At 37.9% G+C, this 72,089-nt stretch overlaps 2 protein-coding genes across 2 annotated transcripts in view; both read right to left on the bottom strand.

Moving 5' to 3' along the window:
• sema3e (sema domain, immunoglobulin domain (Ig), short basic domain, secreted, (semaphorin) 3E) overlaps positions 1-23,393 on the bottom strand; it is a 24,863-nt gene extending 1,470 nt beyond the window's left edge. The window contains exons 1-17 of the mRNA XM_008411252.2: positions 22,303-23,393; positions 12,473-12,633; positions 12,114-12,173; positions 11,387-11,506; positions 9,742-9,835; positions 9,426-9,542; positions 8,521-8,663; positions 8,323-8,437; positions 8,166-8,235; positions 7,950-8,094; positions 7,404-7,629; positions 7,184-7,275; positions 3,512-3,553; positions 3,096-3,262; positions 2,738-2,808; positions 2,362-2,495; positions 1-1,102 (exon numbers count right to left, since the gene is read on the bottom strand). The exon at positions 1-1,102 is cut by the window's left edge and continues 1,470 nt beyond it. Of these exons, the coding sequence (XP_008409474.1) occupies positions 608-1,102; positions 2,362-2,495; positions 2,738-2,808; positions 3,096-3,262; positions 3,512-3,553; positions 7,184-7,275; positions 7,404-7,629; positions 7,950-8,094; positions 8,166-8,235; positions 8,323-8,437; positions 8,521-8,663; positions 9,426-9,542; positions 9,742-9,835; positions 11,387-11,506; positions 12,114-12,173; positions 12,473-12,633; positions 22,303-22,435 (2,385 nt within the window). The 5' untranslated portion in view covers positions 22,436-23,393 and the 3' untranslated portion in view covers positions 1-607. The remainder of the gene's footprint in view (positions 1,103-2,361; positions 2,496-2,737; positions 2,809-3,095; positions 3,263-3,511; positions 3,554-7,183; positions 7,276-7,403; positions 7,630-7,949; positions 8,095-8,165; positions 8,236-8,322; positions 8,438-8,520; positions 8,664-9,425; positions 9,543-9,741; positions 9,836-11,386; positions 11,507-12,113; positions 12,174-12,472; positions 12,634-22,302) is intronic.
• A 13,889-nt stretch (positions 23,394-37,282) lies between these two features.
• sema3ab (sema domain, immunoglobulin domain (Ig), short basic domain, secreted, (semaphorin) 3Ab) lies at positions 37,283-63,512 on the bottom strand. The gene is made up of 17 exons (XM_008411254.2): positions 62,697-63,512; positions 53,115-53,275; positions 52,662-52,724; positions 50,524-50,643; positions 49,125-49,215; positions 48,283-48,402; positions 46,316-46,458; positions 44,658-44,772; positions 44,492-44,561; positions 44,224-44,368; positions 43,901-44,120; positions 43,717-43,808; positions 43,579-43,620; positions 42,788-42,945; positions 41,861-41,928; positions 40,896-41,041; positions 37,283-40,569 (listed from the first exon to the last, which is right to left on the bottom strand). Exons 1-17 carry the CDS (start codon positions 62,812-62,814, stop codon positions 40,042-40,044), a joined length of 2,400 nt encoding a protein of 799 aa, XP_008409476.1. The 5' UTR covers positions 62,815-63,512; the 3' UTR covers positions 37,283-40,041.
• Positions 63,513-72,089: the final 8,577 nt, after the last annotated feature.

The following is a 72,089-nucleotide window of genomic DNA, read 5'->3' as shown; positions in this document are numbered from 1 at the left end:
TACTGCTTACGGTCTCACCCTATCAACTCATAGYGTTATGACCATACAAGCAGAACAACAATCTGTCTTCCAGTTTTTGACATTATTACATCAAAATAGCTCAGTGTAAAAATAAAGAAAATAATTTACCATGCAACTAAAAATTATGTCTGACATTATAATTTCTTTTCTCATATTTTACAGAAAATGTCATTACTGCCACTCAGTGAAGTGTTGAGAAAGGCTGAAGCAGTCTTGCAGGGTCCTGGTTGATCAGCCTACATGGCGTGTCTCACTGATCWGAGGAAACTTTTTACACAATTTTGTCCATCTTTTCCCATGAGAGTCTCTTTTCTGTGCTAATGGTGATGTCTGTGTGTGTTCCTCTGGGGTCTACAGTAAATAACAGGGTTACATCACAGAAAAAGACAAGATGTGACTTTTAAATGAAGCATAAAAGACCTCGGTGGTAAATGCAGCTACAATTGTAAGGCAATCTGCTACTCTATCTCTTGTAGCTCTTGTTGAACGTACAGCGTATACTTCTTAGATGGTGCAAACACAGAGTATGAACTTTACACAGTGTGCGTGTGTGTGTGTGTTTAAGTGTAGTGAGTCTTTGTTGTCCTCAGGTGTCAAAAGTGTGCCTGGGAGCTCTGTGGGAGTTCTCCTCTCCCCTTCCTTTTCCTTTCTTCTCACCACCTAAAGAAACATACTTCCTTTTGGTCTTTTTGCGTTTCTTATCAGAGCACCACACTCTCTCGCAGTATTCCTCCACTTTCTGAGCATCACCGTAACCAATTAGCTGGAGGAACTCCTTGTACCASAGCCTGGAGTTGGATGCTGGGAGTGAGGGTGGTTGCAGAGATCGAGGGTTGACGCTGGGGGCAGGTGCAGGGAGCAGGATAGAGTGGCATTGAGCTGAAGCTCCTTCTCCGTTGTTAGGCTTGTGCATYGCCGTCTGAAGAATCTCTTCTCGGAGCACATGCAGGTTGACCCGCAGTAATGTGTGGACGTATCCATGTTCCACAGTCTGACACACGTACATGCCAGCGTCAGAGCTCCTCACGTGTAAGAACAGAAGCCCGTGAGACGTCACGATGACTCGTTCATCACCTCGTACCTGTACAAAGAAAAAAAAAAAAAGTAATTATTCAGCTGAGGGGGATTCAGAAATACATGGCACTACTACTGGATTAGCTTTTCACCCAAGAAGAATTATAATTGAAAAATCTATTTTACATTTAGAGTCAAGGAAGGGTGGCACTTAATCAGCTCACTCAATACAATGACTCATGTTTTTTGTGAACTCTTTCTGTTGTCCTATAGAGTACACATCACAAAAAGTAGGATCTTTAATCTAATTGTATGGATATTTATGTCAATRATAATGTGTTGGAGTTGAGAAAAGTGGAGCAGAATAAAATTGTTTGTAGTGTTTAGCTTCTCATAAAAATATGTTCCATAATGAATAYATCTGTTTACTGATGCCTAAAGTCAATATCAACAACTACAAGTACGTCCAAAATGTCACCCTAAATTCAACTTATTAAAAAAAATTGGTTCAAAGAGAAACCTTTTTTTTTCTTTTTTTTTTTCTTCCATTTTTCTTTGTGGAAGGAACATGTTTGGAAGAACATTTTTGAATAAGCCACTGCATCCTTGAGACGACTGTAAAGTGAAGCCTTTAAATATGTTTCACGGAGATTCACAAAATGGATTATGGCAGAAGTCACTGCTTCTGCCACTGCCATTGCCTGCAGTGTGTGTTTAAGCGCAAACASACACTGCAKGCCATGCAGATATATCCAGGAAATAGGCTACAAATGTTCAATCCCTTGTGTTAAGCCACTCTGGAACCATAGACATCAGTATATGAAAATACTACCAATGCCTGGTTTGTTGACCATAGTGACCTTGTCCAGTAAACTTACTTGACCTCAAGTTCACAGATTTGATATATATTGCCAGGTTAATAATGAAAGACACCAGACACAAACTGAAGGCCACTATTAAAATAACCTGGGCTTTCTTAATAGCTAAGCAGAGTCTCTGGTTAATCGCCTCCATGCACTGCCGCACTAGTGCAGCAATTCCTGGAACCGCAACTAATAACTGAGTGTATGTATTGTTAGTACATTGTCATACTTTTAATTATGCTGATGTTACTTCATTAAAATTCTCTTTTAAAATATGATTTTTTATGTACAATTTAAATGTAAATTGTTTAAGTTTYAAATTGTAATTTATGAAAATGCACCAGTATGTATTACTTGAAATTCAGACACATAATACCACTGCACTGACAGAAAAACAAGTTGTACAAATGTTATCAAGCAGCTAAAATACCAAAATATTAGTGAAAAAAAAAACAATGGTTACCTCATGTTTTTCCCCTCCTTTCTCCAAGAACCAGATGACCTTAGCTTGAAGTGATCGAGGGACACATTCCAGTAAAGTGGTGTTGCTCTCAATGCTGTACATTAGCTTCTCCTCACCCCTCTGCCACTGTTCATCTACACTCACACACACACACACAGACACATATAATAAAAGACTGAGAGGTAGGACTGATGGCAATGGACTGCAACGAACTTTCATTATGTGGCTAATGTAAAGCTGATTGTTTTTTTTTCTGCCATGGTACAAGCACACTGACCTTACGGTAACCTCCAACTAAAATGGCACATGAAGACATTCCTTCTTGAGACCTCATACACACGTATAAACACATTTCACAGCAATTTTATACACTAACCATCAATTTGCAGTCCATTGCACAGCTGTACGGCGTTGCCATGGCGAACATCCTGTCGCCTGAATCGTCTGCTGCAAAAAGAAACCCAAAGATGGAATCATTTTTAACATGTGATGAAAGCGGGATAGATGAAAGAAACTGAAACACAGAAATTAAAAGCGAGAGARTGAAGGAGGGAAAGATKAAAGCAAGACATGGTGGATCAAGTGCATACTGATAGGCCTTACATAACACCTGACTGTCATGTCTGTGAGTGATAATGATTTGATAAACCAAGATCATAATCTTTTGTCTTTTAAGCAAGAAGATTTACTATGATATTTTATTTCATCTGCTGTGTTAGTGTGTGAACTGTTACCTCTTGGTGTAAACCCCAGCTGGGTAATATCTGGAGCAAGTGAGACCATCCCAGGCACAGTATGGGTCTCTAGCCAGACAGCAGTCAGCACATGCTGAACCGTAGAGGTCACACTGATGTAGTCTGACTTGTGCAACACCGACTTCTGACCCGACATACAGCTGTTGCTGTGGAACCAAAGATGTAGATCATCAGCTAATTAGTTGTTCTGGAATCAGATCTTTGCATTTTTATTTCGTCTTGTTTTCATTCAACTGAGTCACTTAACCAAAAATAGAGGTAGAGGCTAAAATAGGCTGGAGGTCATTTAAATAGTCTCGCTGCCGTCTTGTGCATATTGTTCCACTGTTGTCATCTTGTGGCAGAACTATGCAACTGCATATAGATGCACGCTAAATATTCATAGGATATCTTACCCTTTTAGGTGATATTATGATCTCTTTGATTGGAGCTGGGACCTGGAAAGAAAATGCATAATTTTGTATTTAAAAATGCAAYTGAATAGTATAATCATGGTATAATATAAATAATGTTTCTAGGTTCTAGGTTTCTAGGATTTCTTCCATAATTGTCACCCAGATTTATGAATCTTAAAACTAGCAGAAACTTCTAATTGTCAGCTAATATGTAGAATGTCATGCAAAATCAATAATATTCTGGGCTAACAATGCAGGGCCCTGAGTCTTCTAGGGCTCCAATTAATTATTTTGATTTTTTCCAATGAGCGCATGTTTTACAACCATTGAACTTTACATAAATTTCATAGGTCCATATCAAGTGAGGCATTTTCATATTGTTGAAATTTTTTCGAACTTAAGTATTTGAAAATTTTAAAGTCATTGTGTTTTTTCAGGAACAACATGAAGTGATTCTTGAGGTACTTTGCTATGCGGCAATGGTAGAGTGGAAGAAAAACAACACTGCATGGTTTTCTACATCCTTTACAAGTACACATCTAAAATGTGGGTATTCATTTTCATCTCTGGGTGAATATTTTATAGAGCTTTTACTGTAATGTCTCAATCAGCTTTATACATTTTGACTATTCTTCTGTGCAATGTGTCTTGCTCACACTAAAGTTTTAATCCAGGAACCATATTTTTTAAGTTTTGTCAGAGATTCTCAATAGGATAGATTTAAGCCATTCTAGCATGTGAGTGATTTGATCTAAATCAATCATATTATATCTCAGGCCATTTGTTTCGTCCTGCTTCAGGCATCCCATCCATGGGGATTGTGAGCATTTTAACACCCACACGTTTCCCCATGACTGGATTCGACACCCAGACATTTTTCTATCGTTTTAAACAAAAGCTTTCCTGCCGACGCTTTGTCTCTGCCCATGTCTCTGGATGTGCAGCGTCAGCAGCGAGAGCGCTTGCCTCCTCGCCTCCCCCTCCCACTCCTGTTCCTTGAAACTCAACACCAGCTTTGAGTTAGACAGATGTTATACTAAAAAGTGCACGCCTGTCAACATTTGCTCACGAGGAGGCGCACCATTCTGTGAACTGGTATTGTTTCCAGTTAGGTATCCTAACATAAAGTGTTTCCCCTGTCTTGGGCATGCAAACTCTGTGGAAAGAGTGGTACATATTAAACTGAAATGAATAATATGAAACCTATATGTGTCCTTGAGAAGTTCCAAGTGTATTGCAGACTTGGGATTGGAGGGGACAAGGTGCAGGTAGTTCTTTTTTGTGAATGAATAAGATGGAAGTATGGCTTTGTTTCAAATGTGCAGAAGAAGCCGGTGAGGTTGTGTGATCCAGTTGGGGGGAGGTCACCACAGTGTTGGGGGCTTGAATACTTAATGTTATTCAAGCTCCTCCAAACTACTGCTGGGTTATTAGCTGAGAAGCTGCTTTTTATCTTATCACTTTAGGTTCCCAGCTCTTAGCTGCCCTGATCTTCCTGGTCAGTTTATTTCTTGCCTGGTCCTCACTGCTGCAAGTCTTCATGTAAAAAAAAAATCCTTGGTCGAACACAGCTCTCTAAACGTCAGAGTAAAGCACGGTTTGTTGTTATATGTGCAAAAGAGTTTAGACTGCATCAACATGTCATCACAAAACTTATGTACGATGACAGTTTCAGCTAGCTTGTGCAGATAAGCTGTTGCAACTATAAAAGCCTACCAGGCTGTGCAGTCAAAGCAGGTCTGTGATATCAGTTTCATTCAGTTCAATCCACTTTCTAACAGTTCTAACCCCAGAATTAGAGGTTTTCACTTTGTGTCTATAAATTAGGATGAGATGAAGCAGAGAGAGACCAGGGGATCCTAAAACTACATGTGGGACCACATGGTTCTTTATGTGCTCTTTAGCAGTGGTCCAGTGTGTTTTCATCCTCTGTGGGACAATTGATATGCTGTCTGCATTTTGAAAGTTTATTAGTTTTGTGCTGTTAAAAAGCTACAAGGACAATGAAGCAGAGGATAGTAGATCCACAGAAGTCTGAAAAAGTGTGACTTGTTGGTTTTATTTGCCAGGAAGTAAACATTTTCCAGGTGTAGAGGCGGGAGTGGAGGACGGAGTCCCCAGTGACATAGTTTGTCAAGAGTGCAGTACAAATGCGGAAAACCACACAAAGTACAAGCAGGTATAGCACGAAGGAGACCACCCACGCTGCCATCTTGTCTTGTGTTGCCATTTTTATGTAATAACATAGAACAAAGATGCATCAAGAGTACCAGATATGTCTGATCTAACTGATAGTGAATAGCCAGCTGATTGCTCTTCTTCTGCTATCCCCTTTACAGAAGATGGATGAGACAATGCAAAAGCTTGAGATATTGTTTTAAAATCTAACTCTGCTTCAAATGTGGTGTGGCTGTGGTTCCAACTTCATCTCCTGATAAGCAAGACACTTAATTTTTAAGTGACCTACTTATCTACATGTACGGACAAGTGCTGTTGGTGGAATTTGTGTCTAATGTGGGTCCATAGCTCTTTAAGTGATCAGTAAGATTAGAATTGTAAATTGTTTAAACATCCCCACTTATCCTTAACTTGTCATGTGTTTTTTACTCTTCATGTGACCGATTGTTTACTAATGTTCTCTAACAAACCCTGGAGGTCATCACAGGACTGCTGTATTTATTGGAAAGGTTAGAAACCTGTCCGTACTTCATAATGACAGTTGAATGTGTCCTCTTACTGAAGGTGGTAAGAGCAACAACAAAGTTCTTTTTGGCCAGGAAATCTCAAACTTATCTCAAACTTAGAACTCCTGGTAAGTTTTCATTAGTCTCTTAGCATTTGTTAGTGTCCTATTTCCCATTTTTGACCAAAAAAGTGATAATATAATACAGAAAATCTGTGAAAAATATTGAGCTCCAATCAGAGATAAGAGGAAGATCTAAAGGCCTGTCAAACACACTCACACACAAACTCATACACACACACGCACACCCCACCCCCCTCCACCCCCCATACACACACCTCCTTGCTTTATGCTGCAATACAGCATGATTAACTAGAATAGTAATTGTCCTGAATTTAAATTTGACTTGTGAACTGTGTGAAGTGTGTGAAGTGTGTGCTGTGTGTTCGTTTACACACCACGCATTTATCTATTATGAGTTTTTTTTCCTCCATCATGCATGCAATAACATAATTCTTTTGTTTTTTTGTTGGTTTTTTTTTGCTAAGGGGAACTTTCCATGTAAAACATGCTTGTTAGAGAGGCCAATGATCAAACTACTGGGTTTCCTCTCAGTGTACAGCCTGTTCTATATTGCAGACTGCACATGCCTCAGGAGTTTATTTGATAGCAGAACTTGTCTAGAAATAGTAGCTAATTTGTACATACTTTTCATCACTGCATAGTTATATTCTAATTCTAATCATCTTGTGGCAAGCAAAATAGAAAAAGCTCTTTTTGCTTTTAAACACAAGCACCCAGTCACATCCTCATAAAAGAACAACTAAATATTTTCTTTTTAACCATTGTCCTRAATAATGATTCAGGTCAACGTGCCGCTGAAGTAAGACTTATACCTCCTATCTCAATAAGTCAGGCAAATGCCACAGCCACGTCAAGTTTATATGCATTTAGCTTGAAAAGGTTTTTTCATATGAAATATGAAGTACCTTGAAAATGTGCAGCTCCTCCAGCAGCACCTCCTCTACTGTGTMTGTGTCTTTGTTGTAGATGGTGATAACTTTCAAAACCACAGAGTCATCTAACAACAGAAAACAATTAATCTTAAATTGTATTCTTGCTTCTTCCCCTGCTTTATAGACAATGTAATGTAAATGCTGTAGTTACATTCTGGTGGTTTTTAAATGCATCTAATCCAGTGTGCTTTACCAGTGCCAATGTAGAGAACGTGGTAGTGTCCATCCTGTGCTTGGACTTTGTCGACTGCAATCTGGGTCAGCTTTCTTCTGCCTGGCTCTGACTGCAGGAGAATAGGTCTGTGGTGATGTGGAAGGACGGGGCRATACATCACAGGATGAGAGCGCACGAACCGCAAAACCTCATCGGGAAACTCCTTTGAGCTGGAGAAACCTCCACCATTCACTTTACTGGCACACTGTTGGTGAGATGGTTTGACAGAAATAAAGAGAGTAGGGGAGATTTAACAGCAGACAAAAGGAGACTAATTACTGCGTCAGCACTTGGCAGTGCATGAAGAAAAAAGAAATTCATTAGTCAGATTCAGACTATCCTAGTGTGAACCGCTGACGCAGCTACAACAGTTGGACATTTGGAAAAGCTGGGTAACATTCTTTCAACATTGTTCCCTTGACAAGACATTTATTGTGAACACAAACTGGGTGAAATGGAGAGCGTTGAGAGTGAATCTGGTAATTACATCCATTCAATGTCTAGTATAAAAGATTCAAGGCTCACAGATCCAGGTCGAGGGTACGGGACTCTGCCTTCATATGGTGTCCAGTGATGCTCAAGTTTCTCTCGGTAGGCAAATGGTCCGTTGAAGGCTGCTCTTATGTCTTCCATATGATACATACATACAGCATAGCCCTTAAACACAGCACTGTAGAAGAAGGTTTTATGAGTTATTTGATGGAGAATGTATGTTTAATTCTGAAGGCGTCCTCTACTCACCTTGTTGTGCTAAAGAGGCCAAATATTTCTGGGTTTTTTTCATCTTTCTTTGTGAGCACAAACACATCCTCTAAAAGAAAACAGACAAAAGCGAGTTTGATGTTTGGCCTTAACTTCCATTTCTGATGGAAGTTAAGGCATATTGCTGTATTCTTACCAAGATCGTCAAAGTGTGTATCAATGCCGTTTGGTCCAGGCACAGAACAGATGAGGCGAGTTTTCAGGAAAGAGCTCCATCTATTTACCAGCATTCGCTGTCCTCCTTGGTCATTCTGAAAGATTCACATTGTGATTTTACCTGTTATAGTTGACTGAATTATGCTCAAATACGTTTCTGTGGCGTAGGCATTCTCACCGCACACACACGCCCAATGCGGGTCAGGATTCCCCGGTTCACTCCTTCTCCATCAGTCTCCCGCTCAGTGAAGAAGAAGTAAACTTTATCATCATCTCTGTCATCGTTGTCAGGGATAACTGCTGACCCAACAAACTTGGGCTCTGGAGAAAGAATGTTTTATCGTTGAAAAAGCAGAATGAAAAAACGTTTTCAATGATGCAATGACTAGAGCAAATAGCCCTATGTTTTTTTTTGTTTGTTTTGTTTTTCTTTTACAAAATGTTGTACAAGTATAAATACCCACTGAACTTTTCCACGTTTTTGCTATGTCACAACCACAAATTTCAATGTATTTTGTTAGAAGTTTATGTGATAGACCAACACAAAGTAGAGTGAATGGAGAAAAGAGGAATAGTTTTCAAATTTATAATTCTGGTGTTTTCTTGTATTCATCCCATTTTACCTGGACGTCCAAAAATAAAATCTAGTTATATTATTATTATTTTTACCATACAGGCAAAATGTTGTGTGCAATTAAAGTAAATTTTCCACTGTCTGGACCATAAGACATGGCAATGGCAGCGTCATGCTGCGGGGATGCTTTTCTTCAACAGGCACAGTAGAACTTGTTGGAAGTAATTGCAATGTCAATTTTATAAATACTGTTCAGTTCTTGAAAAAAATTGTTAAAAACTGATAAAAACTTGAGACTGGCATAGTTCGACTTCCAAAGAACAACAATGTACGTGGGTGATGCAGGCAAGCTCCAGGTACTGTTGAAGCAAAATGTAATTTTCAATGTTCACTCTGGAAGGAGTGGAAACATACGAACACTACACTTTTAAGATTATTTTTTTTAAAAAAGAAGAAACTATGTGGTATTTTCCATCCACTTCATTGATACGAACTACTTTGAAACCAACCGTTGAGCTGCTGCCTGTCGTTTCTTTCGGTGCGTGTGTAGGTGTGGTTGTTAAGTCGACACAAAGCACCATCGTTCTCCCAGTAGTCGGTATACAGGCCGATATAGAGCTCTCCTCCTAATTAATGTTGAAAAAGAGAGAAAGAATGCAAACATTTTCTAAAAAGAGGAAATACTGATAAGATGTTGACCACAAGGTGGCAGTATTTACTGTTGAGAAGGCAAGTAGTTCTTTGCAGAAAGTGGACGGAAATTAAAAAGTTGCGCTTTTAGCTCAATTGATTTTGAAATTAGAAGTGGAATAATTAAATTCTTACTGCGAAGTGTTGACATGCAAGAACTGTTGGGGTCAAATGGACAGCGCCCCTTCCCACTTGTAACACTCTCCTCTTCAACAGCAAACATTGTTTCCTGGGGGCAAAACACAGAAAATATGAACTTAGTCATTTCCATAAAAATTTTCACAAACATAAACGTCACAGCTAAGCAGCAGCGCCTCCAGCATAAGTGAAACCAGTCCCTGAAGAGAATGTGGGGAATAAAAGAACGGGCAGAATAAAAGGAGGGATCATAAAGTGATGAATGGAGAAGGAGAAGAGGCAGATGAGGAATAAAGTGATGGATGACCGAATGGACGACTTTCACATAGAAGTGTGTATCCAGCTTCCCTCTGCCCTTTCATTGATGTGGAATCCACACTCATCTGCTCTGCAGGCAGCTGAAGTGCACACACACACACGCACAAAATGAGCTCCATGGAGAGCCACAACTCACACTGTGGGCCACCTCAAAAATCTTGACAGTTTCTGGCATGTCAGTGTTGTAATGCCACATTCTGTCTTGATTTATGAGTGGTCACAGAGCTCGACTGTGCTCTGCCTATATAGAGGCAACACAAGTTAGTTTCTGTCCTAAACTCATCCATCAAGGAGGGTGATCTCTTAAAAGTAAAGCTAAAATTGCCACGCAGATGCACCTCGGTGTTGTTTTGTGCTTAGATTGTTTTATATTAACATTTTTGTTTAATTGTAATGTCGGAGGCGTTAATGTACTACTAATCAGCCAGTGTCTGACCTGATCAATAGCAGTAGATCATGCTGTAATTTATGGCAACATAAATAGGATTCATCTCAGAGCTAATGCCTACTGTGACCTAAATGTAATATTGTATGCCACATTTAAGATTTGTGAAGAGAAGTCAAGTTGGGGGGTTTCCAATACGCCCATTAATCAGCCATATCGATGTAGTTATGCTGAGCAGTGAACATTCCTGAGCTGAATGATGGCTAAGTGTTGTTTAGTTGACCTATTGTACAAGTGTGAGTGTGCAGGGTGGAAAGCTTTTTTTCCCCCCCTCTCCTCTGCCTAAACACTGTAGACACAAACTTAATCTGTCTAGCTTTTTTACATGCGGGAAATATGTGTCATACTCTGTCCATACATGCTGGCGCTGATGCATGCACTCAGTTTTGGTTGCACATTACTTTCCATGAAAGACAAGCAAGTGCTATTCACATGCTGAAGTAAACATAAATGAATCTTTTCTTGTCTGAAATTTATTTTCTGCAGAAAGCAGCAGCACCTGGGCTGATCTTGTTTACTTGTACAGTTGGGTTGGCAGCCTTTAAAAATATGAACAAGGGGTCTGAGCCAAATACCTCTGAGCCAAATACCAATATATTTCTTCAAAAATATATTTCTTCTTTCCCTTACTCTGTGTCTTTTCCATCTCCACATCACGTCACATCCTTTGTGCAAAGTACATGGATACATGTACTAGTAAAGGAATACTTTATGTGCAGTGTTTAATAGCTCAGCAGTCCAAGGTGTGCTAAGTGTTTTAAAAGCTCTACACTGAAACAGAATCAGAACTTTCCAGCTAGGGTTCAAGCAATACAATTTATGACATATGACTATTTACAATAAAATAGTCAGCCTTTTTTTTTCCATTTCATCACTCACCTGCCCTTTGTGTCCCACTTTGACCAAGGCACAGATGGGATTAAAGGCTCCTGTTCCACAGACCAGCAAATGGGTCTGGTTGTATTTTTGCAGGACTTTAATGTAGTTTGCACATTCAGGCTGTTGAGATGGAGACATGAAACATATAGTAAACATTGTGCCGTGGGTGAGGTGTGGGTTGTGATAATGGGAACATCAAATGGGCAAAACATTTTGTAGTGCATAATCAGTGCCATAGTTTGAACAGAAAGGTCCTTCCAATAAATTAGAATATTACTGAAAAATCTATTTATGTCAAGAACGTTACCACTAAGTGAAACACATTATGCAGCCTAACTATACACAGGTCACACAGTTGATAAATACATGACATTTAAAATTAGAATATTACATCAGACCAATAAAAAACATATTGATACAGAAATGTAGCCTTAATGACAATTAGCTGCATAAAGGTTGTCATTTTTCAAAAGGTGCTTTTAATCTCACAAATGAGCATCATCGGAATGCATATTCTTCTTTTGGCTCTTGTGGCCTTTATTTGATGCTGAGTCAACGGGAAGGTGGATTGTGTGAGAGAGGGAAGGCATGCGGTAAAGGTCAACGGGCCGGGACTTGAACCTGTGACAGTCGTGTAGAAGACTGAGGCCTTGATGGTGAACCATCAAGAAACTGTTTTGCCAAGTAGACATTTAGCGCTGCAAAACTTTACCACGACATTCCTTACCTTTTCCCTTCCCTTCATCATACACTCCTCTATCTGAAATTCAGTACTCGCCCAGTTAATCTGAAAGAAAAGCACAGTGTCCACATATTTGCACATTTTTCCACTGGTTGTGTTGTGAGCAAAGTAGCATAGCAATATACTTACTTTGTATTAAAAAAACAGTAGATTTTTTTTCTGCATATTTGATAAGCTTAAAATATATCTATCTACTTTAATCCTTCAAAATGTAAAGTCATGCATAGTAATAACGTTAATTTTAAACACAAATCTGAGAATTCTTTCTCACATATATGTATGGCCAGTTTCGGTTTATCACCTAAACATTTTGAAACCCAGCACACAGAAGAAGCCTTGCCCACCTGTCTGTAGTGAGCATTCACTCTGTCCAAGTTGAGGGAGAACAAAGCATTCTTGGCACCAACATAAAGCCTTTGGTGGCTCTCGTCCAACAGCATGGTCTGGGGCTGAAGAGGCATTCCACGTCCCTGGAAGATCCAGGTCCTGTTCGTCTGCCAAAGCTCTGCGTGGACATTCATGCAAAGTAACTGTGTTACTTTATTAATTTCAYATGAGGGTAAATGTGCAGCATTCTGAGAAACAATCACAGATCAYTTTAATGCCAATAAATAACACTCAGTCCTTAGGGATTACAGATTTCTACAACAAGTTTATAGTTTTTACATCCAGTTGTGCATTTTATCTCAACATATAGCGCTGTTTAATTTTGTAATTTAATTTTGCTTATTTTGAAAGGTTACTTGTTGAAACTGTCGTCAAACATTCGCAGTATAATTAAGGAACACAGACTGAAGACCCAACAAATGAGACGCCATCTAGCATCACCAGTTTTAAATCAACATGGGACAGGCTCTGTCCAGAATATATGTSCCATTGAAAATGCAATAGAGTCTTAGACAGACATGGGAAGATGAAGGAACATTGTTTGTTGAAGTTTATGGTGCAAGTGGTCAGATACGATATTTAGGGTTTTGAGCTAATCAGAAATAGAAAACATTTGTTAAATTGAATAAACATCCTCCCACAGTTTAAAAACATGATTATTAGAGTAATTGGTCTCTCTAACTTTCCTTTGTGTGTGTGCGCGCGCGTGTGTATGCTCGCATGGATAGTTGTACTGTGTCCCTGAGTGTTCCATTGTGATGGACTGGCCCCCTGTCCAGGGTCTAAATGACCACTGTGAATAGACAGCAGCTCTCCGCCCTGTGACCTTGCAAGGATAAGTTGATAGAGGCAGTGAATGGATGRATTAATGAATTAATGAATGAATCTTTTAATAAATAACTAAGTAACACAGTTGAYATTGCAGTGCTCCCTTTTAAAAATATAAATTTRCATGAAAACTGACATTATGTATTTTAAATTAAGTTTTCTTTATTTTCCAATTTCATATATTATCAGTTTTAAGAAGAAGCTTAATCGAATTAGTATATGCCAAAAACTATTTTTAAGAGGAGTTTCTATTCATATTAATTCAGAACTTCAAATATTAAGGGATTCATAATACTTTCTTGGGAAAATGGTTTCAGCTATGCTAAACTATGCATTTTCAATGTGTCACTTGAAAATGCTTGTTAGCCCAATAAGAGCAACAATGAATGTCCTGGGTAAGTCAAAGTATAATCCATTTACAATTAAGGAATAAAACATTTTTATTTAAATCTGTTTGTATGATCACTGTATTTCAATGGATAGACAGACAGATGCTTGCACATTATCCCTAGTTTTCTTTTATTATTTCTAACCATGTGAGAGTGAGACTTTGACATCTTTATGTTTAAGTTTTATCKTTGAATGTTGCACAAATGTCTCCTATTTTTGAATTTAGCWATGTGTTCGCCATTATACGTTAAAGCATACTAAGTTCAAAGCCAACCTTAAAAGCCTCWTAGCATTTTTGAAGGTTTGATCACGACCCCATGTCTAGGACTCTGTCAGAAAAGACACTGTAACAGCAGGACATCATTCTGGGAAGATGTTGTATATTTGATTTACTCTGCTCTCGTCTTGTGGTCTTTTTAACTGTGAGAAAGCTCTTTTATCTGTCAGGAAACTGCACCAGTCTCTTTTTCAGTCATTAGTTTAAATCTACTGCCACTCCCACTTTGAAATGGAAGCAGTTGCACATTGGGGGTATGTCATTAAATAAACACACATGCACTCATCAAAACATATCAAGGAGACATTTTAATGCATTTTTGTCACAGCCGTACACCTACACCCCATTTTCTTTTCATGACTGTATTTGGCAGACGGGTCCTCCCTACTTTTTTTTTAAGCTCCTGAAAGGTCGTGGGTGATGGATATAAACTAAGCCTTAAACCACCAGAGGTGTGTCCTTCCTCTGGGTTGAATTGACCTAAAAGACTTTAATTTCCACATGATGGGGTTGGACTCAGTTCCCTCATAAAAGAAAAAAGGGGAATCTGGTGTGTGTTATAAGTTCCTGTGAGACCTCAGGCATATTAAAACACATTGGCCTTTGTGCTCAGGTTACCTGTAGTTGCTTCAGTTTGGCTTAGTTGGACAAACTTGGGGGATTCATGTAATGTCTTAAAAAATAATTTTGCAAAACACTGTCAGCTATGCATATGTATTTGCATGACAAAAGTAAGATTCAGCAACTTCCTAAAAAAAYGAGGTTGGCTTCCTGCAGGGCAGGTTTCAAAGGAGTAATTGCGTGATTTGTTTTTCTTGGATCTGTATATTTTCAGTGACACATGATCTGTGGTATAGATGGAAAGAATGTTTATTCTAATTCTGTAGATCATGCAAAGCAACCACACTTCAGTCAGTGCAGACGTTTATTTGTTTAGAATGGGATTAGGTGTCCAGAGAGGAGGAGGTGACTGTGTATATTTTGTTGCTAATAAAATGTCTAAGTTAGAGACTGYGACTGTTTGTTTGAGTTGCATTAGGTCTTGGGTGGTTAGGAGGTATAGACAGAAGGGATGTGGCAGTTGTGTTTTGCCAAGGCTCAGACATGCTTCCTGTAATTATCGAATCCACACACACACGCGCACACGCACAGAACAGCTCTCTGTTTCTCTCACACACAGATGTCTCTATTTTCTAGTTCCTCTTTGACTTGAGCTGAACTTGTATCAAGGACACCACTCGTAACTTTGCTCTCAAACAATCACCTCTTTGTTCTTGGAAGTTTTAATTTGCTTCCATCAATTCAAACGATTCACTCAGGTGGMTATTTAAATTAAGACAACAAGAGTCAAATATATATATWTTTTTTCCATCTGCATGTCTGTCACGAAAATRAGTGGCAGCAGATTGTATTTTGTTGCTCTAAGACAGTCAAAGAAAATGAAAAGTTCTGCCCTCTGTAAGAAAGTGAAACAGAACAKGTGCCTATTATAGTAATTATAGGTAATCAATGTTACTAAAATGCAACAGGTAGATCTCTTGATTACACAGTCGGACTCACAGATGACTCAGAGCAGTATTTTGAAAGTTTCTCCTCTGTCATTAAAACAGGCAGCCACTGATCATAGTGAATAAGAAAAAAAGGGTATTTCCAATTTCTCCCATTCCTCTTTGCCTATTTCCTGTCATTTGTACCATCTGCAGCCAGCGAAGGCTCCTGCGCCATGAGTTGAAAAGCCAAGAAGGGGAGGCTGGCATATTTTTTTTTTCCATCAACCACTGATCCATGGAGACACATGGCCTCACTCTTATCCCATTTCAAAAGGAAATCACAGAGAAAAGGGACTGCCTCAAGACAGGGATTTTCAGCAGCTGTCTGYAGAGCAATGACAGATGCTAGAGTAGATTTGCCTAAGTAAAATTAAAATAAACATTCTGATCTCTTCTTTACCCATGTTGCAAAACAGCACTTTGCAACAATTGGGGAGTATTAAATTTGAACGGGCATAGGCTCTCCAGCAGCATCCAAGTGTAGCCTAAAATACACAGCGGAGGTTGGGATTTATTAAACCTTAAAACCTCTTTTGAGTTTTTCAGAACTTCACCTTTGTGTTGTTAGCCTAAAAAGTGAGCCCAGGCAGATACAACAAGAATATACAAATTCCTTGCAAAAAAAGACATTAAGAATTGTCATTCAAACTGTAGAACTCATCATGGGASGGTTACAACCACCAAAACCACCGTACCGCCCTTCATGATTATCATTCCACAGATACCGTTAGAGCCCGTTAGATTTTCTATTTTAATTCCACCTTTAGGGAGTGGTTAGTACATAATTGATCCCAGAAATAAAACTTGGATTAAGTGCTCTSAGACTTTCAGCTAAATGTGCTTTCAAATATGGTTACCTATTGCGTGTGTTGACTCATGCGAGGCCACAAAGAGATTGAGTGGGGTGATGARGTGTTTGAAGGTGCAAACACGGACAAGCAGACCTTGCCTTGTGGCGCAGAGGTCTGATTGAAACCATGAAGCTCATGAGGTTGTTGCTGGGTGTTGTGACTAAATGTTATGCCCTTTATTTTTACATTTTCTTGTGTAAAAGGGAGATGATGTCACATTGGAAAATGAAAGCCACATGGAGGACGGGAGAAATGGTAAAGTTGTTTTTTTTCCTCTGAGTTGTTACAGTTGTTAGAAACCAAGACGTCACTTTTCAATTTTATGAAACATTGCAATTATCATACACATAGTGTGAGGAGTGTATTTTTTTAACATGCCTTCACGTGAGATACTGTCTCATATTTTACTTACTAAGAATAATTCCTCCACTTATTATAAAGTTTTAAGTCATCAGTTATACTAATACAGTCATTGCTTGTATTTAAGTTCCTAACCAAGTTCACCTCCTGGTCCATGGCTGTTTGTGTCCTGTGTGTGATTTYMTTTCAGCTGCAAGCAAAATAATTCACAACATTGGCATTTAAGTTGCACATATAAATCTTTGGGAGGACCTCATGATTAGGGTAATGGTGAGGAGGTGCTTCCAACGTTCCAACGCCAGAACTCTCCGAGTTTGTTGCCAAACATAATTTTTGCAAAATTTTGTAACTATCATATTACTGGGTCTAATTCTGCGTCAGGTGTGATTTTTTATTTTTTTTTCAGATGTTTTCCATTTTTCCTAAGCACCCTGTGATATAGGAGCCTATGATAGTGTGGGGTCCTGGTGGTGCTGCAACAAACCATTAATTTTCCACCTCTGTGCTTTGCAATTTGCGCAAGGTTATTTGCCAAACTTTCTGTTTATTTTGGTGTCCTAGCAATTCAGTTTAAGACTAATCTCTGCAAAGAATATTGTTCCAAAAAATTTGGATGCCTGCATTCTCTGTAAGTCAAACTWTTGCAGTCTGTTTCTGAATGTGCAATTTTGATCTTTCACATGAGTGTTAGCCAAGGTCTGCTGTAGGTAATGAAATGATATTCTAGGCATTTGGGTAACTTCTCCCACATTTTTATTACGTGGGTCTGATGTGATATGACTGCAGATGAGGTTTAGCTATTGTAATCAACAACAAATTTGACAATAATACTGACATTAGGCATAATGCCTGCCATTGATGTATCACTCCAACAATGAACGACTTCTATCTGATGGTCCTTTATCAGTTTTAATGCTTTTTCAAATGTAGATAATTCAACTTTCTCTTTGAAGACCTGAATATCCCCCCAATACTTTATTATGGGAAAATCTTGACTCCTTTTCCTCTTCCTGGCACAGAGAAAAGGTCAAAAAAGGTATTAGACATTCACAAGCTGCCTACCCCTCTGGACATCTCATTATCAAACAGTAGAGCAAAAACATAACACAGAGGGAGAAGGTGTAGCTGAGATATACACACATAAAATGAATAGGGCACAAAGCTGAGCTGGGAAGATAAAGGAGAAGGTAAAAAAATATTACTTTAGTTTTGTCTGGTTGGTATTTATCTGAACTTCAGCTTATCTTCCATTTTCCACATGCTTGGTATAAATGTCTGCGAAACACTTTGTTTTAGACATTATTCAAGGTGATGTGCCTTTAACGTAGGCCTCTTTTCATGAATGAAATAAAGTTAATTGGACTCCTCACCTGCCACATTAGAAGAAATGAGTAATAGAAATTCCCACCCTAATTTTGCTCCATGCATACTGGTTTCCCCCAAATTACCTACAGCCCCAAGGTCTGGGGGTTGTAAAAAATATATAGTGACAGCTTTCTGTTCTCAGGAGAGGGAGGTCTAAAATTACAGCTCAAAGAGAGGCTTCACACACCTGTAATTGCCACCCGAGTAATCCCTGTGTTTATGTACCTTGGAGTTTTTTTGTCTAACTCATAGTTTTATCAGAAATGCTGAGAACAAAAACCTCTCAACCACTGCTTTGGGAATCAGTGTTTCTACCAACGTGATCAGATAAATTGTTTRTATCGGCACCATTATTTGTTGATTTTAGAAAAAGTGTGTATCGGTTACACAMKCAAATGCATAACGTACACATGAGCTCTAGCCTCAAGCATTCTTAAAATTATTAGAAGTAAATGAAAGTCTAAATAGATACATGAACATATATATTACATACTGCTTATGTATTAGGCAGAGAGAGTATTTGTGAGATTATTATTTATTAAATGATGATGTTAGTTTAAAATGCAATCATTAAACAACTAGGTTTGGTGGAAGGTCCATATCTAAGCCAATGTTTTATAATTTCAAAAGCCTTTTTTTATCCGGGATATATTACTGAAAAGAATACTACATAAAAAACATAATCATCATGTATAGAGAAAATATTCTGAATATTCACAAAAACTACTTTACCAAAGAGGTAAATAAATACAATAAATTGATTAACAGAGTAAACAAATGGCTGTGGGTCAACTCACCCATTTGCCAATTCATACCCCTACTTTCATTGTCCCATGTAGCCATTTTATCTTTATCTACTTCATAGGTAAGCAAATCACGTCAACACTATGTATTTGATTTAATATTATTTTCTAGAAACGTTGTATTTCTCTGTATTTCCATCAGCCTTGTTTCTGATCTTGCTTTGGTCAAATCGACTGATGAAATGACTACATATGACCCATGACTATATGGGTCTGTAACGTTTTAAACCACCTGTGTAAAGTTACTGTATAAAAGTGTCACCACATCCTCTGAATAGGATATCAGAGAACATGTCAGAGTAATATGAGTTTTTTTTTATATTGTTTGAAGCACAGAGTAATGTAGCACTTACTTTGCCAAACCTGTTACTGTTGAAGACTGATGAGCTGTTTTAAAACTGCAGTTAGAAAATTTGGTGACATGTCTTGGTAGTAAAAGGATGCTATGTTTTTGTTTTCAATTTCATTGTTTAGAACATTGATGCTCTGTTAGTTATTATAATATAAGAATATAAGAATTTGTGCCAGTGAAACCTAGCTTGATCAAACTGAAATAACTCTAAGCAATCCCATGACTATGGTTGGGATAAAGGCAAATACTAAAACTCTTTGGGTGTGAATACATGTAAATTACATGTGCAAAATGACCAGTAAATAAACAAAACAAATGTGTCATGAAGATGTTCTCTACTAAGCACAAGGCACTTTTTAAGTCACTTACTCTCAATATTAAACTATAAAATGTTTTTCATTTAAGGTTTAGGCCTTTGTAACTATCAAAACCTCCGTCTCACTTTTAGTAGTTTTCGGTAACATTATAGCAAGGCTGTAGAGGCAGCACATTAAATCTGAGCCTGAGCACCACCCTGCAGCCTGCTGATACTCAGACACATGCTGAGTTGTGCCACAGCTTCATTATCAGCAAAATTGATGGCTGTTCTAAAACAAGATCTTATTTCACTCCTGTAGCCTGGTGATCTCAAATAAGCTGCCAAGAAACCTGAATGATGCAAATTCAAATCATATGGASCTCTGTTCAAAGGCATGAAAATAACACAAAGCAAACAGTGTCTCTTTATCTCTGCTGGACTGTGAACATATATCCCCGCAGGGGCATTGCAGAGTGTACTAACCCATTATTTAAGAAGTCTGATTGGCTAAATGTCCAAGCAGTTAAGCTGTATTAACATCTTTGGGCATGTGTTTAAAGTCTTTGGATGTTGGGCAGTCAAATCTTCAGGTCAGTTCTTTGTGAAGACATTGTGGTTTCAGAGTTTGTAACTCAATACTCTGTGTGATTAACATAACAGCCCTGAGTTACAAGGGAGTGTAAAAAAATAAAGTAGTGGCCAGGGCAGAAATTATTTTAAAGGCACACAAAATAATATTAACCAGTCCAGACATCTACACAAAACATGGTAAATAGATTTTTAAAAAAAAGGTAACAAAAATATGCATTGTTACTATTACATTATGTGCAAAGTGTCTTTCCCATCAAAAAACAGATAAATATTGCACAGTGCGGCCGTTTTAGGCACTGAAATGGCTGACGTCATATTTTATTGACCTTACTATTGATCCCGGTCTATAGCTGGCCCTCCTGATGAGAAGGTTAAAAAAATATATCAGCACTGACAAAATTAACAATGCTGTCATTCAAAGATGAGATTCACCCCCCCCCCCCCACCACCACCATTGCTTTTGGTACCAGATGTTATGGTAATAGTCTCACAAGCCTATAGGTGAATACTTAGATATTTCTCTTCATCTGTGCTGAACTGCATCCAAGTTCGCCTCGCGCAAAGAATTCTCACAATTTTGCTTTTGCCGGTGTGTTTAACTATGTCTGTATGCAAGAGTTTGTGTGAACCGACGGATGTGTGCAAATATAACTGGAGGAACCCATAAGGCTTGTATTAGGACTTTAGATGTTTATCATTCCATAATGATAGGATCCAAGTGCAGGTTTTGTTTTTTTCTCTTTTTTTTCTTGGTGTTCTGTGCTAGCCAGAACATGTCAGGGATGTCAATCATCATGGCAGCTCTGCCCTCAGGTAGGTAAAAAAAAAAAAAAAAAAAACGGATCATAGATGAAAGTTATAGCCACACCTGATATTTATGTGGCAATACTGACTAATCATGCAGGCAGTTGTGTGATTAATATTGTTAATGCACTAAATATAGAAGAATTTTTTATTTTTTTTTTATACATATACTTTAATTCCTTAGTTAATTTCATAATTGCACTGGTGATGTGAAAAAGAATTCTGCAATGCATTGTATTACATAGCCTACATAATTCCCTATTGATAGACAAGACTCGTCAACTCGCATTAAATTCTCCGAGTGCATATGTATGAGTTACAGACCGTCCAAATTCCACACCTATTTCCAACCATGACTAACAGGCTTATGTGGAATTATCGCCTCCTGTTGCTGTAGAGATCAAAGGAAACTTAGAAAAATACAGTGTTTACTCAAGAGTTTTTATCTGCAAAGATAAAAACCCTCATTATTGTTAAAGAGATACACAGCAATCAGTTCGCATACCAGTGCATGCACATCCAAATCACCCACTCCCATACACAAATAAACATCCACAAGCACATAGACACTTGTCTCTTAGTCACAGACACATTCCAATTTCAAAAGGAAAAAGAAATATATTCCGTCACTCTGCCAGTATGGCATGAGAGAAAGCCACATTGTGGATTGTCAGCCACCATAGCTGAGAGACCAAAACAAACTGCGAGGAGGCCACGGAAGCATCAGTTGTGTGTAAAAAAAAAAAAAAAGTAAAATGGTTGGTTATATATATCACATTTTAAATGAGAAATTGCAAAATAATAATAAGATATGAAAGAATCTTTTAGTTTTGCACATTAGAATCTAATCCAATACCAACTTTAAAGTCTTTCATCAGCAGCGATGTGCAGCACTACTTGAGGTGCAACTGAAAAATTTAATATTTTTTCCACCTTAAATTTCAATGCTACTCCTGTCTGAAGGACAACCTAGGTGGGAAACCACATTGTCCATACCAATAGTCTTATWGTAACTATTTCTAACCTAGAAAATATTATTTTTTAGTCATACATTTTTTTTATTAACCTTTGTTATTTAAAATGTGAATTCAGAATTAGTCAGTAACAGGGGTCTATTTAAAATAATGCTGTTACACCCACCCCACTCTCAGTTTGCAGTCTGAGGGAACTGCAATATAAATTCTAATCACTTTCACTTCAGACTCTGTTAATCTATGTTTTTTTTTTTAGCAGCACAGGTATTAAATTTAGACCACACGTATATGTGATGCTTAAGGTGAACATAAAACATAAACACACAGAGTATGTGCAKTTTTACCTTTGTGGGAGAGTCGTATCCTTGGGTATATACTGTGCTTAGTGTGAGCCATTCCCAGCAGAATAAGACACAGCAGCATCAGTGACAGATTTACAGACCTTATCCATCCTGCCATGATCTCTAAGATAAGCATTTTATAGGCATTAGGTTAAAAAGCTTTGTGTCCACTCAGCATGAGCAGCAAAGTCCAAAAAAATGTTGAAACTCCACAGGTATTTGTATATATATCCACTAAACACAGCAGATAGTCCTCAGTCTTCAAGAAGAGTGTAGTTGAAGGTAGCAGTGCATTTTCTCAGAATCACCACTCTGTCGATCAGCTATACAGGCAGCCTCTATGCAGTGACTGCTCTCCCCTATAGCAGCCTGCTGAAAGCTGCATCCACCCACTACCTTTGGTGGAAAGGATAGTGCTTTGGCTATTATCCTTGTTTGGTCTTAGCAACCAGAGAGAAGAGAAGTCCAGTTGCTACATTCACGCCGCAGTGCTCACTGCTCTCTGTCCATATGTCAGTCCGTCTGCTTTTTTTTTTTTTTTTTTTTTTTGCTTTTTTTAGCTGTCAAGCAAGTGCAGCGTTTGCTCCACTGTTTATGATCTGATGAAGAAAAAAAAAGCAAAAAGTGGAAAAATTACAAGCCAGTCTCTGAATCCCATATAGGTGTTTGAGCTGCTGATTTGTAAAATCCCAGTCTGCAGAGTAAAGAGCTGCTGTTCTGTGTCTTCAGCGTGTGATCCTCCTCTCAGGTCCGCTGGGGCCAGTCATTCTCTGGACAAGAGCCCAGTAAAAGACAGAGTGGTAGAGGGGAGGAGTAGGGAGCCTCGTGCCTGGCGTGCAGTCTCTCAGCAAAGTGAGGTTTCAGCTCTTAACTCTGTTGCCTGCTCAAGTAATCGGGGAGGATCCAAACCTCTGTCAGTCAGGTAAGATGGTTTCTACCACATCTGCTGATCTGAGGCCACCTGCCACTGTGTGGTGTGGGTGGGGAGAAAGCCTATGGGAGTAAAGTAGCTGACAATGTGGGTAGTTTATATCAGTCAGAAGGGGTAAAATGTTCCTTCGTCTTCCTCGAGACTGTCTTAAGATCTCTTTCTCCCTCCAGGGCAGCTGTGTGCTAAGAGCTCCTCTCCCATTCTGAGGGACTTTTCCCTCCTCTGTGAAATGCTGCCTCCCATTTCAGTCCACAGACCACCCCCTGCTTTTCCTCCACTGCTCTCCTCCGTCACTACCTTCTCTTTTCTTCAGCTCCTGCCACACCAACATGGACCTCAGCCAAAGCAAACTGGCACTTTGTTCACTTTCAATTATTCCCCTTTGTGCTTGTTTCCATGTGGATGATTACTACCACTGTTTCCACACATTTTTAAGCAGAAGGTTTCTTTGATTAAAGTTTTCATCTTCCTACTCATTTATTCTCTCCTCTCTGTTTATTTTCCTACACATCATTCACACTTGTCAGTCCTTTTAAACCTGATTATCGGTGTGTCCTTGTGTCCCATGTGCTCTGCTTTGATTCATCACACTGTTTTCCCTTTCAGATCTGCCTGCCACCACAATCTGTCTAATTTAGTTTTTTTTTTCTTTCTCCATTTTTAGTGAGTGTTTACAGGGTGCATGTGATGGTTTTAAACTTTGGTTTACAATTTCACACAAGGTACAACAAATTTACAAGGTCGTTCGTTTATTATTAAAAAAAAAAAAAGAGTTGAAGACGCAGCCTAAGTTTTAAATGTGGGTGATATTTGGCTGTCTTCTGGGACCAAAACAACGATTTTTGCTCCCAAACAACTATTRGTTTTGTGATGGTCATTTAGCGGAGATTAAAGAAAAATATGACCACACCATGTATTTTGACGACAAAATGTGTGCATTCAGATTCACAGAGAGCAACGTATCAATGTAATCAATGTATTTGGGAGAAAAATWATTTAAAAAATAATTAAAAACAACTTTTAGGTTTATTTTCTCGGTTATGTTTCCTAGTGATYATCTTAATTTTAAAATTATTTTTGTTTAAATATTAAGAGGAAATAAACAAGTCAAACAGCAATTAAAGCATGATCATCAATATAGAAGCCAGACAGCTAAAAGACAAACATTTATKAGCATAATGGGAACCAGTTCTTACAGGCAAACATAAATTAAGACACATGAGGTATATGGAATTGCAAGCGATTGTGTTGGGCTGTGGCAGCTGCACTCAACCACCCCGCACCCTCCACAAAGACCCTGAGATCTGATGACTGACTGCAACTCCCACACTGCACCTGTTCCCCCCAGAACAGAAGGACTTTTTGTGTACGAAGGTCTTGTAGCATACACGATATGTGTTATTCTATTGCCTCTTGTAATTATACACTCATCTGTCACCGCGGGTGAGACAACTGTTCGACGTCAGCTTCCTCCGAGCTGCTACAATCAGAGTGATTGTGACACCCAGATCATCATTCTTAACCAAGCCACTAATGCAGGGAGCATTTCAGTCTTGCATCATGACAAAAAGCTCTGCCGGCAGATTCTCATTTCCGAAGCTTATAAGCTCCAGCCCCAGATTAATAGCCGTTTAAAGCGGTTAATGCACATCGACCAGCGGGTTCAGCATTTCCTTTCTCTAATTTCTTCACTCCATTTTACTTRCAGTAATCAGTCAGAACAATGCCTCACATAATAAACAGTAGTTTATTACTGTTTATGCCCCCTGTTATTTCTTTCTTATCTATTCTCCTTACAGCTTGCACCAAGGACTCTGCTGTGGAGCACTTTCACTCGCATACAGACACACATGCACCTTTTTTTAATACAACTGTTAAAATTCTGTTCTTTTACGCATGTCCCTGCTAGCACCTTGAATTCATATTGTGGGTGCAATGCGCTGGAGATATACTGAATTCGAAATATCCTGTGCTCTCTGAGTACATAAAACTTCTCAGTCAAAACATTCATGGCCACATTTTAAAGCTCTTTCCTTTTAGTATTTTTTTTTTATCCCTTGGTTTGTGAATGCGAGTTTGATTGAGTGCTGGAGGCTAGCGTTTGTTTGAACAAGCCATGTCTAAAGGTCTAGCAGTCTGCTTTTAATGCTTGATGAACACAGAAAATATTTTTTTTCATGGTAGCGCTGTGTCAATATTCAGCCTGTTCAACAGAGGCCTTTCTCACCTCCTGTTTGACCCACAGAGGAAGAAACGCAAACTCTAAGCCGCCCCTCTCTCCCATTTGCCCCCCCCTCCCAAAATACGCTTTCATATTTAAACAAATACTGGTTTGCTAAATCCACTGAACTGCATTATGCATGGGAGAAACAAGGAAATATGAAAATTCAAAGCAGGATATTGCAAAATGACTGAGCATGCATGAATATATTTATGCTTAGGAGCAAGTGTTGGCGTATTTTATGTCTGTTGCTGACCACCTGCTGTGCTCTCCCCTGCTAAAGCGAGGTCACGTCTCAGGTCTCCCACGGCAACAAGAGCAGCACTATGAGGATCCAGTGTTTCAGGGCCATGATATACTCCAAGCGTTTACACAGGTGGCTGTCATATGGGCAGTTAGGACACATGAACTCATATACACGCTTCTCAGGCAACAGCCAGCATAAAAAAAATGCAGGTATAGCTGTTTCCTTGTGATCATAGACTGCATCAGAAGATGTAGATAAGAAAACCTTGAGGCGTATAAATGTTCCCTCTGTTTGCACAGACTGCAGCTTTGCAGTCAGAGCGCTGATGGAGCTCTGTGTGATACCACGCCGAGAGAGGGAGTAGCTGCTGATGAGCCACAGATGAGTGAGCAGAGAGAATGACATGCAGAGGGCAAGTTTGACTTGAAATCCAGGTGTGCTATGGTTGACTTTTGAATGTGCTGAATGTGAACTTTATGAAAAATAAAGTGCAGACAAGTTTAAAAACATAAGCAGATGCTACATGTCTCTAGGAAGGTAGGATATTGCAAAAAAAWTTGTTGCAATCCAGTATTTCCAGTAATCTCATCATGTGGCAGCAAACGTGTGTGTGTGTGCGTGTGCGTGTGCGTGCGTGTGTGTGTGTGTGTGCTTCTCAGTTGATTTTCTGCAGCAGTCTTCTAAATATATTCTCCTTTGCCACTGATAAACCCAGAAACCCCAGTGATACACAAGCTTAGTTTAATGCTATAAAAAGAAGTTACCAACCACTAATTTGGCTTTTCTTTTCTTCTAGTCATTGAACCTTCAGGTCATGGTGTTGTGGTTAGTAATGGGAAACCAAGCCCAGATCAATTCAGTGCTGTCACAGATGGTAAAGAGGAGGAATGAGTTACACCTCTGGAGTCAAACCATCTGGTCACATTCATCATCATGGCAACCATCAAATAACCTACAGGTAAGCGGATGAGTTTGTGTACTTGACTGTGCATGTGTATTGCACTTGCAGACATTTGTGTTTTAGATACTATTGCAGGCCCGTTAATGTACTCATTTATCTTACTTTACATTATCATCGCCCATCTATTGCACATCAACAGTACTGTTTAAGTTCAAAAGTTTAAGGTGGAAAAAAACAGGCCTGCTAATCGTTCTTTTTGCTCCACCGTCTTGTCTCTGCCTTTAACCATTTGTCTTGAGCGCACTGTGATTACTGCTGGCACAGAAAATAGACATAGATTCTACAATCATGGAAAAGAGGTATAAAGTAGACTAAACATCAGCCTCCATCTTGTACTTCACTGCAGTTTGTTTCCTAACAATTTATAATCCCACTGAAATGTGACATACACAAACATTGCCTTTAACAGCAAAAGTAAATCAGAGTGATGGAGATATAGGAAAGGAGAGGAGGAGGAATCCTTTTTGGGAGATGATTCAGACAAAATGTTGGGCTACCCAAAAAGAACACTTTAATAAAAGTTTTCCATTTTGTAAAACTGAGCATGTTATCATGTTGCAATTAAGCTAAAGCATGAAGGTATTCATTACCTCTCGGTGTGTGCATGCACGTGTGTGTGCGTGAATGTGTGTGTGAGAGAGAGAGAGTAAGAGGGAGAGAGAGCTAGCACGTGTATCATGYGTTAACACAAGGGGAAGGATTTGCAATTTGTTGACGGACTGCTACACAAATGACTAAATGTTGTGGAGGTCAAACTAACTATTTTGAGAATTGGAATTTGCTCAGAGAAATGCTTCAAGGCAATTTAGAAAGAAACTATATTAAGCTCCTACTAATGAATTTTCTTCAGGTAAACAGAAATTGTCATGAGCATATGGGTCTATTCCTCATTAAAGTCCTACCTATTTGTTGTTTAGGTGTGGTTGTCAAACAAGTTCAACTCACAAACACAAACAGTTTCTAAAATATTATTTTCACTTTACTTTCAGTGCAGAACCAAAAAAATAAATACATGAAAAAATGCTTTTTTTTTTAAAGATAAAAATATATTTAGTATTATTTTAGTCTGCTTTGACTTTGGGCCATGAAGGAGTAGAGGTTACCATTAGCTTTTGRTACCAACTAACCTGGATTTATACGTAATAAAAATACCACAACAATTATCTASCTCAGGTAAGATATCATTTGCTTGCAAACTATTAACACAACTTCACTGAAAAGAAAAAAAATCTCTTTTTAATCGGAAAACTGATATTGAGGTGTGACTTCCATCCTTAAAATCCTCTGGGATCAAGATCTATGAAAATATTCTTTGTGTTTGTCAAGCAAATAGTCACTATAAACAGAAAGCTAAATTGCCTGAAAAAAAATATTTAATTTGGTTTTAACTAAGCTAAATTAGTTTAGTTAAAACCAATTGCCTGAAAAAGTTTGTGKTTTTTAGGACAATGATTYACACCATGACTGTTGTTCCTGAGTTCATCCTTAAGCCTGCATGATTTTCWTGGCTGATGACATCTGAGTGKGTACCTGTCATTCTTCCCTCTGTACAAATATATGCACTCCTCAAAACCCCGTTGTTATCAAAGTAGCAGCAGCTTTGAGTTGACCCCTGAGTCGGGACACGTTTTGCTACTTTAGCCTAACTCGGTCTGACAGGTAGAATGTGCCTATCATTAACAAAATTCACAAGGAATGAGGGAGGGAAGTCAAGAATTTGTTGGCAGATATTGGCCTACTACTACTTATCCCAAAGCGGATCCTCCTGTTGGTGGAGCTCAAGCTAATCAGTTAACCTATGAACTTACACTATATCACTCTTACTGCTTTAACAGACATTATCAGTTGCTTGTGTCAGAGCCTCCTGTTCATCTATTTGTAGATGTCGCTAAGTTTACATTTCTCGCCAAGTCAGATTTACAACTTYTAGTGGTTATTTAGATAGGAATGAAACACTTCACAGATGCTTCTGAAAGACAAGAAAGCTCAGGCTGCATGTGTGAAAGCAGGACAACAACTTTGGAAAAACAAGASTAAGATTAACATATTTCCCCAGCTGAGATGATATTTCCAMTGAYGCCTGYAGCTGCAGGAGCTACAAAGTGTCACAAGRTTAAGTTTATTCAATGTTTCTCAAAAAGAAAGAAAACTCCTGTATAACAAATTCATGGAAATAACTTCATAGTACATAACATAGTCTTTAAAGTGAATTTTCTATGGATCTGTATGAATGTGGAACTTTGTATATATTTTAATTTGTGATAAATACATTGATGTATTGATATAAAAAAGAAAGTCCGGAGTGGTCTTCATCTATTTTTTTTTGTTGTTGTTTCTTTTAGATATTGGCTGTTTTTCATCTCAGTTGTACTCCGTTCATTTTCTGAAAAGTAGCTCAACTTTTTCAAGAGAATCTTCTTCTGTTTGGTAAACATTTAACTCTGACAAACGAATAATTCAGGCACCGACAGGCTCAGTGGATAAACCAGTGTTGTGTCTACAGATACAGGACACTTAAGGAAAACTCTTATGCTGRATTGGGTCTTTGACTTGGCAGCCTGTCACAAAGGTACAATAACACACTCCTTGAGAGACATAAAATAATATTTTAAACTAACTAGGTAATTTCCAAAGCAGTGTTTGCTTTAAACATGGCTCACAATGCCTTATAGAAGTACTTTTACCTCTGAAGCTATTCACGTTTTGTTACATTACAGCTACGTCATTGACTGCAGTGTTTTGACTTATTGATTGCTGTCTGGATGTGAGGAGAAATTTACTGAAAGCCCAGCTAAAATGGAACCTTAATCCCGAAAGAGGACGAGTGAAAATAGAACATCTGTTTTGTCCTGTTGCCACATTATCCAATTAGCGGTCAAGAGAATATAAAAATGTCCAGCTTACCACACACTATTTCGTTTTCTCTGTACAATCAGGTTTTGTGAGACTGTCCTGATGAGTGTTTACTTAGGAATGAAAGTATGTGTCTCGAAGCCACTATGTTTTGTTCCAGGAAAAGTGTTTGTCAGTTGACACCGAGTGTTGATTTTTATTGACAGTGAAAAAACCCCATTGTTTACCGTCTGTTCTCCTCACACAGTCAGAGCGGATCTCTGCTGGTTTCTGTGGAACTGTAAGGCTAGTAATTATGGAGGCTTGAATGACTAACTATAAAAGCTGCCAGCGGTTGCWGTCAGATGTATGAAACAGAAGGCAACAAAGACACGTGACCTTCCTGTCACACTAGTGTCAGTCTGACACTTGTTATTGAACACAGACAGCATTTTTTTTTCTTCTAAAACATAGTCATTTTGAATTTGCTTTAGATTGGCAACATGTTGTTCTGCACTGTGCAGAAGTTAGAAAGCATCCCAAATTTTCTTTATACAGTAAATGATCTTTTCAGATCATCTTTTAAAACGATCTTGATCATCCTCAGAGATGTATGATATTGGTCATTAGTTGTGTGATCATAGYTATGAATCTTTTCACAAGTCACAACTGAAAACTACAATATATTTTATTCTGATTTTGTGTGACAGAGCTTTTGTGCTCAGCTCCCTTTAATGTTAGTAAAGTCATTAGGAGTTCATCCTACCTGCTGTTTCCCAAAATGACATAACAACAACTGGATGTAGTAGAAGGTGCTCTGGTCAGATGAGACCAAAAGATAAGTTGCGTGCCTTCATGCAAAAACACTATGTGTGGGGGAAAAAGGTGCACGCCTCACCACCGTGAACAAGCAATCCCACTGTTACCTGCGGCATCATCATACTGTGGGGATGCTTTTCGTCAGCAGGGACTGGGGAAGCTATTCAAAATTGATGGGAAGATAGATGGAGCAAAATATAGAAAAATTGTAGGATAACACAGTGGTGGTATTTTATGTGTGCCAACTCAGAAAACTCTACACTGGAGCTTYTGACCATCTTCAACGCTGCCATTATTCAGACAGTCCTGTGTTTGTCCATCTCTGTGTGGCTGGAACCAAACAGTACAGAGTCCACCTGAAGCAAACAGTTACGTCTGCAGAGAGGATCATAAGAGCTGAGCTTCAGGGCTCTGAGGCAGCTGTCCAGGACGGCGTTAAAATGACAATATTGGCATGATTGGTAAGAAAATAGATTTAACCATGAAAAAAATGTGAAACGTTTTTACTGTTATTTTCTGGGGACTTGTGGTGTTTAGTTAAAAAAAAAAAAGAAAGGAAAAAAAAAGTTATTTTTGCAAATTGGTTGATGAACTGTAATTAATTCCTGGTTTTAGGCTAAAAGAGAGCTAAGCCTTCGACTGCATGACGACTTCCAGGGGTTGCAGCTAAACCTTGCTTTGGCAGATCTCAATCAGTTACAGATTAGAAGTGTGGAAGGGACCAGCCGGTCAGAAGTCAGGCGAATGTCAAGACACCCAAACATATTTCTCTTGATAAATTGACCTCTGCTCTTCGGTGCACCTCTGACCCATCTCTGGATCAGCAAAGGTCAAGCCAGAGGACTCATTCAGCTATTGTCTGATCCCTATCTCATCAGTTCCTTTCAGCAACTTTAGTGTCTGTGTTTTTATACTCTCTTTGCCTGCTTTTCACTCTGGTTTTTGCCAGAAGCACTTAATGTCGATGACTTTTCAGATAATCTATCACTGTTTTTTCCTCTGAACCTTTTTGTTGTTAGTCGACAAGCATATAGCTGCTTTAATAAAAGCTAAAAATTGTTTATGCATAGTGCCTCACCCCACATTTTCATAGCTTCAGTCAGTTTCACTGTCAGCAAAAGGGACTGTTCTGATAAAAGAACAATTAACTTTTTAATGAGGTTAAATAATACTGTCACTCAATTAATAATTTAGGAAGCAAATGTTTTTCTGTATTTTTGAGTAAAATATAGTTTTTAAAATGTTATTCTAGGGGCCTGGCAATCAAGTAATTAGTGTTCAAGATGAAAGTTTTTTTTATTATTCTGTAAACCATTTGGAGGGAAAGACAAATGCCAGATTAGCCTTTGTTTTATTTGGTTTTGATTGGTTTTTAACCAAAGTATTGTTGGTTATTTGTCTCCCAGAACGTTTTAATTTTTCTCTTTTTTAACAGAAGAGTTTTATTCAAACATGCTGGATTGGAGGTAAGGCTGAAATGCAAGGCTATCTTTACAAACACAGCATGTAAATAGATGTGCCCCTGGGGTGCAGTGAATGAAAGGCTTTAGAAAGTCAGGATAGGGAGGATAATGACAACATCACATGTCCTGAAGCTGCAGAATTTAGACTTCCATGAATCATAGCTGATGGTTTAACTCTTGAGAAATGAACATTTTAGTTGCAGTTTATTGCATTTTTGCAAAATGACTATATATATATRTTTTTTTTTTCATGACAATGTGAAAGACATTTCAGTCACAAAACGTCTTTATTGCGAAGCACAAGAAAGAAATCCTTGCAGCAAACTCCCTCCTTACACACGCACACACACACTTTCATTCTAAGGCTTTTGAGTGAATTGCTTCAACATTTCCTCTTCCAATTTACTTTTAAACACACGATCATTCAGCAGTGGCCAAAATTGAAACAAAGCCTTAATAAAAAATATATTAGTTTTAATGAGCAACTTTGTTCCAGGAAAATCTAAAATGAAAGTCTTAACCAGAGAATAATTTATTATACAATATATACAYTTAAGCAGTAGTGTGGCTTTATGGACAGTTGTTTAAGTGTCTGGTAGTCTTTTGCGCGTGTTTCTTTATTTTAACTTCAAATTTTCAGTGTCCAAACACCCTGAAAATTGTATTAAGAAGTTTGTTTTGGTGAACAACCCTCCCAAAAACKTWTATAAACCTTTACACCAWATGGTATAAATATTCGACTTACTGAATAAATCTGCTTTTCAAAATATACTAAATATTTTSAAGGAACCAAAGTGATGCAGAACAGCACAGCTGGACTGCACCTGTGATCCAGGCATGTTTGTAAGTGTTTTTTGGGGTCACAGAAACATCGACCTACTTGTGTATTGTCACTAAAGTAAAATAAATACGTCTCTGCCCTCTTTCCACAGCCCCCTGATGGGGGGAACACACACTTTTTTCCCACAGTTCCACTGAACAAAGATTTAGTAAAAGATTACTTTTAAAAAGACAATAGTGCCTGCCTGTGTATTAAGATGTGCTTTATGTACTTAGTCCAGCAACCTACCAGATGACTTCTCCACCTTTCTGTTATTCATTGTCTGGAATAACAGACAATGAACGATGCTTTGCTTTCTGTGTCTTTATTGTTTGAAATCCGTTATTTTTCCATTCTTAGTTCGTCTCTTAGTGATTGTTTTTAAATACATTAACATTCCCTGTCTTGACGCACTGTGAATAGGCTACCTAGTGGCTGCTTAGGAGGACCAAAAAGTCTGGCTTGTGAAAAATCATCATAATTAGTAATCATGATAACGACATAATAAAAGTAAAAGTATGCACAGTATATAATAGACTCAATACGAAAGTGCAATTTTTACTTGAGGAAAGATGAATCTCCTGGACAGCCCTGTATGCAGTCTCTCGTTTTTGCTCCCTTTTGTAGTGGTTTGTTCAATCATGTCTCCATCTCAAGTTTGACCATAACCCAGCTTCCCGCTCTGAGCGTTGTCTGAGAGAGCTCAGAATAGGAACGTTGTTTCTGCGCTCTCAAAATAGCGTAAAGAGCTGAGTATACTTAAAAAAAAACAACAACAAAAAAAAACGTTTCTAATATACAGTAAAATTCTAGCAACCACAGCTGCAGGTATTTTACTGTAAATTAAAGTTTTTTTGTTTTTTTTACATTGTTGGCATCTCAAGTTTGAAAGGTGACTGGTGGAGCAAGTGCTCTCAGAAATGACCATGTGTCAGAATCACATGCCACAAATTCATGCTCTTCCATCAGTCTCAGAGCATGCAGATTGGTCAGTGCGCATTCCAGTTGGTGGGAGAAATAACGCCACAGGCCCTGTGGCACAAGGCATAGATAAAAGCAGGAAGAAGCTTTGGAGTTATTTTAACGTTTGCAGTGAAGCATCATTTTACATAAAAATAAATAAATAAACAAATAAATAAATAAATAAATAAATAAATAAAGCAGAATGAATCTGCTTTGAACAAAAGAAAATAATGACAAATAATAAATGAAAATGCAACAAAGACACTTGAAGATTTCACACTCATCTCACTATGTCTGTTCTGCTTCAAAAGTATTTAATTTTGAGCAGTGTTAAAGTTATAAGACAGCAGATAATTGTATGGAAGCAGGTGCTAAATGATTTACAATTCATTAGAAGGAATGATGATGAGCAGAAATGACTAAATGTGGTGTTTTAAATGACAGGTATGACAATTGTTCTGACTGTATGTCTGAGTGTCTACGCCGCAGTCTWAACCCAAAGTTAGGGCCTGAAGGCAGTTTCYATTTTTTGTCATTATGTTAGAGCTCAGCCATCGTTGACAGATTCCTGCTCAACCACAGGAGGGCAGTGATGCTCTATGGTCAAACTATCCCTGATAGAACTATGTGGCTACTGACTTAAATTTACACATTTCTCTGTTAAAAAAAACCCATAACTTTACAAGAACATTCTAATAACAATGTCAGACTGTAGAAAGTTATTTCATAAAAACAGAATTATTTTGATTTCTGTTTAACTGGAGACCTGTTTCTCTTTTATTGAGCATTTTTCTGATTTAGTAATGCAACCAATTTCTACATTTTACTTCCATTCTATGGAAGTAAAATGTATAGAACTGGTTTGCCACTGTGCATTTATTTTCTTTACATTGAGAATAGACTTTCATTTTAAATTGTTCATGGTTTGTGGGCAGTTTTTTTTTTTTTTTTGGTGAAGAAGATGGTATATTATATGTGCAGCACCAGAACGTCTCTTTGAAAAGTAATTTGCATCTGCTTTGTGACCTGTGGGATCCTACAACAGCACACGGAAAGCCAAAAGAGGTCACGATCAAATCCCTCAGGACTCATTCACTGACTGAACTTTGACCTGAGCCCTGAGTTGCCGATCGGGGGTCCAGTGACCTAAAACTAAATCCAAGAGCTTTTGTAATTRTACAGGCGCATATATTCTGCGTGAAACGTGAATTAGAAATAGTTGGTGAATGGATAATTATTTGCACATTCGTAGAGCAATGTGTGATTTGCAATATAACCAACAGGGTGCAGTGTAGCACAGTATTTTAAAACACAGATTAGGTTCTGTCATTCTCAAATTTGTTCTGTTAAATCTTTTTTAAATTCTTGTCATTCTTGAAAGAGGAGAAAAGAAGGAAAAMGTTTTAATTCAACATCATTTTTCAATTTCAACTCCTGCAGTTTAAAAGCAAAACAGCTCTGCTTTCAGCTCAGGGACTGCAGAGATCTCATGTAATATTCACATCACATTACCCATGAAGGTTTTATTACCATCTCACAGTAATCCCCTTTCTGCTCGAGGTACACACAAAGAAAAACTGATTAATATTTGAGACGTATTTTAGTTTTTTTTTTTTTCTTGTTAATGCTTTTCAGAAATATTGCTACCTTACAAAGTTTTTCATACTTTATCATGTAGAAAGAAAGAAAAAAATCWGCTATTTTATTTAGAATTACATTTGACAGACCAACACAACATGATGAATTATTTAGAATAGTACAAACATTTCCAAATGATTTCTACTGTTTWATGCAGACAAGAATCTGGAAAGTGTGGCATGCATTTGCATTCAGTCAACGTTGCGTAGGACCAACTGTCACTGTAATTACAGCTGCAAGTCTGCGTGTATGTCTCTGTTGTCTTTGCACATATAAAGTGTGCATATATTTTTTTATATATTTCTCAACAAAATGGCTCCATCTCAGACTGAATGGAAAATATCTGAGCAGCAAAATCACATCTCACTCATTCTGAGTTGTACATATTGATGGACTTTGACTAGCAGATGAATATGCATTAATCTAAGCAATTGCACTGCACATCTTGTTGTGTATTTAGGGTTGTTGACCTGACAGATGGCGAACCTTCACCTAGACTCAAGTCTCTAACATAATTTATAGATGAATTGCTCCATCTCAAGGSTCTCTGAGCAACTTTCCTTTCCCTCCTAAAGAATACCTGCAGCATTATGCTGCCATGACCACATTAWACAATGTAGATGATGATCTATCCATCCATCCATTTTCTTCCGCTTATCCGGGGTYGGGTCGCGGGGGCAGCAGCTTCAGAAGGGAGGCCCAGACTTCCCTCTCCCCAGCCACTTCTTCCAGCTCCTCCGGGGGAATCCCAAGGCGTTCCCAGGCCAGCCGAGAGATGTAATCCCTCCAGCGTGTCCTGGGTCTTCCCCGAGGCCTCCTCCCGGTGGGACGTGCCCGGAACACCTCACCAGGGAGGCGTCCAGGAGGCATCCTTACCAGATGCCCGAGCCACCTCAACTGGCTCCTCTCGACGTGGAGGAGCAGCGGCTCTACTCTGAGTCCCTCCYGGATGACCGAGCTTCTCACCCTATCTCTAAGGGAGAGCCCAGCCACCCTGCGGAGGAAGCCCATTTCRGCCGCTTGTACCCGTAGATGTAGATGATGATTTAAAGATTATATAAAGTACAGGTTAATTTTCTACACGTTATTTTGCATGCAGCACCAGAAAGCTCTGTTTTGGTCTTCTATTTTAGTCCCAGATAACAAACTGCAAACAAGGAGGTCTTATGGCTTTCTCTCAACAATGACTTTCCTCTTGTCACTCTTCTGCAAAGGCTAGATTGTGCAATGCACAAATATGTGTTGGTCTGTCAACAAATTCACCTACTTGAGCTCTGAAGGTAAGGTAAGGTGAGGTGAGGTGAGGTAAGGTAATTTTATTTATATAGCACATTTTCAGCAACAAGGCAATTCAAAGTGCTGAAGCGACTATTGGTTGCTATTTTGATCAATGCTCTCTTTGTCTGACTTGTGGTCAGTTGAGACAGTTTTCACATTTTCAAAACACTGATAAAACCATGTTCTAATAGAAACTTAAACCATGGGGTGTCACTTTATAATCTAAATCTGCTTTAAAAATCTCCACACTGTAAACTCTGACCTGCTGGTGTGTTCATGAATCCTGTGATGCTGTGTCCAATGTTYTGTAGTAAACATTCATCCTTTACAGTAGAGACAGTTTCATCAATATAATGAACCCTATTTAACAAATCAAGTTTCTGAAATACAATATTTTGCACTAGTTTTTATTTGGGGGTATCAAGTTATAGAGGGCTAAACATGAACACCTATCAGCCTTTCARGATTTTCATTTTTATTAGCAACATTTTTGAAAACCGTGAGACCAAATTCATTTAACTTCCCAGGTTYMTGGTACTTCTTGGGCTATCACAGAAACTTGACATTTTTGTCCACCCATCCATCTATTGTCTTACACCCTTACCGCATTGGGGCCGTGAGGGGTGCTGGTGCCCATCTCTAGCTGTCAATGGGCGAGAGGCGCATTTTTGTTCACAACATTAAATATATAGAAAGAATTAAATGCATACTTTTGCAGGAATGAACTATTTCACTGGATGCAACATTTTCTGAGTTTGTTCACTTTGGTTTCATTGACACAGAAATGACAAGAACGGTATAAACGTCCTATAACTATCAAAACCAGATTTAATGAATGCAGCATTTCATGAAGAGACATTTATTACATCAGTAGAATACATCATGCCAAAAATCAGCAACAGCAGCACTTCATTTCYTCACTCCCACTGTTCATCCGACAGGCCAAATATATTTCCTCCTCATAACGATAATCTTATCACACGCGCATCCACCACTCTGCTGTTCAGCTTGTCTCATTCATTTCGAGACTGAAAAATCTCCCAAGGACACTTCCAGCTGCTGCTTCTCATCTTCCTTCCAAAAGTGGATGAAGCTTGCACACAGTTGCAGTCATCTGACAGGGCAATGTTTGTGCAAAGCGAAAATGATCATTGTCCATTGTTAGATAAGCTGGCATGTGGAGACTGGGATCCATGGGGAAATCTTGTTGAGTTCCTGTTTATMACATGTACACTGTTTGGAGTATTAACAGAAGCAGGAAGGCATTTTTTTTTTCAAATCGCTCCTATTGTGTACTACAGCATAAGCAAGAAACAGCTTAAAGGTGACAACATTAGACTAGTTCATCATCGCTATGGTAGAACAAGAACACTACACCAGTATTCACATGCACTACTACACAGTGGTATAGTTGATTAACATAGACCATAGTATTTTATTTTTCACAGTTACATTCAGGGTTTGTGTTTGTGCACTGTTCAGTGATGGTTTTAGTCAATTTTATTCTTATGCTACATGCAGTGAATTTACTGTGTTACACTGCAATGTCTGCATAAAATATGGATGTGTTAAAAGTACATTACTGTATACTGGCATATTGCCCAATGCATTTGATAYTTAATGCATGTGATAACTAATAAAATGCTTAAAATCTTCTACATGTGATAACATTTATTTTTATTTTTACCTAAGTGGTCGAGTAACAGAAACAAGTAAAAAAAAAAAAAAAAAAAGAACCTGCTTATAATATATCACAATGTACAGAAATGTTTAACAATAAATATGCACGGGTGTAGAAACAAAGTTGACTGACAGAATAATTAAATAAACATGGAAGAACTCTGCTCAGCATTTTGGAAAGTGAGACAATGCGGCTTTCAAAATGCTAAAWTTGGAACGATTCAGATGAAAAATAATAAAATCTCTTTGTCTAGGAAGCTTATCTAGGGCACGGACACACAAACACACATGCGAGTACAAAACCTTCCTGTTCACAAATGTTCTGCAAACTATTTTTTCATAAGTAGATTTCTACTTTGGGCAAGTAACACAAACTAGATAATTGAAATTCATTCCCTTTCTTGTGATAAGAGTATTATAGAATACAGTATTTACACATGCTGACAGGAATTGCATTGGAGAACCAATGATTACCAATGATTTTCAGTTGCAGTTCTCAGGCATTTAACACTGACTAATTCAAAACTAAGTGTTCATTGAATTTCTTGCTAAATCACCTTGGAAAAGTATTTATACTCACTGAATCTTTCCACATCGCTATGTGACGCTACAAGTGTCAACATTCATCACATTAGCACATTTTGTAAGTAGAGCAGAATGAAAAAGTAGAAGGAAGAAGATACATGATTTTAATTTTGTTTAATAATGTAAACCTAAAAAGGTTATCCTGCATTAAATTTGATAGTATGATTTTTTTCTCATGTGAATACAGTGGTTCTGTAAATACCTCAGAGGTTTACTCAGAGGTAGAGAACATTAGAGCACAGACATGGAGATCAAAAAATATACCAGACAAGTCAGGAATAAAGTTATGTAGATGATTAAGGCAAAGTTAGAGTATGCAACATTTTATACATCATCCAAAAAAATTTGAGATTATGGCACCAACTGCATAGCTAAAAAGACATGGTCGTTTGCGCAAATGAATAGGTCAGGGAAGAAGAGGGTGAATTAGTAAAGCAGCAAAGAGGCCAATGATATGTTTGAAGGACAACTGGACATTTTTAGGCACATGACACAAAATCTAGCATCAATAGGATTAATATGGAAAAAATGTTGTAAGAGACCTTCAACATTTCTTCCCTACACTGAAACATGGGAGCAAAATGCAGTAGAGATATCTTTCCTTGAACAAAACCTATTGGAACATGTATCTTTTGCCTTACACTTCAAATTATGCAGTACTATTTATTCATTAGAAAAATGCCTACTAAAATAAATTGATGTTTTGATTACGAAATGGCTAAATGTGAAAAACTTTAAGGAGTATAAATACTTTTGTAATGCACTTTAATTCTCATTGCATTTTTTGAACTGTGTAACTTGTTGATGTAATGAACTTGCAAGTTCACTTATTCTCATAAACAACTTCACCCGGTCTCATTGATGTATGAGGTAAAATACAGTATATACTTTTAGTTATTTTAGGCATTTTGCAAACTTAGAAACATCACCTAACTACATTATGATGACCATATCTCATTGCCAGCCACGTCTACAGGATGGGCAGGTTTGTCCATTGTTTTGTGCGGAGTGGCCCTACCGCTCTGCATCGTTCATGTCACAGAGGCCAGCAGAGATGATATGCTCCAATGGTCTTCGATGATACAACAGCATCCTTTGTTTTTTTTTTTTCCTGTGGGCTGTAAACAAAACTGCCCACGCTTAGATCACACTAGTTTGCAGATAACAGCAGCATTTATTTATTTATTTATTTTCTGTTCAGTGTGTGTAGGATATGTATGTTTCAAAAAACAAATAGTTTCAGGTATACAGAATGTGATCCGGGAGTGATCTGAAGCGTCGTGGTCAAAGTCAAACCGTACGGGTCAGACGCTGCGAGGGGCCCGCTCCAGTTCGTGGGTCCTGCGGTTGCGACCCTTCTGTCGTTCTTGAAGGTGCTTCCACTTGGATGCCAGGCCTTGAGCATGCATGCTGCTGTGAGGGCTCGGTGCAGCCTGCTGCTGCTGATGGTGTGTCTGCACTTTTTGGACATGGTGAGCTTTCTGTCGCTTGTGCTTTCTCTCTCTTTTCCAAACTTGATCGCAGAAGTCATCGACACTATTCAGAGTTGGGTGATTGACTAAAGACAGAAAGTCCCTGTACCAAAGCTTTTGACTGGGAGTTTCTCTGGACAAGGAAAAGTCCTGAGCTGGGACAGTGGTAGCTGTATCTTCATCACGATGCAAAAGATCCTCCAGCCGCTCTGCGTCAATCACTTCAAGGTGAACCTTTAAAACTATCTGCATGAAGCCATGTTCCACTGCCTGGCACAGATAGACGCCTGAATCCTTCTTGTCAAGAGTGCGGATCAGAAGACCTTGTTCTGTTCGAACGAAACGCTCCTCTGACTTGATCTGAGCAGTGAGAAAATTGGACGCGATAAGAGACAGAGCGAATGAGAAACTTCGGAACATTAGAATGAGCTATTAACATTTACCGTAGCACAAGAATCTAATCGGCCGTGCTGCTCATTGTTCTCTTTTAAATTTCATAAACGGGATTCTATTTGAGTCAGCAGTGGTATTAAGCAGTGATAAGATGTGTTTCCTAATAATTTATTCAAACGTCTTCATGTTATGGAGTTATTTATCACCATTCATCTGCTCTGCAAGCTAAGTGTCTCTGAGAAAATTAAAACAAGACAGAATGTTTAAGGATAAGATGAGCAAAGGATGCTTACTTCTTGTTTGCGGTCATCAGCGGAGCGCTGATACTGCCAGTATGTAGAGGCTCTCTGGGACTTGGGCACACATTCAAGGAAAGTGCTGCTATTTTCCACACCGTAGACGGTTCTATCGAGGATGGTTGCCTGTCCGCTGAGTTCATCTGGTTAAAAAAGAAAAAAAAAAAAGATTTTAACTAGTTTTACAAATTTAGTGATTGTTTTGGGGATTTTCCTGTAGGTATCTCTGAATATGTTAATTGGTAAAAGTGAGTCAACAACAAAAGCAACACACTTTGAGTTTTCTGACAAGAATATATAATTGCATGAATGCATGATGTACATCAGTACAAGGTATAAGATTGTGGAATAATCTGGAAAGTGATTATAAAAATGCTGGCTCGAAAGATATATTTAAGAGAATGATAAAAGTTAAGTTGTTGAAGACATATACAATTGTATAATGTGCAATCATAACAATTGTTGTACAAGAAGGAGTTGAAATATTTTCACGAGTTAATTTTGCAGTAATTTTATATTAAAAGATACATTTACAGTTGTTTTCTCTGCAATGTGTTTAGTTTTATATTTTGGCCAAAACGTGCAGTCAACAGTGTTGCACAAAACAGTTAATTGCTTGTGTACTGTTAGGATTTAATGATCTTCTTCCTAAGTAAGAGAAGAAAAAAAATATAATTGAGGCAATGATTATATTAAAGCAGAAAATGAATCTTGACTTTGAATCATGAAACATGTTGGCGTACTTTGAGACCTCGCTAACAGCATGGAGGCCTGAGGGAATCTTGACTATGCTAATTACTAGTCTCACATGAACCAGTGTTGATTTTCACACCACCAGAAAATGAGAAATACTGATAAAACACCAAACTCAGATTCCAGTTTTTATTCCGTCAAGGAATAAAATCTCTGCTCGTTAGAATTGCCAATGAATATCACAGTTAAATGTTTTCTTCTTAAAGGACCTTGTTGCTGCAGATCTGAGCACTGGGTGAGTGGGTCTCCGTTCCTGATATCTTGCCTTCTTGTTCTCCTGCAGAAACACAAGGATAAACAACTTCATGAGTCAGCAGAAACACCCACTTTGAAAGTGTGAGCACGCGCATGTGTGTGTGTGTGTGTGTGTGTTGGCATGCGTTTGAATGAGTTTTGGGTGTGTAGCGAAACTGCAGGGCAACATAAACAGAAAAAACAGCAGGCAACCCATGGCTTAGCTGAAATACTTTAATTACGGGGTGTGAATGATGGAATTTAACAAATCAATCACTCCAAGCTGTCATCTTTCTGGAGTACAGATGCTAAGGAAGATCTTGATTATTATCAGACAGCACCTCCAGGATATTTTCTGTACACAAATATTTGAAGCAGCTATGGAAACACGGGAAGCAAACTGGCGAGATCCGCCCATCTTCTTTATATTGTTCTAAACCTGGGATTGTGTGATGTTTGAGCTCCCATGTTGACCACAGTGCCATTACATTTCAAATGCTGGAGTCTAACTAACTGTGGGAAAATAAGAAAAGAAAACAAATCAAATAAAGGTTTACTTTCACTACGTTAACGTTTGTGCTGTTCTTGTTGATTTCACAATGACAGAACATAAAGGTCCACGATTTTCTTTGCCAAACATAACAAAGACACTCTTCCTGAGAAGCAATAGTTAAAGAAATAATTACATTTGCGTCAATGATAGCATTACATCAGAACTGTGCAAAATCCMATTAACTTATTCCTGGAGCTAGATCGACTAATAAGTACTATCAGCGTTTAAGTATCATATGGTCATATAAAATGTATCCTAATTGAACAACCATCTTTGAAAGTTTGACTGGCTTCACTGCAGAAGATGTTCATGAGATGCTAAGATATAAATAAAAGTTTGTTTGTGCTACCTCTTTGCCATTGGAAAGTATCTGGAGCATTCTGCGCCATCCCATGCACAGTAAGGGTCCCTCGCCAAGCAGCATTCAGCGCAGGCCTTTCCATAAACCTCACAACGGTGTAGAGGCATCTGAGACACACCGATGTCTGATCCAAGATAGAGTTGTTGCTATAAAGAGAAAGGAACCAGATGGTCAATCTTACGTTGCTCATGATTTGGTAAACAAAGTTCAGTGGGGGTATTTTTAGATCAGGGGGAATGTTGTAAGATTGTAAAATATTTCCTACCTATTGTAATTATATACATATATATATAATACTGTGCAAATAAAGCCAAGTTCATGTGAGCAGTATAGTTTTTCAAGTAACAAAATCCTTGACTCAGGTCTTAAAAATGTTGGTCGACTATTTAAGGAGAATTGTTCAGCCCCTCCTCCTACCTGTCAATTAGTTGGCTTGTTTTCATCTCACTGTCATTTCAGCTTACAAGCTAACTGTCACTGGAAAGCCAGCAATTTAGGTTTGTTTATGTAATGACATGGGAGCTTATCTCAAAGTCTTTAAATAGTGGAAACAAAGATCTCTTTGTTCCGTCTCTTTGCCCTGAAGGTCTATTACCTCTGAGAAAAAAACAAAACTTTTTTTTTTCCTCGGAGGTAAAAAAAAAAACCCCAAAACAACCGTCATGCATAAACAGTCGTCAAAGGCCATTATCACACACGCCGTTCACGTTATTCTTTGTGAAAACCAAACTGCCCATGCTTAGATCATATATATAAAGATGATGAATATAAATCTGTACCTGTTTCGTTGAAAGTTCCATGGCTGTAATTGCAACTGGTTCCTAAAAAATTAAAGAAAGGGGAAGCAATAATTATACAGAGTGTTGATTCTAATGTTTCCAAAGAAGTATTACCGGGTGACACGGAGAACAACTTACTCTGAATACAGTCATTTCTTCCAATAACACTTCTTCCAGGTCATGCCATGAATTTCTTGGGATGGCTACAACTTTCAGAACTGTTCCCATGTCTGAGAAGGTACAGAAAAAGCCCACATTTTTGTGACTGTGATTCATTTAGCTTTGCAGCGTTGTCTTAAATTTTTTTTTTTCTTTTTTTTACCTGTGCCAATGAACATAACATCATACAGGCCATCTTCAGCTTCCACCTTATCCACTACCATTTTAGTGAACTGGTAGTCTACATCTGTTTTGACTATTATTGGTTTATTATTAATTGGATAGACAGGATTAAACATGGCTGGGTGACTTCTGGCAAAAGTGACCACTTCGTCAGGAAGGTCCTTGGTTGTGTCAAACCCACCAAATGTTTTGCTAGGGCACTGCATTGAAGGAAAAAAAATAATAATATTAACTGTTAAAGAAAGACAAATCAAAGGGAGTCCTGTTGGGCTCTAAGCTCAGTAAACAGAGCTACGGACTGACCGTGCCGGGCCGGGGGTAGGGTACACGCCCCTGAAAGGGGACCCACTGATAGCTGGGTCCGTCCCTATGAGCATATGGACCCAAGAAAGCTCTTCTTATGTCTGCCATGCTGTACATACACACCGCTGAACCTTTAAAGACGTTGCTGTACAGAAAACAATAAATGAGAATAACAAATAAAACACGTGCTCATAAACCACACTAAATATATTTATATATACATTATATATAAAGCCTTTTATCTCCTGTAAAAGACTTTGTGATCTACCTGGAAGTTGTAAATACTCCATAGATTACTGGGCTCTTAGGGTCCTTAGTGCTTATGAGAAAGACGTCCTCTAAAACCAAAACAAAGGCGAAAACAGATTACAGATTTTCTGCACCAAAACAAATATTGATTAATCTTATTCATGCGATAAGAAGAAATCACTCACGTAGTTCATCAAAATGTGTGTCTATCCCATTACTGCCCGGCACAGAGCAAATCAGCCGAGCTTTCAAGAAAGTTGTCCACTTATTTACTAGGCTCCTGTGGCCCCCAAGGTCATTCTAAAAGACATATTACATGTTATATTTCAGATAAGTGGTTTACATTTAACATTCTTTTTAAAGAAGAAATGTTTTGAACAAACTAACTTTCTTGATCCGCATAAAACATTAAGTCTAAATGTGGCGGAGAAAAAGCAAAGCTCGTGTTATTTAAATTCTCCACAAAACACCAAGACAAGAACATAATGCAGCGTGTGTTACCTTCAGTTAAGCCGACTGACTGGCATGTAGAGTTGATATTATTATTCTGGTTTAGACATGCTCACTTTTGAAAGTAACTTCTATACAGACTCAGATGGAAAGAGTTGGAAAAAGTTAAGCATTACCAATGTAACTTTGATAAAAAAAAATAAAAAAAAATGTTTAGAAATGTACTTTTAATGCCTGGTATTGTAACCTTTGTCAAATTATAAAATATTATATTAATTGGTAACATAAGATGCAAGAGACTGTTTAAAAGCTTTGTTATTGTTTCAAAATAGGAAAACCCTGTCCTACAAGTTCTCTCGCAGAAAATTAGGACCACCCAAGGCAAGGGGGCTACTAAAAAATTGGAATGTTTTTTTTCCTTAAATACAAAATAATGAATTATAAATCCTGAAGAAAAATACAAATTAGTAAAAATGATTTTACAAAAAACTCGTTATCGTTAACTGTCCACAAAATTGTGATCTATGAATAATAATAAATCTCCAATAAAAATTAAACTTAGTGTCAAATTCTAGTAGAAGTAAAAATGATCCATGAAGTAGTAAATCTATCCATCTTGGAGGATTTGAAGCTTAATTCTTAAATTCTGTTTTAGTGACAAAAAGCTTTTTAGGTGTTTTAGAGTTAGAAGACTCGCAAACTCTCAAACTTCAGTGAGCGGTGTTCGTTTCCTTAAAGCAGCACGCAAACATAAATTCACGTTGTGCTCCTTCATACAAACACATTCCATGTAGGCTGATTTATAGCAGCAAATTAAAATCTGTGCAAATGTGCATGAGTTCAAATTATTACCACAACTCGCATAATGAAAGGATTGTCTTCTGCTGAGGACAGCAGATTCCGAACATTCTTGGTGATCAGGCTGTTATAAAGGAACGCTGATGTGCAATAAACAGGGGTTTAAGGCTGGACATCAGATCTGAAAGAAACTGATTTTGAAGGATGTGGACCTTGAAATCTGACACTTGAGCTCAGAGGTAGCAGAGTCAGAACTGGGGCGGCATTGCTGCCATCACAGCCTATCATGTTCCGGTGACATTTCGACTCTCTCTCGGGTTTCAGTTCCTCTCTTTAGAGGCGATTGCACAACATACAACACAACCTAAGCTTTTTATGCTGAAAATAATTACAGATCCTGAAAGTTACCAGTATGGAAAGCAACTCATTTAATAGTCAAGGGTTTTTTTTTTTTTGTTTAGTATTTTTTATTAGACCCAAAAGCTGTTTCTCAAACTGCTTGAGATTGTGTTTGTGTCTTTGTTGAAAGTGGTATTTTTGATTTACTTTTCCTGTTTGATTACCTGTATGTATACATACCTTTGTGCATACTTACTTTGCAGAGCTGTCCAATGCGAGCATATGTGGCTTTTCCAGCATGTTCTCCATCCATAGCATTTTCTCTGAAGAACAGGTAGATTTTGTCATCCTCTGGATTGTCATTTTCTGGGATCAGATGGACACCTACAAATCTAGGATCTAGAAAGGACAAGTTAGTGTCAAAGATTTATTCACTTAATATTTTATTTTAAAAAGTCCATACATAGGCCCCTGGATACAGGAGCTAAAGGAACAGACGTTTTGAAAGTGGGGATGCACACTTGTGTTTCTTTCTGCTCAGTCTAATCACTCTCTAAAATCTTATAAATGTATATAGTTGCTCTCAGTTCTCATTATATTTTTCAAATTAGCCAAAAATTGATATTTTAAATATGATTTATATTTATATATGATTTAGCCCCACCTTTCTTCACCTGAGAGTTCACTTCAGCTAACTCATTCAGATGAAGTCACTTCAACTGAACATGATCTCTGTGTAGGACAGATAATAGTCATGGACAGAAAAAGTTAAATAATTAGAGTATTAGTGATCTATTAAAATTTTCTAACATTGGTTTTGGGTTAGTCTTTTTCTCTAATCAAGCAAAGTAGAACCATTTTCGGCAGTGAAGGTTAGGTCTGGAGATGGCGCAAACCAGCGACAAATTGGCAAGAGCGCTGCCTACCAGTGACATGCTAATGTCATCACTTGTAAAAGCATAATCTCAGAGACAATTTTTGATCTAATTCCATCTGTAAAAATGTTTAAATAGTTTATTAATCACTTATTAAAAACTGCTTAGGCGGATGATAATGTGATGAAGTGTCGCTACTTGCATCCAGCTCACATTTGCCAGGACTGATGTTGTGTATTTTTCAAAACTTACTTCCTCATTTAACAACATAATCATGTACCCATGCACATACTTATGAAGTATCAGACAGGAAGGGTTGGAAAAGATGAAGCAGAAAACAAATATAAAAAGCCAGACGAAGAAAAAAAAAACTAGAGCATATATCCTCCACTGCTCAGACTAACCTAGGGACTTAAATTTATAATGACATCTACAGAACTCAGACATGTGCCTCTGGGCTGCATGGTGTCTGGAATAATAAAAAGAAATTGTATTAAAACTGAAACGTGGAGAGGCTGAAACAATACATATTATTCTTCATGCTTTGCGTATGAAAGGCAGTATTTTGAGTCACATGGAGACAGGCTGGTGCTCCTCAGCTAGAACGAATCAGGTAAGCTAATTTAATACTCACCGACTTTCAAAACTCTACGCTTGCCTGTTGAAATTCCAGGCTTTTGTGAAGTAAAAAATTACCATGATAAGTCCATTTAGAAAATTACTTTATATTCTTTCATATACCACGTTTAATTTAGCTGTAAAGCAACTCAATCTATAAGGTTAGGGAGCATCTTCCATAAACAGAATCTGCCAACAGGATATTGATTAGTTCTTTTGGTCTGTTCAGGAGTATGGCGGCACAGTATAGCTAACCAAAATATTGGATGTCATTTTAATTCAAAACTATTGTTAGGAATGTTGCAATTGTTAATTTATTTACAGTATCGTGAAGTAAAATTTGTCCACATCAAAAATAAATTGAGCCTGTTGGACTTGAGTCTCAGTCCATTAGATGCACACATTACAGTCCGAGATTCCCACTATTCCCAATAGTAATATAGAAATACAAATTAAAAACTTGAGTAGTTCTGTTTGCGGTTTATATTGCAACTATGCATTTCCATGAATTCAGACAAAAGTTCACCTTCAAAGAAAATTATACCAAAGGTTTAAAGACAAGGGCATGAAGCGGTTTCCTCATGGTTAACACAGATGATATGGCATGATATGGAAGTATGAATTGGTGAACAGACAAATTAAGCCTCAAAATGCTGCAGTTATTCTTCAAGGTAGCTTATTAGCACTGAAGCTAAGAGACAAATCAAGGCAGAGGGTCCTCCAAACCTACCATTTAGCCACCTGGAGTCGTGTTGCTCTGTTCTGATAGGATGATGTTTGCCAAGAGTGCGAAAGATGGCAAAGTCCCGCCCCATGAAGTCGGCTGATGTTCCAGCATACAGCTCCCCATCTGAGAGGGAGAGGATTGATTAGTGTTAACACAGTAACATGAGACGAGGCCGCCTGCTTTTCCCCGTGGGTTCTGTTCAGAAATCCGAGGAATTGAGCGGGGGCTTAGCAGCAAAGGTAGATTTCACGTTCACGGAGAACAAAGACATAACAAACACCGGGAGTGTGAAATCGACATTAAAACAGAAGGCAGGGCAGAGAAAGGAGGTGAGGACAGGATGAACGGATGGTGGGTCAGATGCTGGGGGAGAGAACAGAAGTGTGAGACAAGGGGAGTACATAATAATGCTGGTGAGAAAGGAGAGAAAAAAGGGAGAGGAGATAAGGGGTGATGGGCTGGAAAATAGCCATCTGCTTGGGTAAATGAGGTGGTATAACACAATATGATCACACATAATTGGGGGTAAAGAGAAATACCATGCTCATGCACCCCTGCTTTATTTGCCAGAAAATGGGAGGAGGGCGAATTAGAGCAAAAGAGACTCAGTACCATTGACCACACATGTGCACCATTTAAATGTTGTAGATTCAGACTGAAATAAAGTTTACAGTCCTGCCAATGAGAGGTTCTAAGTGTGTAAATACAAAGCAGCGAAGGATGTTCCTGTTCTGCTATTTACATTGACGTCACACGCCGTGTACCCACTGAAATGAAAGAGCAAGGCACAGGGCTTCACAGGGATTTATTGCACACATGCACTCCGTATCTTTCCATAAACTCACCAATTAGCATTGAAGCGGTGAGGAGCTTAGGGTCATAGGGACTCTTCCCTCTGCCATTTTCTACATGGGGCGCCAGTCTGAAAACACCATCCTGTATATACATAAAGACAGAAAATCAGTGAGGTATTATAGCATGCTATCAAACACAGACAGTGAACGTAGCTTCCTGTCCATGTAAATTCCACACACAAAACAAGAGCTCCAGAAGAAACAAGCTGTCAACACTTCATGATACAGAACTTTTTGTGAAATTTTTGTGGAGGGTTTTATCATCACTTTTTCTTTTATTTGCAGATTTGAGCTCAAATGTTGAGTTATATGATGTTTAACATTTGCTTTTGTCAAACATTTCGTTCACGCACTGAAGACATAGCTTTTGATGTCTATAGTGTGCCGTCTTCAAACCTTTTAAACTTGTTACAAACATGTTACAAACACAAGCTTCAATTAATGTAATTGGGAGTTTATGTGACAGACCAGCATAAAACAGCGCATAGCTATGAAAAAATAGAAAAACTGCAAAATCTAAAAAGAAAAAGAAAGAAAAAAACAGAATAGCATAACGTCCATTTGTATTCAGCTCCTTTAGTCAATATTTTGAAGAACCCACCTTTCATGCAATTACAGTAGCAATACCACTTTTGTACAACGTACCATATTTTCCGGACTATAGTGCACCATAAGCCGCAGCTACAAATTTTATGAAAAAAAAAAAAAGCACTTTCTTCTTTGATTTCCAATTTTGACTATCAATGATTCACTTCCTGCTAAAGAGCCCCCTGGTGGTTGAAGAAAATGAAGAAAAATCCACAGATAAAGCCGCATGGTTCAAAACGTGGGGAATAAGTAGCGGCTTCTATACTACGGTACCTACCAGCAGAATAATGCCATTGAATAGAACCGAAGACAACATTTCTAACCACTGTGACTCAGTGACCTCAGCACTAATGAATTGCATTTCTACTTTATGATCCACGCAGAGTTGATGGCGTTTCTCAGGGACATTTCCTTCCCCTAATGCTCTGTAAATAGCCGCCCAATTAGTGGGAAACTCACATTTATAGGTCTGGCATTTGGAGGAGAGGAGACTCATTCTCATTTCTCAAATTTAAATGAGCAGTATGTGCAGACTTTCATGTAAACATGTCTACCATCGCAGAGGTTCACCAGAGAAATGAACTGATATGTGGTGTTAATGTTCTTTTAAGCTTTTTTTCTTATTTTATTAAACCAAACCTGTTTCTATTTATTTGTTACCACATCTCCATGTACACATGACCAAAAAGAATCTGAAATACTGACAACTAGCTAAAACATAAAGCCTGTCTCGTCTTTTCCTGTGTGTATTTGTGTTGTGTGTGGCAGGAGATACGGACAAGAACAGAAATCTAAGCTGTACCTCTGGTTTCTTGCCCACCTCCAGGTAGGAGCATACAGGGTGGAAGGCTCCTGTCCCACAAACATAGAAGTGACTGTGGTTGAAAGGTTGCAGTACTTTGATGAAATGTGCACACTCTCTCTGATGAGGGAAAGACAGAGAGCAAACAAAATTGTTTCACAGCAATTATTGTGTTGCAGTTTCAGAACATTTTAATGTGTTGGGTTTCAAATTGAACATGAATTACAGCTAGTTTAAATTTATTCACACAAAAAGTCAATTTCTCTTAAGTGATTCAAGCAACAGGACATTTTGCACTTTTGTCTACTTTTCTCATAGTTTTTTTCTGTTTTGTCATCTGTTTGTTTTACAATAGCTTAGTCTTGCAGCTGTAAATATAAAGTGAATTACTGCTGGGATTTCAGAGGTTACCTCCTGAAATCTGAAGTTTTGTTATGTGTTGAACTTTATCTTCAAAATCAGCTGCTGCTGTTGTACATATATTTGCATGTTCATAACTTAATTGTGCATACAACAGTACTATGGTGTGTACCACCTTATATTCATTGGTATTTTTTTCATGAAATAATTTTAATATATCAGTTATGCTTGCATTTCAACTATGTTTCTGAATGTCAAACATCCATCAAATCCTCTTTTGTTCCTCACTACGTTGTAGAAAGGTTTGTTTTAGACTATGATGTGATATTTGTGGATAGCCTTTCGTTTTCTCTCCCCCTCACTCTCATCTAGCTCTATAAAAGATAACCATCCCTCAGGGTGCCTCCTTATACATTTCAAATCGTTTACAGAAAACACACAGAAGACTTCACTGCCCTTCTGCTCCGCAGCACAGGCAGGCGAACTGACCGCCAGAGGCACTTGCCCTATTCTAGTGAAAAATATCTAAACCACAAACAGCATCAATATGGTCTTACATCCAAGCCTTTTGCCCGAGGGCCTTTGAAAGATGAACAAAAAACATACTACTTGACAGAAAGCAGATTCAGTAAGTGTATTTACATTGGGTTTCTGAAAACTGAGACATTTTTACCAAGAGCCATGGGATTGTGATGTATTCTGTGATTTTTATCCAAATTGACTTTACATTTGTACATTTGTTCTAAACAAATAAAGTCCTGGTTTTTAAATTATCTTTGTATTTTTACTTAATCTGAAAATCACAACCTTATCGTGAGATTTGCAATGTGTTGACAGTTATTAACATTATAATTTAAATTGACAGAAATTCTAATAACAGAGAATAATCTACGGTGGCTCTTAAATGCAAACCACTTCAAATCTCTTAACACAACTATGAATTGAAAAACACAACAACATATTAAAAAAACACACCATTAACTAAGTATAATTTCAAATGAAGAAAACACAGTAACATTAATAAAACCTACGAGGTAGGGCTCAGTGGGAAACCTGAGACATTGATGATTGGATGATGGAATATTTTCTGATATTTGCTCTGTCTTTGTTTAGATAGACTCAAACTGTGACAAAGAATGATGCTGAGCTTCGTAATATGTCCTGACTCAAAATGTTCTTGGATAGCGGTAGCTACAGGTGTATCACCTGCAAAATTCATATTATCAACAAATGTGCTGAAGCCAGAGTAATTTCTGGTTCTAAAGCCAAATGTAGTGTTGTCCAATCAGCACTCTTAGGTTTCCTGCTGGTACCTACCTCTTCCTTTTTGTTGTGTTTTCTCAATTTGTAGTTGTACTTAGTTAATGTGTTTTCTTAATTTGTAGTTGTGTTTAGTTAATGCTGTTGTATATTTAAATATGTTGTGCTTTTTTGAATTTGTGGTTGCGTTTAGTGATTTGTTGATGTGGTTCAAGGCCGTCGTAATCTAGTAAAAACTACAAAAACAAACAATAAAAGGAAACCAAAGGAACAAAGAATTCTAAAGGTTTGACTTCCAGATTCTTATGGTTTAATTAAGGATCTCAGTGATGACTCTACATCTTAAGTAGGCTTATAGTAACTTAGCTGCGTGTAAGACATATTTTCAACAGACAAGGAGAAATGATCCAAAACAGAAAAACAATGAAAGTCTGGGTTTTGGTGAAAGTCGTAAACTAGATATTCGTAGGTTTCCATGAAAAGAATCCGCATGTTAGCTGGATGCCTTTAGCTCTTACCAGGAGATCTTTCCCTGCCCACTTGCATTCATCTCTTCTAGTGGGAGAAGCAGTCCAGGGGATCTGCAACACAAACATAGTTTCTGCTGAGGACAGAAAAGCATTTCCCTGCACTCGGAATCATTTTTTGTGTTAGTGATTTACAGCTTGTGTGCATGGAAGTGTCTTTATGAGAGTTGAAGGGGTCACAAAGCAGTCTGTTATCCACTTTGTTTCAATTTACGACATGATTCACCCAGGTGTGCAGAGTGCGGCTAACATGTGCCTGACTGCGTGAGACAGCCCTCATCTGAAATATACATGAAGCACTTTTTCTTTCGATTCGGAGATAGGAATCCTAGGATACCTGAAGCCAGCAGTCTGGTTTGAGACAAATGGTCTGGTCCGAAAYGGATTTAAAGTCAGAACTAAAATGAACTGGCAAGTACATGGGCTCCAAATCATATACTTTACCTGTGCTTTGTCTTTGCTTATGTTGAGGAGGTTAAAAGAAAAGATGTGGTCCTTGGCTCCCACCAGGAGCCTTCCTTTCTCCTCATCCAACAAGAGAGTGTGGTAACCCGAACTGTTAGCCAGGCCTTCAAATGTCACGAGATTATTGGTCTCCAACATCTCTGTGGAGAGAAAAATAAGATCAGTATGCTACAATGATAAAAAAATATATATATCACAATAAAATCAGGAAAGTCAAAACTCACTGAATTTAAAGGAATCCTAAGAGCATCTTAAATTTTGTTTACACATATACCAGATGCAGAAATGACACAATACATCTACACTAAACCTTCTGGGGTTTTTTGTTGTTGTTTATTTTGATAAAAATGATTTTTACAGGCATGCTGCTGCTCTTCTTATAGGTTTATTTTTAAAAAAAAATGCACGCACAAGTCAAGTTAAAAGATAGGGAGTGTCTGCCAAGTAAATGTGGATTCAACAGGTACAGCCAGGACTAGATGCCAAAAAACAGACTGTCTACATGGAGATGTAACTGGGAGCTGCCAGGCAGAAGAACACAGGGGGATATTGTGTAACTCTTCTAATCTTCAGATCAAATGGCAATATTTTCCTTAAGCACGTCAGTTGTTAGGACACTTTATAATACTCTTCAGATAGCTTTTTAAAACTTAATTGTATTCTTGCGTCTCCCCAAAAGACAGCAAGACTTGCCTAACATCTCTAATTCAATTACTGACCCATAAGTCACATCTGAGTCAGGGATTGCGATACTGTTTAATGTAACATCTAAAGGCACACAAAGATACACACAGCCTTTTTTTGTTTTCTCGTGACAATCCGTTCTTGCCAATAAAGTAATCCCAGACCAGAACTCCCCCCTTCAACTGGCCACCACCCCAAAACTGCAGAAAGTTCTGGAAGCACTGTAAAAAAAAAAATCCTTCCTCCACCATCTTCTACACTTATCTCTTTATTTCATAGTAAGAAAAGAAGGAACAAACAGAATCACTCATAAATGTTTTAGAAGAGAATGCCCTCTACTCTGAAGTATGTCAGAGCCCGAGAGACAGACAGACAAGATGAAGAAAAATTGACGTAAGAGATAAAAACCATCACAGAAGAGAGAGCGTCACACTGACTGCTTTACTTATTTAACAGCTTGTCTATTCTGATAAGCATTTTTCAGATACAAAGTCAGCAATGTCAGTTTATAGACTTGAAATAATAAAAAAAAATGTTTATTTATTTTTCCAATCTTGGGAAACTAAATAAAGGATAGAATAATATTGAGAATTTACAATAACAACATTAATACATTTTAAACTTATTTAAATATTTAAAATTTAGATTTTTACAGAAACTTTAACCCTTGTGTTTAGAAATGGGGTCCAACCGACCCCACACACGTAAAACTTGTATCATTTGCCACAGTCCTCTACTTTTGCCTCAATCCTCTCACGCACAAGGGTTAAGAATATTCAAAAATAACTACTTAGAAGAATAACCCTAATATTGTGTTTTTATTGCTTGTGATAGCAGCAGCCAGTTGCTTTTGTACCTGCTCTCCAGTGTGGCATTTTTCTGCATACCAGTGGGATGCCTTGCATGAACTGACTTCTTCAGTTTCCTACAAAAACATTTATGTTGGACAGAATTCAGGACTTCCTATTCCAACTAATAGGAATACAAAGATACACAAAGATTCCAACTAACTCTAACACTCACTGTTTGGATACTGTCAACTGAAAGATCTGCTTGTTATCTTTGAATGTCATTGTCTGTTTTATACAGACACAGACAGTTTTATAAGCACATCAGTTCAGTAAAGTAAAAAGGTACCACTCTGTCAGTTAAAAAAGGTTGCAATTGTGAAGAACCTAATACAAAAATGTATAATTTACAAAAAATAATTTCATTCCACTTTTATATTAAATAGAACAACCAACAGAATTATGAATGGACTATCCAGCAAATTAAACAACTAACTAACCAATAAAAAAAGTTTATTTAATGAATACACCAACAAACAGGCCAATGTCAAACAAAAATGAATTACTAAACCTAAAAATATACAACTAACCAAGAAAGTAAGAAAACATAAAAATGAAAATAACATCAAATATCAACCAACACCCTTGCCATTGCCTTCCTACGCAATTGATTCTCATCTACTTCAGTGTTCTGTCTTGGCTTTCTACAATTGAGAAAAATTTCTCTGGTTGAATTCGAAACAGGCCAATCGGTGAACAGAAAATTAAGATGCGAATGAGGACATTCTTTTAATAATTGTAATCTGCCATGGTCATAGTTTGGCAATGGCATCTGAGGAAATGGAAGTAGCCATTCTGTCCCCGTTGGCCACACTTCCACACACTGAACTAACATTAACAGCCCTCTTGTTTGTTTACACTGCAGGCATCTTCAGGTAAACGTTGTAGCATTACATACATCACAGCCAAATGTTAGTAATTAAGAGTCTTTGTCTCCAGCATGCAATCATCTCTCAATAGCTGAGGGGTTACACATATGTTCACCACATACAAAGCAAAGCATAAGGTCTGGTTTTTACCAGGTTAATCAACTACCTGTCCAAATTACTAACAATCAAAAGACACAGCAAACATAAAAAAAGTGGGAAAAAAATACAACCATATACATAAAAATAAGACAAATTATAAAACAGCAGGTAAATTATAATAGACTTACCAATTAAAAGTGACAAACAATAAAAAAAAATGGATGGGTATACAGTTAAATTATTAATCAACAATCAGACAAGCTAAAAAAACAGAAAAAAATCAACAGCAGGGCAACTGAGCAAAATGAAACAGAAGAAAACCTCAATATGTCACCATAAAAAATCCATACATCCATCTAATCATCTGTACCAACAGTGTAAAAATGGTTGATGGCAATATTACAGAATAATCATTGCAAAAGCTAATACTATATCTCATATTTAAAAATCTCATTTCAAAGCAGCAAATAGTGGGTAGAATTGGGTTTTAGATGGATAGTCCAAAAAATGTGGTGTGTCCTAATCACTATGTAGATTAACTTAGTTTTCAGTTCTTTTGTGACCAGCATACAGTTTGTTGTAGTCTAATTACTGACTTATTCAAGACATATTTCTTTTCTGTTTGCATGTAAATCCTTTGGAAATAGCTCTACGGGTGGGGAGGGAAACAGTTTCATTAGTTATTTTGGTTTACATAAACAAATCTCTGCTTTTTACATAACTGCTCCCATTTCACGGTACTCTCTCTGAAGGAGTCATGTTGTTTTTACAGTAGCCTTTCTGCAACTTTGACTAAGAAAATACAGAAAACATCTGAAAACACATATTCAAATTAAACAGCACAATGATTGATGTAAGGAAAAAAAATGTTCACACAATGGCTGCGCTTATCAAGGTCTTGTATGAAAGAGCAGAGGACCCACATCACCATTTCCACCCTCTATACACACCTCACTGGTTTTTGCAAAATTATCCATGGGAGAAGTGTCCATGGCAACAAACCATTCAACAGAGGCTACAGCTAAGTTATTAGAACCCAATCAGCCAGAGACAGATACACTTTGGGAATTGTGTGTGGAAGTGTGTAATATATGTTTATCAAGCTGGCTGGTTGTGTGTTATAGGAAAAAAAAAAATAGGATGTTCCCATGTCGCTCTACAGGTAGTGGCCTATACATGTCTCAACCAGCGTCCCCTCTGGATAAACGTATCACATGGGTATTCATGCATAAAGAAGCATTTATTGTGCTGCTGTTTAAGCTGCAACTTTAAAACCAAGAGCCTGGATTTATGATCCTACACAAAACCTGTTTTTGGTTGAGTTTCTGTTCCAACAGATAGTTTCACAATAGCAAACAGGAAGAAATGACCATTCAAGCAGGTGGATGTGTAAATGAGTGGCTTCTAAAATGTGTCCAGTGCACTCCTGCAAACTGTTCTGTTACATAATTGAAATTAAAAAAAAAATACATGTGCAACTATTCATGCAATTGCACATATTGTGTCTCTTAATATTTGTTTTTTCTCAAGGAAGAAACATAAAGTTATTAGTAAATAGTAAAACCAATATTTAATCAACATTCCTCTTTTATTCAGAATGAGACAAAGAGGAGTCAGAAATAGAAAGCAAGAGACAAAGAGAAAGCACAATAAGGGGGCAGATGGAATGGATGCAAAGAACCAACATTCCCTTGAGAGACTGGTATAAATAAAATCTTTTACCCTACATTCTTCCTGTCTTTCTCTATTCTGCTTTCTCTGGAGGGCATAGGGAGTGTTATCTAAGTGCTTTGTAAGACACAGACAATGTAGTTTTGAATATAATTCCTGAGCTATAACGTAAAACACTGTTTTTAACACTATTTGCATACATTGTGAATTTAGTATATTAAGATTTGTAAAGGATTAATTAATAAAAATAAATTTCATGATTTTTCTAAGACTTTTTTTTTGACAGAGTGAGAACTTTGTAATTTGAAAAACTCTCTAGAAGCCATCACTTTTGACATAGTAACTCATGACTCATTTTACAATCAAAGTTTGTCTCTATCAATATGACTAATCATTAATTATCTAAAATTGTTATGACTTTATCTAGAAGGTTATTTATATGTATAAGGTTATCCACTTTAGCAGATCTTCAGACAAAATAATTCAACATAATAACTGACTAAGCCATGTACAAAGTCGTGGCCTTGGGGCAACACGTGGCGTAAGAAATGACTTTAATTAAACCTTTAGACAATTTGGAGGAACTTGGATATAAGCAGTTATTTCAACTCAAATCGAAGGTGCTCAAGAGCACTACAACATGTTTAAGAGCAAAATTATATATATAAAAAAAATATTTCATTGAGTTATTTTACAGACTCTGCAGCCAGATTCCCTAATAGCTTAGGGAAAACACCATAAAGCGTCAGTGAGGTCATTTAATCCTTGCTAGGTAAGAAACCAAACAAACTTCTTTTCTGAAACAATGCAAACCGCTCTTGCTTTACTGCACATTTTTCAAATCTTATCCAATATCCCCTAAGCAATATTCAACAGTAATTCAATATCATTATGCTTTCAATTAAATTCTTGTAAATATTTCTGCAAGTTTTGAAACCATCTTTTAAACGGTGTAATACTATTAATTGAATTATTAATAATGTATAACGGCTTACTTTTACTTCATAAACAGTCACATTTTTTTTAGTCAGGAGTTGCTATTTTGTCTTTGTCCTTTTTCACGTGTCTCACATTATACATTCACTTGTGAGCCAATATCCTTTGGCAGTCATGATTGTGTAAGCATTCTTAAACAGGCTGAAACTGTCTTCTTACTGTACAGTATTCATGATTTCAATCAGCATTGGCATACAGACTGATCTGAAAGTCTCTGGAGGTAAATCTAAAGCAAAAATCAGAATACTGTGAAACAAATGCTCACCATGTTTTCAGATTATTAGGACAAAATCTGGGGAACGCCAGAGAGCGAGTACACCTTGCAAATCTCAAGAAGAGTATTGTTTTATCTCTCAGACTATTGTACACACCTCGGGAAACCAAACTCCACTGTGATATTTTCAATGCGCGTATGGATGAAGGGCGTTTTTGGAGAACTTCTACATACTCCAGTTCTGGTCAAGGGTTATTTTACACTGCAGTGAAAACAAGGAACAAAAAATGCCTTACTGTTGCAGAGGAATGTGTTTTTCATTTTCAGCTCATTGCTCTTTTTGCCCTCTGGTATTTAAGAGCAAGACTGTGTGCTTTTTCATGAAAGTTCTGGGCTCTGCTTGACTAAAGACGTGTAAGTGATGGAGGGGAAAGAAGAAAAGTGCTCTTTTGGCAGAACAACCACAACCTACAAACTCAAGTGTCGCTCTTGACAGCTAACAACATGTGCTTTGGTTCTTGTGACCCACAAACCTCAAAACTATAAATCCCTCTTTGCTCCCCCCAAAGGACCAATTCATCTACGGGGTGTGAGTACACCTCAGAAGCAATATATGCCCAAGCATAACATACAATACAGCCTGTTTGATTCTGCAGTTCACTTTTAGTCCCCAGCTTCCTACTTACACATCCTCATCATCACCAGTTGTTGATACAGTTGGATTTGATGTTGCATTCATGTAGTAACATTATTTCTCCTCCTGCATATTAGGTACATTATTTCTAAAGATCAGTTTTAATCTATAAACTCAACAATTATGTGTCTTGCAATGCAGTAGGGGGTGGTATATTTGTATGTAGATTGCTGGTGGGAGGGTTCACGTCTACGTTGTGTTCAGAGGAGTGAAGAGTCAAGAAGTGACACATTTGCAGATTTTTACTCACACACACACAAATGCACACACATAGTTTCAACGTTGAATATGTTCCCGGCATTCTCCATGACCTGTAGAGGTCAGAGCTCCTTCACCTCTCCATCTCATGTGTGACTGATCAGATGCTGCTGCCTAAGGACTTGACATCCTCTCACCCAGGTGAATGTTCTGGCTTTTTCAATGAGTAATGTTGATTTGCTTCTCGCTGGTGGAACAAAAATTATAAGCGTGAAATGAACAACTTGTGATCAGCTGATTTCATGTGATTTTTTAATGTGATTACCAGATCAGTCGAAATACTAGACTACCATTCAAACCAGATTTGCGCCAGATTGGACACATGAACACGATACAATGAAAACAGCATGAAGAAGTATTTGTCCATCCAGATTTCTTCTGGTTGTGTTTTATTGTTACAATGAAAACTTTCAGATCAAGCATATTTTGATATCTATCAAAGATAATCTAAGTAAATACTATATGCTGGTCTTCACTGATTATTTCATTTATTTTGGGAAAAAAAAAGCTACCCAAACCAGCCTTAATTTAAGTAAAAATACAATTACTCCACATTAAGTGTTGAATCAGGCTTGATCACATGAAGCTGATTAAAATATTTCATAAGTAAGACATGCCCAGAACAAAAAAACAAATAAACAAAAAGAACTAAGGAGAAACATGTAATTGGCTACAAAATTTCCCGAGCACCAACTGTGCTAGGCAGTCTACACTTCTCATGGATTTGTTAACAACCACAACGAGTCATGCAAGCTTGGTGAGCACCACTGATGTATTGCTCACTGGATGGAAAATCACCTGTTAGCTGCTATTGCTTGCGACGCACACCTGCAGACGTCTTTAGTAATTACTGGTCTCATGCAGAATGAGCATGAAATTGCCACAAAAATGGTAGAGCCTTTATTTCTTGTCCAACTTCCACAAAGTATGGCTTAAATTAAAGTGAAAAAAATTGCTGATACTTTGATGCGTGAAATGTGTAATCTCCCTTGACATAAATCTATAAACAGTTCAGTGTCTGTCAGTTCTATCAAGATGCAAGAGAAGGCTGAAAGAAATTACTTTTTGTATTGGACGATTAATTTAATTTTAAATACTGGTAATTACCAGGAGACATACTTTATTCAATACACTTTATGATATATTCTATTCCTTTTGATGACTGTTATTTAACCATGCAGTCCAGTTTTTGTCATTAATTGAACTTTCAGAAATTACAGTGGCTGGAATGTGCCAAAGCAAAGGGAAATAATGCTGAAAAACAGGGGAAGAACAACTCAAAATCCCTTCTTTTCCCCAGTTTTGCTTCCCGTTTTTAGATTCTTTGTGTGATTGTGTTATTTTCCTGACCATCAATATTCCTGGCTCAATGCAAAGCAATGCCGCATATGTGACACACAATAGTCATCTGATCTCAAATCCAGTAATAGGCCTATCAATGAAGAGCGTCCAGGATCCAGAAACTTTAATCACCTACTTCCACTAATAACTGGCGTACACAAATTACTCACTTAGTACATTGACGACTCATGAACATTCACCAGAGAACCCAGAACAACATCAAAAGCATTGCAGGCCTCACTTATCAAAGTTAAGGTCAGTTTTGGGAAAATTGTTACTGGACTGATGAGACAAAAGTGGTATATGTGTCTTGGAGGGTTTGCATCCCATTACATCTTGCAAAAAACTAACACAAGAAAGAAAAATGCCAGCAGTCAAGAGTGGTGGCAGAGCGATGGTCTCAGAAGATGAAACTGTTGGAACCACAGTTTGTCTTCTCTACCCAAAAATCCTTAAGGACTTTGTCAAGCCACTAGTTTCTAACCTTAAGCTGAAGCGCACTTGAGTAATACAGTAGGATAATTACCTGAAATGACCATAAAGTCCACCTCTCTGAAACATAAAAATCTAGTTAAATTTTGGACTCTATGCTCTAGCATGTACTTTAATGGACTCAAACTCAAAAACCAAACACTCTGTAGCCGATTTTAATCATTTATATATACACTATCTGATATTAATTTTTTTTTTAATGTCCTGAAGCATTTAAATGAGAGAAAACGCAATAATGGGGCAAATATGTTCCTCACAGCACAGTAAGTACCTGCTGACTACACTTAGATTAAAACTCCCCAGTCAGCACGGGGAAGCAAAGTGTTGCCCCCTGCAGCCAAAATTCAAATTAAGGCAGAATCAAATATTAAAAGTGGAGACTGCAGCCCAAATAAGCAAGCTGGCCAAATTGCTACCTGAGGGGCTTCCAATAGAGATCTCAGTGTATGGGCATGTTTCACCAAACTGACAGCATGTGGTTTCAAATGACTGATACCCTTGCAGGTATCATTTGCTTTCTGCAGATGGCAACGTATTTATGCATGCAAGTGTGTCTGCGTACGGGCACACTCGTGTCTATAATTATGGATCCCCCAGCGCTAAGCGAAAAACATTTCACTTTGGTACAGCCATCTGCTGAAACAGACCGTTCGCCATTCATCTGAGTATAATTACCATGTAGGAGAGATTGGAGCAGAAAAAAATGACATTCAGGAAAATAAAATTTCCAAAAAAATAAAAATGTGAGAGAGGGATAAATGAAGCAGCCTGGGAATCTGCCTTTTTTCCATTTCAAAATAGACAACAGCAGTTGATCAAAACAGGGACAGATTTATGAAGGGATTGGTCTTCTATAACAAACTGCTTAGCATCAGAGACACATAGAGCTGGCAGGTCAGGCATGTTGAGGGATTTTCTTCAACTAAGTGAAAATCTTATTGCAGTGATAAGTCAAAATAATTAATTATCAACATGTGAAATTAATTAGTTTCTGATAATTGCGTTGTCATAATGTAATCATTTTGAACATGGCAACAAGCTCGTCATTGGAGCATGGTGAGACGAATCTAGTTATTTCAAGTGAAAAGGGGTTGTACAGAAAAGATTTAAACAATATTCACTTATACAAATTCAACACAACCTGCTTTATGTTTTATACAGTAGAACTAATGCACATCGATTGCCCATATTAGTAAAAGTCTTGATCATAAAGAAGTTATTCGCTTACTCAATAAAGAATTTATAATTTGTAATTTTATTTATCAGAAGAGTTTAACAATCTCACTCCCTGTTTGAAACACATGAAATTGGTAAAATTAAAGAAATGTTCATAAGTTTTACAACTAGCAGAAAACAATGGAAACAGGGAAACGATAGTATAAATCTCAGACGTACCTTTATAGGAAAGTTTTAGACGGGGCACGTTATTTTTGGTTTGTGTGGGTCCGCTGCCTTCCGTTCTGAGAACAGCTACCCCACACAGAAGTGTTATGGCACCCCAGAGAATCCCCATAGTCCTGAGGCAAAAAAACTCCAGATAAGTCCTTTAAATAAACAACCCCCTGGCGAGGCAATCTCAGACCGGGTTTGGCAGGAAACGGTGGCAGTGCAAGAAACACTCCTGTTGTCCAGTAAGTACAAAGAAATGCTGGTGAGTCAGTCCAGGTTGCCTCATAACAAGTCCTGCCAGAGCAAAAAAAAAAAAAAAACACAAAAAAACTTTTTCTGTTCCACAGGTCAAAGCCAAAATTAGAGTCCAACTAAAGAAGAGTAAAATCCAGCATAGGGGAGTCAGGTTTATGGGCTGCTGCCTCTGGAACTGTGATTTCTAAACTCCTAGCTGCAAACTTAACAGAACAATCAGTAATAACTCAGAAAATGAGAAGAAATTAGAGCTTGTCACACATTAAATGCTAAGAGAATCTAATTATGTTTTGACTACCTTTCACTTTTGGCATCTAAGCAGACTGTAGGTGTTTAGCCTATCCATGATGTGACTTGGCCGCACCTTTAGCCACAAAAAGTAAAACTGGTCCAAATTGTTTCAGCTGTTCATCCCATCTGCCTGGTGAGTCCTCAATGGTTTGGCTTCTTTTTGTCTCCCACTCTACTTAGCGCTCCTTTGAGGTAGTTTAGTCTCACTCAATGCAGCACAGCTCTGTCACAACACCACCAGGCACCCAGTGCAACTGAGAACAGCTGAGGCAAACACTAGAGTCAGAGTGTAGAGAGAGTGTGAGAGAAAAGGAGAGGGAGAGAGAGAGAGTGAGGAGGAGAGAGAGAGAGAGAGACGGGTGGTGGCGGGGGAATGAGAAATACTAAAAGTGTAGTGTAGGCGGCAGAGGAGTAAGAGCGAGCAAAGATAGCATGAGTGAAAGGAAAACTGTTAGTTGTGTTGGAAACAAAGACTGAGTGCAAGAAAAAAGGTCAGAGAGTGAAAAATTTTTTTTTACCATTTTGGAAGACTAAGATTATTTACAGGGCATATTTTTTTACTTTGTTTTGTACAGTTTTACATATAATTTGTGTTATTATGTAACGATTATGCTATTAAACATGTAAAAACAGTATTGCACAAGTCTAAAAACATCACTCTAGCTCCATGAGAAATGTTTATTTTAGCTCTACGCTCTATGACAGATAGAGGCCGGGGGGCATGAATCTCCTAAGAGATAGCTGTGTTGTTAGTTTTGACTGGCTCCATATGCTCAGTATCTCTAAAATCAAGCAGTCATACCAGCAAGCTAACATCCTCCAGTCTACTCATTGGCTAATTAAAAGGATGTTATCTCAAGACTACAAGCAGGCTGGTGGACAAACATTATTACTGAAGGGAAATCCACCTGCTGCTCGACATCCTATGACACAAGATACTTCTTCATTAACACTCTGTGGACATAACAGATTTTAACTTAATATTTTAAGAATATGGGCTGCACAGTGGCGCAGTTGGTAGAGCTGTTGCCTTGCAGCAAGAAGGTTCTGGGTTCGATTCCCGGCCTGGGGTCTTTCTGCATGGAGTTTGCATGTTCTCCCTGTGCATGCGTGGATTTTCTCCGGGTACTCCGGTTTCCTCCCACAGTCCAAAAACATGACTGTCAGGTTAATTGGTTTGTCTTGCCCCTAGGTGTGAGTGTGTGTGTACATGGTTGTTTGTCCCATGTCTCTGTGTTGCCCTGCGACAGACTGGCGACCTGTCCAGGGTGTACCCCGCCTCTAGCCCGGAACGTTAGCTGGAGATGGGCACCAGCAACCCTCCCGACCCCACTGAGGGACAAGGGTGCAAGAAAATGGATGGATGGATGGATTTTAAGAATATGCTGAATGGCAAACAAGTTACTTTTTGTTTTACAAACAATGGCTTTATTTACAAGAATATTTTTGTTTACATTCCTGGATTATCTCTGAGTTTAAAGATGTTTCTTTTTTTTTCTTTTTTAATGTGTAGTTACTTGTGACATGACTTTCCAATTGTGCACTGATCTAAATTTGCAATTTTTATTGGTGAAATTCAATGCTCTGATTTAAAACTAGACTGCAAAGTCCCTTTGCTTAAACCCTGACAAGAATCTTTATCTGAATCATTAGGAAATATGTCTACTATCCCTAAAGGGCTTCACACTCATTCAGTCATTTACATGCTGGTGGTTGCAAGCTACACATTGTAGCCACAGTTGCCCTGGGGCAGTCTGACATAAGTGAGTCTGCCATCAGGCTTTCTGACCCCCACCAGGAGGCAAGGCGGATGAAGTGTCTTGCTCAAGGACACAACAACTAGAGATGGAGTGGGGCTTTGAATCGGCAACCACAGGACAAAGTCCTACCATCATTGCCATTTGAGTGATTCTGTTAAAAATGTGTTTTACCTGAAATGTTATTAGTTGAAATATAGCAAATTTGTCAGCAATTTAAATGGGACTATCTAAATAATAGGCAAAATATGTCAGATTCATTTTGATGTGGTGATGGTGACCCAGTTCACTTTCAACAGTCGGTTTAAGGGATGGAAATTATGCTGTTATTTCCTCATCAAAACATACCTGGAGTGTTGCTGAGATTCTTTCATGTGTGTTTGAGGGCTCCTTGAATCTTCCCTTGCAGCCATTGAGTGCTGCCTAAAGTCTTGCTCTCACAAAGCACCACCTATTTCCTCATAGCTCCTCCTGGGAGATGCAGCCTCCAGCCTCACTCAGCTCCACCAGATTAACGGCAGCAGCAAAAAGCAAGTTGGAAGGGTGCATCTGCTGAGCTTTATCAACTACTTCTCAGACCAGCGCTCTTAAGAATGGTTGTAAATGGTTTAATGGAGGATTGCTGTGATTGTCAGAGTGTCATAAAGAACAGGAGCTCCTTAAAGAGACATAGGGCGATTTCAATGCATCAAGTTGTTAAGTTGTCAAGTTTCTTTTAAGTTGTTTGACAACTTAAAGGGATTTTTTTATAATAACTGAATGTTACATAGTAATCTGATTGTGCCTTAAATGGCACTATATGCCTGGAAAGTACGTAAAACCATCCTTGGAAATAAGTTAAGATAAGTACTAATCAATTACCAACGGGGTCATATAAAGTAAATGTAGGTGTGCGTAAGAACACCATGCTCAGTTAGCAACAGTAATCTTTATAAAAGAGATAAAAGAAGTTTTGAAATGATATTAAATGTATGAAAGCATGTAAACAATAGTGTCCTAAAAATATCTTAATATTGGATCAACAATCAGCCTTTGCCCCATAGATGGATCAGCTGGGAATTTACCAGTTAGTCTGTTGTTATCTGAAGGGGAGACCCTTTTTAAACCGTTACAAATGAGATGTCAGTCTCATGCTAAACAGGCAAGTCTCTATGAGCTGATTCCTTCTCGCGGTGAATGATAATGACTCTAGTAGCAATGGTATAGTGAGGACCTCTAACAGGCTGTGTCGATCTAGATAAAGAGCCATCAGACAGTGGGAGGAGAGCTGAACTAATCCTGTAGAAATGGGATGGGCCTCGTGGTTATGCTAATGTATGGTATGCGGACCTTAGAGGCTTCAGTAGAAGCAAAGAGTTGACATGTCCTACAAAAAATCTTGTCAGTCAGTCAATTAGTTAGTTGGTGAGCAGTTTCTCTGAGAACAAAATTCTCATTTCATACACATTAACTAATTGTCAGACAAATGCATTTGTTAGTAAAAGTGAACTGGGAATTTCATCCTGCATTTCTTCTGATCATTCTTTGTGAATATTGATAAGCATAGTCATGTACTTTTTGTTCATTTAATAGTCCAGTGTCTATGAAAAGCTGGTATCCCCTTTTTTTTCCATCCAATGTTTTTCAAATTAAACTTTTACTTTAAAAAGTTAAGTTTTATAATTCCCAGTGACATTTTGTGTTGGCCGTTGATCTAACTTTGCTCCTCAGACATCTTTTTTGAACCCTAGAGAGTATTTTTTTTTTCCCAGTTGCATATGGTTCCGTAAATGTGACTTCAACTTTGCCAAACTTCAGTTCATACAAGTACACCACCAATCCACAGAAAAGAGGCCCAAATCCTTGACTATGCATGGGTTTTTACAGAGCCCAAAGAAGTTGTGTACTTAAAGGAGAATGCCCCTTTCTGAAGGGCCAATTCAGTAGTGTCTAAACTCTTCTATTCAGTAGGCAGCGAGCCTAGAGTACTCTGACCATCTCAGAGTTCATCAGCTTATGTGTGCGAGTACACCATGAAAGAGGGGACTTCTTCGGCTTGTGAAGAGGTGTGGTATGTTTGCAAGTGGGGTTGATGAGGGCTGTGAAGTGGGGACAACACCAGATCTATCGATACCCCTTTGAAAGCTGCACCCCCACCTTCAGAGTTCACTCAGCTCGCCACATAATCCCCCCTAACCACCTCACTTCAATCCCTGCCTGCGAAGTAAACCACCAAAGCCCTCCCATCCTTTCACGCACAATCTGTTTTTCTTTTCTCCTTTTTTTGAACCTCATGTTGTTTACAAGGCAGTGGCAACATAAAAGCCCATTTGTACTTCTCTCTTTATCCATATCCTCTCCAGTATAAAAACTATTTCATCACTTTTTTTTTGTTCCTCTGTCCGACCCTGCACCCACCGTTCCTTTTCTCTGTCTCATCCTCCCTGACCTCCACCTACTCTCTTCAAATCTGTGAATACAGTCTCCCAAATGAGACAATTTGCCTCAGCAAAATGAACCACGAGCTAAAGACGAGGAAATTCGGTTTGTTTTCCACCCACCTGCCCTTTACAAAATCAGCGTCATCTCTGGATCTACCCATTTAGAAGTGGTACTTTAATTTTCCAATTGATAACAGTAAAATAAGTGATTCACACTGAAGCCACAGCTGCTAGAAACAAAACTCATGTATGGGAAAAAAAAAAGATGGACACAGTCAATGGTGGTTTTTGAAGCTCAGGCAAATAAACTGCAATTTTACATTAATCTTCAATTAATATTACCTTCATATTTAGGAATATCATTGACCACATTCAGTAACTAAACATATTTTAATATTTGAAGAAGAAGGATTTGAAAGAAAACCATTGATTGTAGGGCACAAATAAAAAAAAAAGCATAAAATGAATTATTTATAACTGAGGAAAGCACAAATTGTTGGTAAATTACTCTTGCTTGTTGAACATTTTATGAAAAATAGAGCAGAAAACTTAAAACTATGAATAAATTAGTGGGAGCAGTGTAACACTAACGCTTAAACAGCCACACTCCTTTCATAGAAATCAGTTTAATGTAAAATGAAAAAAGAAAATCATACAGAATAAAACAAACTTCTTTTGTTTCTACCATTATCTGAAACACAGTTATTTACTTATTGGACAGGTGGGCATGTGCTTCTGTGGATAAGTGTCTGTTTGGATCTGCTTCAGCAGTTCACCAGCAACATGAATTTATCATCATCCATCAATATTTAAGGTAACCCGGTAAGCCTTCCGGGCTACCTGCATCTCATCTGCACAAAGAAAAGATAAACATAGTTTCTCTCAGGCTCTTATGTTCACTTATTGCCTAGTTGTATTTTTTTTCTTTAAACAACATCTTTGCCAACATTCCTCTTGCTCCGACTTTAATTGTTCAATATTGAGGTGTGGCCAACATGAACTGAATGACTTTGTTCACCGCTTCACCGCTATTGGCAAACAACCTTGGACAGGAAGATTGCAATTCCAGAACAGCACAGATAGTTGCCGTCATCGTTCACAACTCCTTCTGTTCGCTGATTGGCCCGGTTGAAATTTGACTGCAGAAATCAAGCACAATGGGAGAAATCCCAGATGGAGCACTGAAGGGAGATGAGGATCTAGAATTACGTAGGAAGAAAAAGGCCAAACTAATCCAAAATTGGATGAAAAGTATACTTTTAAAGAAAGTTTCATTTGCTATTTTGAGGGGACAAAAAATAAATATGCAAATTATGTGGACAATTGTGCTAAAGGAAGTGATGTTGGTGGTATAAATAAGAACTCTTCATAAATCACGAAGTTCTTTCCTTTTATGAATTGTCACATCAGATTTTATTGTAAAGTTTCAGTCCTTCTTTATAAATTAAAGTATTCTGGGTAGTTAACCTTATGAAAAAAGGTGGGGAGAAATAATTAAACTGAAAATTAAAAGTAAAGTTATAACTTTTAGAGGGAGACATTAGAATAATCCTTTCAAGGCATCACATTCTTGTGACTTTCTAAAAGCACTTTTTCAAAGCATTGCTGGTTAAGCCAGCAGCAGGGTAGTTTATGAAACAAACAAGAGCATTTTTCCCAATTTCATCGTCCTGAAACTGTTTCCGTTACTCAGAATCTCTTGACCCACTTACTCTGCTCTTCTAACTCACACTAAAACCATTGATTCATTCATCATTTTGCTTCTGGGTTTTCTCCTTTATGGACAATGGCTTTTAACTTTTAGATCTATATCCTGAATGATTTTACTAAAGAGTAGTTGCATTTTTTATCTCCCATTGTCAGAATGTGCTCAAGCTTACGGGGGTTGAGAGGTCAGAATTCATTAAAACTAATACTGAACGCCGAGGATTAAACTTCTGACAACGCTTTGATCTCACATAAAGGAGGTCAATGTGGAGCTCTAACTTTCTGGTCTGGAGTGTGGAAATATCTGACAAAACCGAAGCGAGAAGGTTGAGAGCTTTATAAACTTCATAGGGAGCCAAATGAATCCAACTGTATTTTTTAAATCATTTCTAGACTTTACACTGAATGGTGGGATTGTTCAGTTCTCATATTAGATATGTTTTGTGTTTACACTTTGAATTGCTTTGTTGCTGAAAATGTGCTACATAAATAAAATTACTTTTCCTTACCTTGCAAACATGGTTTGTCAGGTTTGCATATAGCAATATGAAATAACTGTCCAAACTCTTTAACCCCCGTGCAAAAATCTGCAAGTTAAAATACTCATGGGTCAGAAAATATGTTGGCTTTTATATATCAATGGCAGGAATGGCAATTTACTGTGCAAGTCAAAACACGTTGGAAAAATCTATTTAATTTAATGGTCTTTCCTCTATTTGAGAGGAAAGACCATGAACTCCAAATACAGAGGAGCTACAGAAACAACATGACAAACATTGGTGAAGATCATAAATGTCACAGGTTCCTGTGTGACTATTAGGTTTATTGAAGTGTATTTTACTTTGTTTCTGAAACTTCTGTTTTGTATGGCCTCTGTCTGCTGTTACCAATGCACAAACTGTTCATAACTAAAATATAAAGTCAAATGTTTTAATTTGTTCTTCAGCCATTACGCTACCTTACGTGAATGTCGTCAAAAACAGCTTCCCAACTGAGCTTTACTAACTTTTCTAGTATCTCGCTAATCAGCGTTTTAATGGTGACTTTTAAATTCTGAGATAATTGAGTAATTTGATCGTATTTTTGGATGCCCTTTCACCTCAATCACTCTTGTTACACCCATATCTGACAAATTGGATTACACAAAAAAGTTTTTACAAGATCATAGTTATTATGACACAGTGTAACATAAAAATGATAAACCTGCGGGCATACTCATGTACCATTAAAGAACAATGTGCCTGGTTTCACTTTTAAGGAAAAAGCCTGCATGCAAGTTTATATAGGACACTCACTGACCGCAGGCTCTGTTACCCTTTGTGTAAAGACGTCCTCTTACATATACGTCCTGCAGAAAGAAAAGGGGGATATTATCGTGTGAACCCCCTTGGTAAGGTATCAATACTACTGAGCTTGTCACAGTTGAGTGAGAAAGGCTGTTTCCTGAGAGAAGCAGCACATATCCATCTTTCAATCTCTGATTACAGCAGTGATAGTAAGTGCTCTCTTTGCACGAATGCCAAGTCAATGCTGTGAGAGAATCAAAAAAGCATTCAGTACTACTAAAAGAGGAAAAGCAGGAGAAAAGAGAAGCTTAGAGCATCCCTTTTTGTGAAAATATGTGAGGAAATGGGTCCAGCTGTCCAATTAAGCTCCAACCCAAATACACATGCCAAGGAAGGAACCCTTGGCCCTGCTTTCAGTAGCCAATGTATCACGCCACATTAGTCGGGCACCAGGCCCTGCCAAGGCATCAAAGACAACAACACATCAACTGCTCTCCAAGTCTAAATTCTAGTCTATTCACCCTTTCCTCTCTACCCCCTATCCCTGTTTCTCATCCAAAGCTTGTGCTATTCTGGTTGGGTGCATCCTTATACTTCACAGATATGTAGAACCTTAAGTGACTCCTAAAAAACCCTAAAACACATTTTGTAATAATGCTGACTTCATTCAAGCTCACAGATATAAAAACAATCTTCCAATCCAAACGACTTTTTTTTTTTTTTAGCTTTTGCCCAGTTGGTCTCCATGTCAACTGACCCATACTGTCAGTAATTGCAATAAAGAGCATGCAACTTGCCATCACCAATCAAAACACAGTGTTTCTTTTATGTCTTCATCCAACTGGGTTACACTGTTTAGGGTATTGCATTTTGGCAGACTGAGTCAATCAGGGATTTTTTTTCTGCAGCATGATTAAATTATTGTTAATTGGGGTTTCTTTCTTTCTTTCTTTTTCAAAGGAACCCGACTGGTTCAACTTTCTTGTTTACTGAGCTCCAGCATAAAATGTTTAGGTACATTCAGTTTAAATGAGACAGGGCTGCAGTCCAGTTAGAGGTGAGTGATCTGTTTTGGAGCACATCTCCTACAGTTACTGAAATGTAAGCTTGAAAAATGAGCATCGTGCCACTAAATTCACTGGTTTCAATGAGAACTAATTATCAGTCCATTTCATCCCAATGTTTAATTTTAGTGAAAGGATAAATGGATGGATAGATGGATTGTGGGTATCAAAGATAAACTTTTTTTTAACATTTATAAATGTTTGTAAATGTCCTTTTCTAAGAACCTATTGCAAATACTGATGAACATAAGCCACCCAGATGAGCAGTAAAGCTTATCTGCAGAAGTACACAGGAGGCTGTGAAAGAAAACATGAAATATACTGTACTGTTTAGTCCGTCTAAAATAAAATGCTCTGATGATTCTTAAATACCTGATTATCAGTCAACATTCTGTAAAGGCAGATAAGGCAGTAGATTACATGTTAATTGGTGCAACAGACATGTCAATTCATCATCTCTTAATTAGTTTTACCTTCATTAATTTTATCTTAATTACTATGCACTAAAATTAATTATATATTTTTTATAATTATTATAGCTCTGTGACTAAATTAGCAGCAGTATCATTTTGTGTCTTGGATAAATTTGCTAAATTTTTGCTAAATAAGCACTGTATAA

This window comes from Poecilia reticulata, linkage group LG6 (genome assembly GCF_000633615.1).
Source record: "Poecilia reticulata strain Guanapo linkage group LG6, Guppy_female_1.0+MT, whole genome shotgun sequence".
NCBI lineage: Eukaryota > Metazoa > Chordata > Actinopteri > Cyprinodontiformes > Poeciliidae > Poecilia > Poecilia reticulata.
This window is presented reverse-complemented; position numbering and strand designations above follow the sequence as displayed.

Coding starts and splice junctions, on each gene's coding strand:
- sema3ab (XM_008411254.2), bottom strand. CDS start 62,814: ATGGGGATTCTCTGGGGTGCCATAACACTTCTGTGTGGGGTAGCTGTT. Junction 48,403..49,124: donor CACCGCTTCAATGCTAATTG/GTGAGTTTATGG, acceptor TCTCCCTCTCAG/ATGGGGAGCTGTATGCTGGA. Junction 44,369..44,491: donor GGAGTATTTACAACTTCCAG/GTAGATCACAAA, acceptor TTTTCTGTACAG/CAACGTCTTTAAAGGTTCAG.